We start from the raw sequence: 61,442 nt of genomic DNA on the forward strand, positions 1-61,442 counted from the left end.
CGGAGACGGAAGCAGAACACGAGCAGCACTTAGCAGTAGTTCTTCAGATCCTAGAAGCAAATGAACTCCAAATCAACAAAGAAAAGTCCAAATTTCGGATACGAGAGGCAAATTTCTTGGGCGTCACAGTCTCCCCAACTGGAGTCAGGCCTCTGCCAGCTAAAGTCAGTGCTATTCGCAGTTTTCCGCAACCAACAACATACAAACAGCTACGTCGCTTCTTAGGGATGGTTAATTTCTATCGACGCTGGTTACCGAATGCTGCAAAAGAGCTTATGCCACTCACCGAGCTACTTTCCCACCAAAAGAAAAAGCAACAGGACCTCAACTTGACCCCAGCAGCATCAAGTGCCTTCACCAGAGTTAAAGAACTCCTAGCTACTGCTGCCGAGTTGGTTTTTCCAGCACCCCATGCTCAGTTGAGCATGTCAGTCGACGCTTCGGACACCGCGATCGGTGGTGTATTGCAACAGCTTGTTGGTGAGCACTTACAGCCTATTTCTTTCTTCTCACGGAAGTTGTCGAAGACGGAGCGTAACTACAGTACCTACGACCGCGAGCTGTTGGCAATATTTAGCGGTATTCACCATTTCCGCTACCTTCTTGAGGGCATGCCATTCATCATATACACTGACCACAAGCCCTTGACGTATGCCTTTCAGCAGCGACATGACCGTCAATCTCCACGACAGATCCGCCAGCTGGAATTTATTGGTCAATTTTCCACAGACATCCGACATGTCCAAGGAGAAAAGAACATTGTAGCCGACTGTCTCTCACGACCTGAGGTAGACGCAATAACATCACCCATCACCATTGACTTTGACCGGTTAGCTGAAGCTCAGACAACTGATGAAGGTCTACAAGAAGCTCTGCAGGACCCCACAAGCTCTTTAAACCTTCAACACATTGTCATACCAGATAGCGAACGACCCCTATACTGTTCAATCCAAGATGGACGTGTACGTGTGTACGTGCCGGCGACCTTCCAGAGGGATGTTTTCTTGAAGTTCCACACCCAGTCCCACCCTGGACACGCTGCTACGCTGAGAATGATCGCCGAACGCTTCGTGTGGCATAATATGAACCGTCAAGTCAAGCAGTGGTCCAGAGAGTGTCTTCAATGTCAGCGGGCCAAAGTAGGACGTCATACTGTTACACCCGTGACACCACTAGGAATGCCTGACGAACGATTTGCCCACATACATATCGACATTGTGGGACCACTTCCACCTAGTGACAATTTTCGATATCTACTCACGATCATTGATCGATTTACGAGATGGCCTGAGGCTATCCCTATTCGTGAGATAACTACTGAAGTAGTGGTACAAAAGCTCCTCGAAGGATGGATATCCCGCTTTGGTGTGCCAGCGACCATTACTACAGATAGAGGCAGACAATTCGAGAGCCAGTTGTTCCGCCAGCTCAACACAGCACTTGGAGTACAGCACATAAAGACGACTGCTTATCACCCACAATCAAATGGATGTATCGAACGCTTTCACCGAACCCTCAAGGCTGCACTCATCGCTGCTGACGTCGTGTCCTGGGTCGAAGCTCTTCCCCTCGTCATGCTGAGCCTACGGAACACCTTCAAATCGGACATCGCCTGTACAGCCTCCGATTTAGTGTTTGGTGCACCAGTTCGCCTCCCTGGACAGCTATTTGTTCCAAGTGCTACCCCAACTGACGAACACCGATTTGTTCAACGACTCGGTGAGACCATGGGAGCATTGAGGCCTGTACCAACGAGCAACCACTCAGTTCGCACCGCCTATGTCCATCCCGACCTACAGACGACTACACATGTCTTCATACGTAACGACAAGGTGAAGCCTCCATTGACACCTCCATATAGCGGCCCGTACAGAGTTGTGGAACGAGATGACAAGTTCCCTAACGGTGGACGTCCAGAATGTTCCCCAACGAGTCTCCATGGATCGACTGAAGGCAGCATATGTTCCAGCATCTCATCAACTGGCGGAGGAACATTCATACGCCAACCGTTTGCTGCTCAACGTATGCCAGAAGAACCGTTCACAACCAGTGGGTTCCTCACTGGGGGGGAGCCCTGTGGCAGACTTCCGAAGGTAGCAAGTGCCCGCCACAGATTGGTTGGCTCCACGGGAGGAGAGTAGCAACCTTGAATCGCCACCCAGCTGATATCTGTCAATCGGGGAAGAAGAAGGATTATTCTGTGGATAGACATTTGACCTTCAACATTCACGTTTCGCGCCAAGAAACCGAATTCTTATGTTTTGTAATAGTTATTTAGTTTGTAACAATTGATCGAGTTAATTAAATGACTTAATTATTTAGTGTGCCTAATTTGCTACCCGCAACGGCCACATATCAATTTGCATAGCCTAACTTTTTTATCAATTTACTTTGTAGATTTTCAGATTATTTAATTCCTTTTGTTTTCGTTTGTAATTTTATTTTTAAGACATATTATGTGATTGTTTCAGATAATATGTTTTAAAAATAAAATTGCAAATAGCGAATAAAAATAATTAAAATAAAAAAGTGTATTTTACAATTCCCCCGGGCCCCGCACCCCTTTGGCTAACCTGTAAATGTCAGCTTTGTCGAGAGATGGCGTTACGAAAATGGAACCGATTTATTACAAGGAACTTGGGCTTCTTTTTCGTTAGTATATTCTGTGAAAGGCAGTCGTTAGCTGATGCTCATGAGAGTACGTTCGTTTGTATTATTTTACCCGCCAAATGTTTTCTAATACATAACAACAGGTTATGTGCCCAGAACGTGTTTAAAAATTGAAAAAATACGGAAACGAGTATGCTTGAGTGCTACACGATGGCAGTGAACTATTTATCTAGTGTTCCTCGGCTAACGGGTCGTGAAAATTACTCAGATTGGGCTTTTGCAGTGGAAAATGTATTCGTCCTTTAGGGTCTGACGAAATGTCTTGATGGCTCTGAGACAGATTCTGTTGTAGTAAGTAAGGCCAAAGCTAAGTTAATTTTAACAGTTGATCCTACTTTATTTATCCATGTAAAGGACACTAAATCGGCTAAAGATGTATGGGATAAGTTAAAAAAACTCTATGAAGATTCGGGTTTCGCGCGAAAAATTAGTTTAGTTCGGAAATCGATTTCGTTGAGACTTGAAAATTGTGAATCGATGGAGTCTTATGTTAACCAAATAATCGATACAGCTCAGAAAGTAGAAAGAAGTGCTTTTAAACTGACTGAAGAGTTTATTGGAAGTTTGATGCTTGCTGGTTTAAGCTACATTCGAAATTACTTCGCTGGCCGAGTGGCACTTTGACGTTAATGTTGGCACGAAATTAACCATTCACAACAAATTTCAAGTCGAATTTTGCGCATGCGTGTTTAAACGTCTCCTGACATTTTTAGGATAGTTGTTTGTTTTGATTTTGGAAGAGTCAAAATCCGAGACAGTTGTTAATTAATACTAGATCCAGAAGCCAAAAGCACCACATCGAGCTCCTGTGCCCACATCTGTTCAGTTTGCAACGCTAAATATATTTATAAAAAAAATATAATATACATATAGGTATTCAATGAAATGAACTAATACCTGTTAAAAAGGGTAACTCTGAGATCCAATTCAAAGGAAATATGATATTTTCAACCTGATGTTGACGTGTTAGATTGAACGCTGGCGTAGTAAACTGAATGTCAAAGCAGGTCATGAGTCCAAATGAGGAGTTTCGAATTTTGAAGATTGAAATATCCGGATAAGCAGGTTTGCTCTTGCCATATTCTCCAAATAGGTTAAATTTTCGATACCTAAGAAAGATAGAAATAAATTATGTATTACAAAACATATTTCTGCGCAAAAATTCAGTTACAAATAAGCACGCACAGAAAATAAATAAGTACAGGGTGATTCAAACTTCCCGTCCTTGGCTTATAACAGGAAAAGGAAAACTGCAAATACAAATTTCGAAGACAGGATTTGAAAGGCTGTGTCTAAGGTATATTTTTTCGTATTTAAACATTTTTCAACTTTTTTGAAAATGGTGAAAATGACGTCAAAAAAATATTTTTTTCACAAAGTCATCATTTTTTTCATATTCTGAAACAACATATTTTTTTAAACAACTTTCATTAAAAAAGTTTTTCTCTATCTTTATTTGGTTACAAGCTATGGGACTATAAATTTAAATTTTTTTAATAAATCTCAACTCACCCCGTGATAAGAATTAAGTCGGCCAGGTACAGTTGTACAGATATAGGAAGAGACTTGGAGATAGCACCGGTCGCCCGTGTTATTTTATATTTCTCACGTCTCTAGCTATACTTGTTAAGTTGTAACAAATGAGCGTTTTAAGTTGATTAAACAAAATAATATTTTGTCATTAGTATCTTTTTTTGGTAAATTAACATTATTAACAATTAATGCGAAGTTATTGTTTAAAACAAAAAACGACATAATGTAATAAAATCAAAAAATTGAAAATAACATATTAATATTGCAATGAATTTGGCTGAAGGGGTAAGTTGAGATTTATTTAAAAATTTCATCTTTAGAGTCTCATACCTTGTGAAGAAATAAAGATAAAGAAAAACTTTTTTAATGAAAGTTGTTTAAAAATATGTCCTTTCAGAATATGAAAAAAAAATGACTTTGTGAAAAAATATTTTTTTGACGTCATTTCCACCAATTTGAAAAAAGTTGAAAAAATGTTTAAATACGAAAAAATATACCTTACACACTGCCATTCGCATCCTGTCTTCGAAACTTGCATCTGCAGTTTTCCTTTTCCTGTTATAAGCCAAAAGCGGGAAGTTTGAATCACCCTGTACATTACGTAAATAGTACTGGATATGTTAAACAATGTCTTTTTAGCTGCTTGAATATTTTTATAGTCTAGGAGGCAGTGATTTTTTTTTTGTATTTATTTTCCCAGTGGGAAAATATACAGGGTGTTTCAAAAAATATGTGACATCTCTCGGGGGAAGATTTCTTCCAAGTACTTTTAGCGCTTTGAATGAAATTTTGAGGGTAAAAGTTACTATAAATGCAACATATTTTAATGCTAAAAAAGTCTCGATATATTCACCAGGGACGTGGATATGGATCACTTGAATATTTTTCTAAAAAAAACATGTACGCTACTGCCTTTCTTTCTCTTGTTATCGAAATAGTGTAAGCAATTTAATGCCGATTAAAATTGTCCCTTGATATTTTGTCGATTTCGGCCTCCTTGATGAGATAAACGCTATTTTATTAATTTGTTTTGATGAAAGCCTTAAAAGGCAACAATTTAAAAATTTGAATATTATTAACTTGCGAAAGTTCTAAATAAGTATTCATTGATTCCTCATCAAAAAATATGAAAAAAAGATCCTATAAACATGGGTATGGAGATGCATAGTTTTAGAATTACAGGATGTTAAAACTTTTTAAAATTAGGTTTTTTGTAATATCTTAAATTCTTAAATACCTGTATTTTTTTATTTGAAATTGCTGTAGGTGGGCTAATAGTAATAATAATTAATAGTAATAATATTTAATAATAAATTAGTTAAAATATATAATTTATTAATTTTTTAAGTTATTAAATGATTAATAAAATTTCGTTTATCTCATCAAGGAAACCGAATTCCACAAAATATCAAGAGGTAACTTTTAATTGGCATTAAACGGCCTACACAATTTTGATACAAAATGAAAAAAGTCACAGGCGCACATGTTTTTGTTTGAAAAATATTCCAATGATAACCCATATGCACGTCCCTGATGAATTTATGGACACTTTTTTAGTATTAAAATATGTAGCACTTATAGCATAGTATAAGGACTTATAGAAACTTTTATCAAAGCTTTTACCCTCCAAATTTCATTCGAACCACTAAAAGTACATGGAAGGAAATTATAATACATAGAAAAATTATTAAGACTTTAACATCCTGTAGCTACGAAGCAAAGTATGTCTTATTTTTATGTGAAGAATCTCCTCACGAGAGATGGCACATGTTTTTTGAAACACCCTGTATAAAAGTATGTTCGGATGGTGACATTAAATGACAATTTGTGAGTATGGCTAAAATTTTCTGATGGGTTACTAGATAAGAAACTAAAAACTTCCACTTATTTTTCCAGTCATAAATATTTGCCATTTCTTAAAGTGAATCATTTTATTAATGAAAATAACAGTCTGGCACATCCCAAGCGGAAAAAAGTCAGCCTGGGTGAAAATTTGCCGATGCATAAACTTGACAGATTCTTGAAATCCGTACCTAACTCTTATTTTCCCATTCCTGAAAATTAACGTATCATTTGATACTATCATAAACTATAGTCAAAAGCAAGCCTGACTGATTTACAAAATTGGCAAATGAGTCTGGCCGCATTTTTATTAATATTTTTACACATAATTTTGCTGTGTAACACCAAAGGTTCCAACCCTCAACTGTAAAAACCACACGTCCTAATAAAATAGGACTAGCATTTCACTCATTTTATTTTTTAATAATAATTTACTTTTTCACAGGAAAATGGCTAACAACAACACAAACAAAATAATTGTTAAAATTTTAAATTTGTCATAATTGTCAAACGAAAATTCCGTGCTGAAGTGGAAGTTTGCAGCTTGCAAGCTTTCAATCCAACTTCAACTTGCACTCTGGCGTCGAATTTTGTTGTGAATGATTACATTGAAGTACATATGATAAGCTTGCGTGCCAAAGTACGACTCGGCCAGCGAATTGATTTAGAATGTAGCTTTAACCGACAAATATGAACCGATGGTTATTGCAATTGAACACTCCGGAATTGACATAACTGCAGATTCAATCAAGTCAAAATTGTTAGACATGCATCTAGATGGCGTTAGTGGGGCGTCAACGCATATACGTATTACTTTTTACAAATATACTCAGCCTAATCTCCAAAAAGTGAAGCCCAAACAGTGAAAGAACAATATGGAATTCTGCATAAGTCTATTTCACCCGCATATTCATTTAACTGAGCATGCCTCACCTGAAGAAGTTTTCATTGGTCGATGTTTTTAAAGGGAAGTGGTTGACTGACATTTACCCTAACCTTTAATTTTATTATTTTTATTATTCATAACACATTATCATGGGAGTTGGAAAAATATCAAAATAGTTGGAACAATAAACTAAACAAAATCACTCTTTTTACGCGCAAATAAAAGAATCCAAAACAGAACTAAAACAACAATCAATCGGAGTTTGGCGCAATCGCAGTTCAATCCATATCCGGGTGAAATAGACTTATGCAGTTTTAATATGGAGCTGGGTTATGTTGTCTTTTTCTTACGGCACAGAAATTGCACACGGGGTTAAATAGGGAACCCTGAGTATATTTGTAAAAAGTAATACGTATATGCGTCAACGTCAAGTGCGGGTAGTGCGTTTGCGAGTAACATTTCGGGCAAATGGAATCATCGAAATGACAGCGGTCGTGGTAACAGTGGCAACAACGGAAAGCACAAAAATGTAAATGTGGCCGTTGCGGGTAGCAAATTAGGCACACTAAATAATTAAGTCATTTAATTAACTCGATCAATTGTTACAAACTAAATAACTATTACAAAACATAAGAATTCGGTTTCTTGGCGCGAAACGTGAATGTTGAAGGTCGAATGTCTATCCACAGAATCCTTCTTCTTCCCCGATTGACAGATATCAGCTGGGTGGCGATTCAAGGTTGCTACTCTCCTCCCGTGGAGCCAACCAATCTGTGGCGGGCACTTGCTACCTTTGGAAGTCCGCCACAGGGCTCCCCCCAGTGAGGAACCCACTGGTTGTGAACGGTTCTGCTGGCATACGTTGAGCAGCAAACGGTTGGCGTATGAATGTTCCTCCGCCAGTTGATGAGATGCTGGAACATATGCTGCCTTCAGTCGATCCATGGAGACTCGTTGGGGAACATTCTGGACGTCCACCGTTAGGAACTTGTCATCTCGTTCCACAACTCTGTACGGGCCGCTATATGGAGGTGTCAATGGAGGCTTCACCTTGTCGTTACGTATGAAGACATGTGTAGTCGTCTGTAGGTCGGGATGGACATAGGCGGTGCGAACTGAGTGGTTGCTCGTTGGTACAGGCCTCAATGCTCCCATGGTCTCACGGAGTCGTTGAACAAATCGGTGTTCGTCAGTTGGGGTAGCACTTGGAACAAATAGCTGTCCAGGGAGGCGAACTGGTGCACCAAACACTAAATCGGAGGCTGTACAGGCGATGTCTGGTTTGAAGGTGTTCCGTAGGCTCAGCATGACGAGGGGAAGAGCTTCGACCCAGGATACGACATCAGCAGCGACGAGTGCAGCCTTGAGGGTTCGGTGAAAGCGTTCGATACATCCATTTGATTGTGGGTGATAAGCAGTCGTCTTTATGTGCTGTACTCCAAGTGCTGTGTTAAGCTGGCGGAACAACTGGCTCTCGAATTGTCTGCCTCGGTCTGTAGTAATGGTCGCTGGTACACCAAAGCGGGATATCCATCTTTCGAGGAGCTTTTGTACCACTACTTCAGTAGTTATCTCACGAATAGGGATAGCCTCAGGCCATCTCGTAAATCGATCAATGATCGTGAGTAGGTATCGAAAATTGTCACTAGGTGGAAGTGGTCCCACAATGTCGATATGTATGTGGGCAAATCGTTCGTCAGGCATTCCTAGTGGTGTCACCGGTGTAACAGAATGACGTCCTACTTTGGCCCGCTGACATTGAAGACACTCTCTGGACCACTGCTTGACTTGACGGTTCATATTATGCCACACGAAGCGTTCGGCGATCATTCTCAGCGTAGCAGCGTGTCCAGGGTGGGACTGGGCGTGGAACTTCAAGAAAACATCCATCTGGAAGGTCGCCGGCACGTACACACGTACACGTCCATCTTGGATTGAACAGTATAGGGGTCGTTCGCTATCTGGTATGACAATGTGTTGAAGGTTTAAAGAGCTTCTGGGGTCCTGCAGAGCTTCTTGTAGACCTTCATCAGTTGTCTGAGCTTCAGCTAACCGGTCAAAGTCAATGGTGATGGGTGATGTTATTGCGTCTACCTCAGGTCGTGAGAGACAGTCGGCTACAATGTTCTTTTCTCCTTGGACATGTCGGATGTCTGTGGAAAATTGACCAATAAATTCCAGCTGGCGTATCTGTCGTGGAGATTGACGGTCATGTCGCTGCTGAAAGGCATACGTCAAGGGCTTGTGGTCAGTGTATATGATGAACGGCATGCCCTCAAGAAGGTAGCGGAAATGGTGAATACCGCTAAATATTGCCAACAGCTCGCGGTCGTAGGTACTGTAATTACGCTCCGTCTTCGACAACTTCCGTGAGAAGAAAGAAATAGGCTGTAAGTGCTCGCCGACAAGCTGTTGCAATACACCACCGATCGCGGTGTCCGAAGCGTCGACTGACATGCTCAACTGAGCATGGGGTGCTGGAAAAACCAACTCGGCAGCAGTAGCTAGGAGTTCTTTAACTCTGGTGAAGGCACTTGATGCTGCTGGAGTCAAGTTGAGGTACTGTTGCTTTTTCTTTTGGTGGGAAAGTAGCTCGGTGAGTGGCATAAGCTCTTTTGCGGCATTCGGTAACCAGCGTCGATAAAAATTAACCATCCCTAGGAAGCGACGTAGCTGTTTGTATGTTGTTGGTTGCGGAAAACTGCGAATAGCACTGACTTTAGCTGGCAGAGGCCTGACTCCAGTTGGGGAGACTGTGACGCCCAAGAAATTTGCCTCTCGTATTCGGAATTTGGACTTTTCTTTGTTGATTTGGAGTCCATTTGCTTCTAGGATCTGGAGAACTACTGCTAAGTGCTGCTCGTGTTCTGCTTCCGTCTCCGAGACTACCAGTATGTCGTCGATGTACACATATACAAATGAACACCCTCGGAAGAGATGGTCGAGGTACCGCTGAAGTGTCTGGACGGCGTTACGTAAGCCAAAGGGCATACGTAGAAATTCGTACAAACCAAAAGGTGTAATAACAGCCGTTTTTTGTACATCTTCTGGGCGGACTAGGATCTGGTGGAATGCATGTACAAGATTTCATGTAGCTGATTTGCAAAGTCCTGAATATGTGGCACTGGATAGCGATCAGGCTTGGCAATTGCATTTAACCGACGGAAATCCCCACAAGCACGCCACTGGCCGTTGGCTTTTTGGACCATGTGAAGCGGGCTAGCCCATGGCGATTTTGATGGCTGAACAATGCCCATTTGTATAAGTTGATTGAATTCGGCCCGTGCAGCTTGTAGACGGTCTGGTGGAAGCCTGCGCGGCTTGGAGAACACTGGTGGGCCTTGGGTGTCGATATAGTGCTGGACTCTTCCAGGGTCGTCTGGTGCATCCGTTGGTCGGTCATAAGGATGGGCAGTAGATATTCCCACCTCCAACGCGCTTACTCGTCGAGACACACACGTAATGCTGCTTGGTATAGTTGGACACACAAGGCGCTTGTTTCGCATATCTACGGTGAAACCATGGTGTACGAGGAAGTCAGCACCTAGGATGGCAGTAGTGACATCTGCAACAACAAAGGTCCAAGTGACTGGCTGGCCAAAACCAAGGTCAAGTGTCAACTGTTTCTGCCCAAACGTTCTAATACAGGAACCAGTAGCAGAGTATAGGCGTATCATACTAGGTTTTAAAGCAGAACATGCTTTGCGTGGCAGCACACTTAAGTCGGCTCCAGTGTCAACGAGGAACTGCAGTTTTAGGGCTTTATCTGAGACGAAAAGGCGACGTGGTGCATGGGGGGCAGTGGTTGTCATGATTATTGCGCCCCCTCTTGATCGTTTTTTGAGAAGGTACATGGTGCTCTACACTTCTTAGCTTGGGACCCAAATCTCCTGTGATAGTAGCAGTGCCCGTCAGTTTTCTCGTCCAAACTTACTTTGTTGTTTAACGAAGGCTTTCCGTCCATGGCCATGATAGGAAAACTAGAACATTGTATATATTTGTCAGCTTTCTTGGCCAATTCCTCCAGGTCTCCATCCAGGATTGCTATGACTCCCCGGGCTTGGGGTGGTAGGCGGTCTAACCAGAGTTTCTTTAGAACCTGCGTAGAAACGTTATTTGAGGCCAAAGCTTGCATTCGGTGGAGAAGCTGTGTTGGTTTAAGGTCGCCCAAGGTCATTTCCATAAGCTGGTGAATTTTGTCATCAGCGCTACTGCCATATCTATCTAACAGTCTCGTTTTGAGGTCTTCGTAGGCCCTACCTCTAGTTGGATTTAGTAGTATGTCGGCTACCTCTAATAGGACCTCGCTGTTTAAACTTGTTACGGTGTGATCGAACTTGCAGTCATCAGATGTTATTTTGGCTTGCCTGAATTGGGCTTCCAGGCGTAGGAACCATAGTTCGGGCTCTGTGCGCCAAAACTCCGGTGCTTTAATCCCTACACGGGCAATAACGACTTGATCGTCGGTTTGAAAGTCGTTCGTGTCGGAGGTGGACATTGCGTATCTGAATTTGTTGCACTCACACGTTCGTCGGGGTCACCAATGTGGCCGTTGCGGGTAGCAAATTAGGCACACTAAATAATTAAGTCATTTAATTAACTCGATCAATTGTTACAAACTAAATAACTATTACAAAACATAAGAATTCGGTTTCTTGGCGCGAAACGTGAATGTTGAAGGTCGAATGTCTATCCACAGAATCCTTCTTCTTCCCCGATTGACAGATATCAGCTGGGTGGCGATTCAAGGTTGCTACTCTCCTCCCGTGGAGCCAACCAATCTGTGGCGGGCACTTGCTACCTTCGGAAGTCCGCCACATAAATAAAGGAAAAAGTGAGGTTATCTGCTATAGATGTAAGAAGATGGGGCATTTTATGAACCGATGTCCAGAGAAGAAAGATTACAGTAAAGATAATACATCTAGTGCTTTTAATGCTGTTTTTCTTACTGGAAAATTTGAGAAATCAGACTGGTACATTGATTCAGGTTGCAGTGCTCATCTTACAGCTCAAAGAAATTGTTTAAAAAATGTAAGAGAAGTTCCAGTCAAGGAAATTACAGTGGCAAATGAGAATAGTTTAGCTATTGAATGTGGTGGTGACACAGAACTCACGAGACATTAGTGAAAAACAAAGGTGAAAAATAAGCAACATTTAATTAAAGTGAATTTAATGATGTATTCTACGTACCGGACTTAATGACTAATTTATTGTCTGTGAGCCAGTTAATAAAGAATAATAACAGAGTTGTTTTTCACAAAACTGGGTGTAACATTTTTAATAGCAAAAACGAACTGGTCGCTACAGCTAGTTTAGTAGGAAATGTTTACAAATTAGATATTGTGGAGCCACATACAAAACTAGTAGCAGGATTAGCAGTCTCAGGAGAAATTTGGCACAGGCGTTTTGGACATTTAAATTGCAAGTACCTGAATTCTATGAAGAATGGCTTAGTTGAGGGCTTTGATTATACAGGAAGTTTATCACAAAGTGACTCAGGCATTTGCGAAATCTGTTGTCAAGGTAAGCAAATGAGACTACCGTTTAATCATAAGGGCAATAGAGCAAAATCTATTTTAGAAGTTATTCATGAGGACTTATGCGGTCCGATGGAAGTGACATCTATAGGAGGCTCAAGATATTTTATGATATTAGAAGATGACTATACGAGAATGGTGTTTACATATTTCTTAAAAAGTAAGATGAAGCTTTTTGAAAATTCAAGGAGTTATAAGAATATGTAGAAAATCATAAAGGTGAACGAATAAAAGTTTTTCGTACTGATCAAGGGACAGAGTTTGATGGGAAGTTTTTTCAAGAGTATTATAAGAATCAAGGAATTTTGCATCAGCAAACAAATGCTTATACTCTGCAGCAAAATGGTATGAGTGAACGGATGAATAGAACCATAGTGGAAAAAGCTCGTTGTTTGTTATATGACACAGAAGCTTGAAAAAAAAATTTTGGCGGGAAGCTGTAGCAACAGCTGTTTATCTCAGAACTCGATCTGTAGTGTCAGGATTGAAGAAAACTCCACATGAAATGTGGTTCAACAAGAGGCCAGATGTAAGTGGAATACGAATTTTTGGTAGCAAAACCATGACACTTGTACCAAAGAGAAAGATGAACAGAAATGGGATAAAAAGTCTGAAAATGTTTTTTAGTTGGGTATAGTGGACAATATAAAAGGCTTATAGAACTGTATGATCCGATAGACAGAAAAATAATATCAGCAGAGACGTAGTAATTGAAGGAAGCATAAGAAAACCAAGAAACATAGAATATGAACTACAAGAAGTATCAGATTCAGTGGGAGCTGAGGTCAGTCAGCCAGATAACTCGACTGATGAATCTTTTAGTGATGCTGAGTCAATCATTTCATCCAGCGATGAAGATTTTATTACAGAACTACCAACAGAAGAATGTGTGGAAGTAAGAAAATCTCAAAGAATTTAAATAAACCTAATGGAACCGATTTGTAAGACGTACTGTAGACGTTATGTTTGCCATACATAGAAGGAAAATGCCTAACGATGATGCAATGATAACTTCTTATGATGATCCAATCACTGTGAAAGAAGCTATGGCAAGTTACGATGCTAAGCTATGGAAAGAAGCAATGTGTGAAGAGATTCAGTGCTTTGACGATAATGAAGCTTGGGAATTAGTGGACAACTTACCTGACTCTTCAACTGTTGTTCAATGCAAGTGGGTTTTCAAACGCAAAACGAGTGAAAACGGAGACGTAAAACATCGCGCGCGTGTAGTGGCGAAAGGTTGTGTACAAAAAGCGGGTGTGGATTACAGTGACGTGTTTTCTCCAGTAGTAAGACATTCTACTTTGCGACTGTTGATTGCATTAGCAGTCAAGTTAATTTTGAAATTACACATCTTGATGTAAAGGCAGCGTTTTTGATCAACCAGTATATATGAAACAACCTGAAGGATTTGTTGTTAAAAATCAAGAGAATAAGGTTACCGTTTTAAAGAAGAGCTGTTTTTGGGCTAAACAGGCATCCAGAGCTTGGAATGCGAGAGTGAATGAAGTTTTGTCAAAAATGGGTTATAAACATTCACAACATGAACCTTGTTTATTCATTAAAAGAGACAAAAATTCATTAACTTTAGTAGCGTTATATGTGGACGTTTTTTTTTGTTTTTTCCGATAATTCTAAAAATGTTGATAATTTAAAATCAAAGTTGAGTTTAGAATTTGTGCAGTTTCTGTGTCATCGCTAAGCTGCTTCTTGTAATGGTATGTAGCTGACCCTTCATTAGAAGGGCAGGAAAAATCCCATCTATTCCTTCTGTTTTATAAGGCTGAAAGGTGTCAATAGCCCATTTCAGTTCTTGTTCTGTTATTATTAGCTTGGTTATCGGGAGATGGGGAGTCTTGGAGATTGGGGAAGACTGGGAAGTCTTCCCTGCGAGGATTGTGGGGTTCGGTCGGAGCTACTTGCGTATCAATGGTATGCTACCTGGAAAGTGTGTATGAAGTAGGAGGTTAGCTCTCTCTTCATCTCCTTCCGTGTAGATTCCGTCAGGTTTCTTAAGTGCCATGTTGGGGATGGGCCCACTCTTGGCCATATAGGTGCATAAGTAGTTGAAGTTATGTTTTCGCAAAAGGATCTGAAGTCAGACCGCTTTGCCCTCCTAATCTCCTTATTATACTCAGTTAATTTCTCGGTGTAGAGCTGCCATTAGACGCTGGGTTTGGCTATGTTGAAGAGTCGTCGAACCTCCGATCTAAGATTGGCCAGCTTTTTGTTCCACCAGGGCTTGTTGTTACTTTTTTGTATGCCCTTACTTGTGGGACAACTATAGATTCATGTGCATCCAATATTGCACTACTGACTTCCCTTGCGTGTACCATTCTAGATACAGGTGGTTCCTAGCCCTACCTGCATCTATTTGGTCCAGGTTGTCTACGATATTGGTGTGGTATAGTTCCCAATCGATTTTTCTTGGATTTCTTCGAATTTCGGTTTGGAGTGTGATTCCTCCTAATTTGAACTCGACGATTCTGTGATCTGATAAGGAAGGTTCCATTGAGACCCCCGATCCAATCTTTCACGTAACTATAGTTACACTAGCACTCCCGATTGTTAAATCTAATACTTCCGCCCGCGTTTCCCTATATTGAGAACTTCAAGATTGTATGCTAAGAGGAACTAGTAAACACTCACCTCTAGTGTTAGTATTAGTGCTTTCCCATAGCTCATTGTACGTATTGGAGTCATACCAATAGCAGAGGTAGTCGCCGTTGGCTGCAGAATCGCGCGAGCTCCTCTACTTCCGGAGGCGGTGTCTGCCCATCACCCGGAAGGTATGCAGAGGCAGTCACGATATTTTTGCTACAATCCTCGATATTAAGTCGAACCATGATTGGAACAAGATCTCGGGTGGTAAATTCTGAAACACATGTGTAGTTAATGTTGTTTCTTATAAGAATACATGCTCGAGGAAATTCCTGCCTGTTATCATTGTATATTACACTGGAATTTTTTCCAGACAACCCTTTAATTTGTCCCTGATACACCCAGGGTTCCTGGGCTAGTACCATTACATGTTGGTTTTTCTCAAAGAGTCTTGTGATTGTGGAGGAAGACCCTTTTGCATGGTGCAGGTTTATTTGGGATATCCCATGCATCAGGTTTCTGGGGTATGTAAGGACCTCCCTGTTGTAGGGGAGACAGGATATTTCCCATCCCCCTGACAACAGATGTTCCTCCTCCGAGGAGTGGTCATCAACCTCCTCCGAGGATATGCACCCTTCCACGGTTGGAGTTTCGTCATCCGTGTCCTTCACTGTCGAGGAGCTTGTCTCCGGCTGAGGTACCTGTGAGGTGGAGGCTGGAGTATTTGTCTCCATTTTCTCCCCCTCTTTAGCTTGTTCTTTCCTTGGACCTGATAACGGTACTGTCCCGAATCTATAATAGAGGATAGTATCCCTCTTTCTCTATTGCCTCCGTGGATTTGAGGTCAATTCCTATTGTGAGGACCTAACCATGGCCCTCCTCCTTCGAGTTGAGCCAGCTCGATGTACTTACAGTCTCGTTCTGAGCCTGGATAAGGTCTAGCAAGTAGGTCGTGTCTTTCCCCTTTGCTTCTTGGCAGAAAGACCGTGACGGTTGTCCCTTTAGGGATGTTTTCTCCCCTCATTGCAACCGGTCCCGGCCCCTGCCAATTTTTAAGCTTAGGTGCCGTTTCCACCAACCAATCCGCCGATTTTTCAGATGCACAATCAATGAGGACCATGCCCACCCTAAAGTGTATCCCCGCAAAGCGCAGTTGACCCACACTTTGTGGATCGTTGCGTAGCAATCCGTTCGCTACTATTTTGTCCAGTATCGCCTGTTCTAGAGCTGGTCGGTGGTCAGTGCAACCTCCGGATAATCCTTTGGCAGCACCGCAATTTTCACTTGTCCAGCAATAGCAACATAGCTAGTGATACGTCCCTGCTTGCTTCTCGGTGTGGGACGGCTTTCTATCCTGGCTTTTTTCTCTCCATGCCGGAGCAAAGGGGAGAGGTTTTCGCTCCCTCTCTTGCCCTTTGGTGGAGATGCGCCAGGTTGTTTCTTGGTTCCTTTTTTAAGGAGAGTTTTGGCTTTTGCTTCCTTTTTGCACCTTGCTTTTGCTTGTGCTCCACTAAGACCCACTTTCATCGGATCGTCTAACCCGCCTTGGTTGAGGTGATTCCCCTCAGCACCTGACCAGGAGCTTCCCCACCAAAACGACAAGGTCTTGCATCTCCTAGGGGAAGTGTTTGAGTGTTAATCAGTAATAATAAATAATACAAATTCTATAATTAATTTTATAATTTCAGATTTATCATGATATCAAAAATTAAGGTAAGAACGATAATGTTAAGATTGTGAAGTTAAAGTATTAGGATTGTAATTGGAGTTATATGTAATATAATATTGTAATAATAATAACATTTATTTATATATTTACATTAGAATTAAAAATTATTATATCATTTGCGGATTTTTTCTTACTGGTACTACTAATATGACACATTTATTACAATTACATCCATTGTAGGCATATATTTTATCGAAGAATGCTGATAAGATTAAAATAAGCTTTATGCTTTATCTTTTTCTCTTTAGAAGGGATATGGTTTATGTCGTAAAATACACATTACAGTATTTAATATCCTGTACTTTGATATCCTTTTCTTAATTTACTGTAATTTCTTTTCTAATGCCAAAATCTTGATAATATGGTGAAGGTTCATTTTTGATCTTATTAGATTTATTTATACACAGACAAACTTAAGACTTAAATTAGTTTATGATTTATATTAAGATATTTCTTATAATTTTTTTTTGTCATAATACCTACTACATATTATGCTTTGTGGTGTGGAGAATAAATGTTAAGATATTTTAATACTTGCAAACAATAGCGTAACTATAGCAATTCATCCTGGGGTGGGCCTAGGGGGGGCATAGGGCTTTTGTTTTGTAAATACATTTAAAACTATTAATAAATTTGATAGACTCGTGTTACCGTGGATTACTTAAATACCTACAAATTTTGTAAAAAAATGAAAGCTAATACACAATTTTTGAACAAAACACAATAATATTAACTAAACAAAACTAGAAAAAAGTAATTTTTACTACATCTCAAGCAAATAAAAATTAATATTTAGTCAAGAGTCATAATTTAGTCAAAATTCAAGATTTTTCTGGGGGTGTCCAGCACATGAAACGTGTGGGGTGGGCCCGGCACCCCCGGGCCGCCTTGTACGCCTATGCTTGCAAATCCTTCCATTAGGAAAAATATTCTTTATAAATCATATTATATGCTAAGAAAATCAAATAAATTAGGTGTAAGAATAGAAAAATTTTAAGGTTGCAGAAAAAATAATGCAATATATACATATGTATAAGCAGATAATTAAACAAAAGGTAACCAAGGTACCTACCTATATATTAATATTTCTGACTCTACAATTATAATCACGGACGCCTTTTGAAGGCCTTATTCGTTCCTACGTACTCTACGTAGTTTTAATGGAATGTTATAAAACCTATTATGAACATATGATATGGAGTTACAGCATTTAAAAATTTAAAAAAAACTTTAACACATTTTAATTTTTCGAATTTTTAATAAAGCATTTTTTAAACGTAGCATAGTGAGCAATTAGATTAATTATAACATCCAGAGTTTTTTTCTATATATTTTATTGACTATGAAAATACATAATAAAAGCGTTCACGTGTATTGTGTGAAATAATTAAAATAATAATACGGTATGATCGAAAAAAAACGGAGTCCAGTTGGCTGAGAAATGAACATCAATGACATTTCCCATATAAATTTACATATAAAATGACAGCGATCTTCATTCCATAGCCATCGCTGACGCCGTTTTTTCTCGATCATACGGTATAAATAATACCAAAATAATACCGTATGATCGAAAAAAAAATGGCGTCAGCGATGACTATGAAATGAAGATCGCTGTCATTTTATATGTAAATTTATATGGGAAATACGCCGTTTTTATCCATCATACGGTATATATTGACAAACAACGCTGAAAACACATTGTGCGCGTTCAGGGAACACAGCGGCTAACCGACCGCTGAGTATTTTACTCAGCGGCTGACTGTTTTTGCGTGTAAAAAGAGACCGTTTAGGGAAACCGCTTACTCAGCCACTCAGCCGCTGACCGTCCCTGAACGCGCCCATTATTTGTTTTCTACTGAAAATAATTCCAAAATAACCTGCAATCCGGCAACATCGACGATGTGCGCATACGTAGTATCTGTGACTATATGCAGCAAAAACTCGTTTCAAGGTCAGCCACATGTCAGCCACCAGATCCACATACCTTTACCGATATAATTATATCGATATATTTTAGAAAATATATCGATATATCGTTGCCACCCCTAATATCCCTATTATGGGAGATTTATCGGCAATGGGCAAATTTGAAATTTCTGTCCCCACTTTTAAGCAGCTTCCTCGGTTTGACAGCAGAGGCACTGCGATCGACTGGGATACTACATTTTCATTGTTAGTATACGATTTAATTGTGTTTTTAATAAAATTTATAGTTAATTTACTGAATTTTTAGCAGTACAACAATGAGTCGTGGTAGAAATTGCTTTGTACCTGGCTGTACAAGTGGGAATCCCAATAAAAACAAGGCAAATAAAGAACGGGGTGAAAGAAACCCAAGCCTTTTCAAAGCTCCTAATGTAAGTAGTATGACTATTTATTTATAAAAATTATGGATAGATGTTAAGAAAAACATTAAAATTATATACTGTCAGTGTACAGATTAAATTATAAACCAAATTAATAGGAAATATAGCCTAAAATCAACATGTGTATAACATAACCTAGGAGGCCTTGTTATAAAATTAAAATAATTTAATACTTACTAGGTGCTAAAATTACCTGTTGACATGTACCTATATTAACCACAGTTTGAACAGTGCTATTGAAAGTGAATATTAAATATTTATACTTCAAGATCGTATTCTCAAAATAACAGCTTTAATAGTGAAAAATGTTTTTTTTTTATTTTATTTAACAATTATATATCTTTTATTAGGATCCTAGCTTGCTACAGCAGTGGCAAAAGGCGATACCCAGATCAGACAAGACACTTAGCAGCAAAGATGCTGTTTGTGAACTACATTTTCTAGATGAAGATATTTTGACTCATTATGAGATCAAATTAACTGACGGAACTATCAGTAGAATTGAGCGGGGTAGACCATTATTAAAGGAGGGTTCAATTCCAAGAATTTTTCCTAACCTGCCTTCATATTTCTCTAGTAATAAAAGAAAGAGGAAACCACCATGTGTAAGGAGTGAAGCAACTGAAAAAGTTTTTTTTCTTAGTTAATAGAAACAAAAGTTGTAATGTATTAATATTGCTAAATAAATATTTATATGATGAAATAAGTCAGCGTATATACATATTCACAACTCTGTATTTTTGTGCTTTTGAAATAAACTGAGTACATTATTTATTCATTAATATTTTATTTACAAACCTACCTTATATTAATAAAGTGAATATCAATAGAAAAACCTTTACAATTATTAGGTGACATTGAATATAATATATCTTGAATTTAATTGTCTGAAACAGTGACAATTTGCAAAACTTTGCTAATGACATTAAAACTTACAATTCAACGCTAGAAAAAACGCTATTGAACACAGGAAACGTTTCAGCTCAATATACCTACTCTCTAGTTTCAGCTATAAAAAGTTATGGAATAGATAACACCGATCAAAGGGTGCAATGGTAACGTTAGTCTTCAGTTTCCATTTATGATTAAGTTATTCCTGATAAAATACTCTTAATTTTCGTTATTCAATCTGTCAATCGCCATAAAACCACTACTAGTTCGAAAGATTTTAATGTTTATTAAAATGGTATCACACTAAACTGCATGTAAACATGTCAATTTCAAATGTTTTAATGAAAAACTATGAACCTTTAAACTGCATCAACAAAACTATTAATAAAACACTAACACAATCACACCATAAACTATTTCATTCGCATTTCTCATCAAGAAACAATTACTGTTTACATCAAATCAAAGGTTGAACTGGTGATAAATTTGTTGCTGGAACTTCTATCTTTTTGTACAACAGTTCTAGGGAAGATTTATTTTAGCAGCTTCAAATATTAACTTGGCTCTATAATTTATAACAAAATAGTTATTCTTGCCATAAGAAGCTGTGTATTTCTAGTATCCCAATCATCACAAGCGCCCCTAACGGCGATTTTCGAACTTCATTTAGATCTCAAAAACTGGGCCCATAATTTTTGCGTTCGATTCGCCTCCTCCTTTTAGACTCCATAATCCCTATCTACATAATACAACCTGATGACAACATTTTTAGTTTTTAGGTTAGTTTTTATAACAATATTTTTTCAAAATGTTCAATTTAGCCAGGAATTTAGAAAAAATTAATTTCAAAAACTTGGAAAAGCAGATTATTTTACAATACCATAATGCTCCTCAAAGTAAAAATGGTAAGATAACGAGAATTACTTTTAGTTGGCATAATATTCCACATATAATGTTTTTATAGACGAATTTAAGGCACTTAATTTATACAACGTGAAAACAAATCGAACTATTAGGAAGCCCTTTCAGAGACCACCTTTACCAGACCCTAGGTATAGAATAGACTGTGAAGCAAGAAATATAATGTATACCATTTTAAAATCTTGCTAATTTTTAGAACAAATCAAATGCCAATAGATCAAGATTGGGGCAGTGTCTGGCCTGGTCCTAGAAGTTTTCATCCAGCTTCCGTTCCCTTACCTGTAAGACAGGGATATGTAGAAAAGGGGGCACCTCCTGATAAATATGCCAATGCAGAGTTAATGAAGATACCAAACTTTTTACATTTAACTCCACCAGTTATCAAACGTCAATGTGAAGCCTTAAAAAAGTTTTGCACGCCTTGGCCAAAAAGTCTTAAATCTGTAGAACAAATGGAGAAATTCTTTCCAGTGGAGGTGACTTCTAGCGATTATTGTCATAGTAGTCCCACAATTAGAGATCCTTTGGCTAGAATAGTAACTATAAGATTCAAATTGAAAAGTTTAAAATTAAATGAAAGAGAAACAGATAAATTTAGGAGGTAAGTAATATAATATTAATGAATTGAATAAGAATTTTCTTTATTTAATATGGAATAGATATTATTGAAGTGATTATGGCACATTATGGCTCTCTCTTAAAAAAGCAATAATCAATTAGAAAGGTACTAAAGTATAGAATTTAACAATTCGCAGAACACTTACAAAAATTACCATTAGATTTACAATAACACTTCATATTTCTTAATTAATGAACAAGACCAATATAAATTTTATTAGATGAAATATAAGATTATCACTTATCATGCCTTTATCACAGTGAACAGTAGAGTTTAGAGCTGAATACAAAACAATAGAATTTTTACAAATTTACAACTTAAATATGTAAAAATTCTACTGTTGTGTATCCAGCTCTAAACTAGTTAGTAGTCAATTGATCAAATTATTTTCTACCCTGTCATGACTAACTTTATTAATTTGCCTTTTAAGATTGGTTGGAGATAGATACAATGAAGCTAATGATACAGTGACCATTGTTACTGATCGATGCCCTTTGAGAAAACAAAACTATGATTACGCTTTATATTTGTTAACAGCACTGTATCATGAATCAAAAGTAAATATTTTTTTTAAATCTGTTTAAACATCAAGTTTTTATTTTAATATCATTCCTAGAAAGTTGAACCATGGGAAGAATTAAAATCTGAGGCAGATATGGAGCACTATATCTGGGAGAATAATGCATCCAAACAAAGCGTAGAAGCATTATTTGGTCAAAAAGTTGAGGAAATACCAAATATTGAAGAGTATTCAAAAGCTGTAACTTATTATATGAACGAAGGTAATAATTTACTTCTAATGATATATCATGTAATGCAATGAGTATTATATTACAGGAGAAAATGACTATACTATTGGAAAATATGGAGAAGCTGTTAAGAAATTATTGAATTTACCAAGTTTATAAGTATTGTATTTTAGAATATAGCAATTTTAAGTAAAATTTCCTTTTTTCCTTAAATTATATTTATTTATTTATAAAGTTGACAGATTGATACATTATAAATGGGAGCTACACAACAGAAAAATTAATTAGTCGGTTAACATTGCTTTAACAGAGTCATCACAGGCAACCTCTATTGGAGTGCAATTTTCAGCATCAGTTATGTCACATCTAGCTCCTTTAGATAAAAGAAACTTTATGCAATCAATATGACCACAGCTGGCAGCATAATGTAATGGAGTTTGACCATCGGAATCCTACAGAAACAAACATTAAAAAAATATTTTCCATGAACTATACTTATATATTTCTACCTGAAGATTTATATTCAGTCCCTCAGAAGCCAACAATTCCAATATTTTCAAATTACCAATGTCGGAAGCATAATGTAGCAACCCCATTCCATTTTTATCCAATTTATTTTTGCAGTTGCTATTTACTACCAAGTACTCTCTGACATTTTTACAGTCACTACTACGAATATAATCACAAATATCTTTTTCTGAAGGCGAATGATCATTTTGAGCCATCGAAGAAACTTTAATCCATGTTTCTGGTTTACTTTGAGTCTCTTCTAAGCTCAAATCAGGACATATTTCCACTACTGAATTAATATATTTAATTTTTGCTTCATTTTTAGACATATTTCCTAAACTGATCCATGCTTCCCATTTGGCCTTACCTTTCATATCATACCATGATGGTTTAGGAATATTACACTGTCCATCATTGCTTTGCTTATAGAAAGCATATAGTTTAAGTAATGTCTCATTTGCCAAACTCCCTGCAATGCTCTGTATATGCATAACACATTTATTAAATTTGTTATTCAATATGTCATCTTCATTTACATCAATTCCTAAATCTATTAGATCACTATAATCATCTACTGCTTGGTTTGCCATTTTCTTGAATTATACTACCTATTATTTTAATATAAAGTTTTTGCACTACTCTTCTTGGCTAGCTGGTTGAACTTTTAATGTATTGCCTTCTAATTTGTGTGGGGTAAAACTCTGAGCATTATCAAAACCCTCTTTATTACCGAATTGAACAAATCCAAAATTCTTAGATAGCCCTGTACTCTTATCAAAAACCACATTGGCTAAACTGACTGGTCCAAATTTACTGAAATATTGGCGTAATTCAAAATGGCTTACTGTCCATGGAATATTACTCACATAAAGTTTATATATCCGAGATGCATTACCAGCCATTTTAAGATTTTTGTGTTATCTCTAGTAAATGTATGCTGTGTCCCCCAATAAACTCATGAATATCTATACCTGACTGTGCCCCTAACGTTCCTATATTATGAATTTTACAAGTGAAATTCCACTTTTCAAGTAAATGTTCAATAGACCAGTCTGAACTTCTCTCTTGATAAGTACAAATAAATTTTGATCCTGGATTTTTTTCTATCAAGTATGCAACAGTTACAATAATATCTTCAAAATTTGCAGGTTCAAAAAAACAATCTGAACCTAGAATTAAGTCCAATGGGCCAATACTATCTAAATTGCTCAGGAACAATCCCCAAGTTAGGCCTATTACTTTAATTTGTTCGTTTAAAGCTAGGTTATTTAAATGGCAACTTCTCTTAGTATGTGCTATACTCTTGGGAAGTGTAGCAGAATCGCTTAGGGTAACAATAGCACCACATTTAGCAGCTAAAATTCCTGGTAGAGCTGTTCCAGCTCCTAATTCTAGAAGTTTCTTTCCTTGCAGCTCTCCACGATTTTCCCACAAAAACCAAGCTAAAACTGTTGCTGATGGCCAAGTATAAAAGGAATAGCTAGCCTGAACAAGCTGCAAAAGAAAATCATTATTTGTTTAAAGTAAAATCAAGTTAAATACCATATAGGCTGCCCACTATGCCTAAATTATTTTAATTCGTTACCAATAATCCCACACCAAAATAATTAGCAATATGTTATGTTAATAATTAAATATACAATCAAAAATAATTATACCTCTGGGATAAATATTTCTAGAATTTCTTCTGAATTTTTACCGGAGGTAAAAACAAACTTTTTAACTTGTTCTGTGGAACTATCTGACATTGAAAATTTGCAAGTTAAAATTGGATATAGATACTTTAGGAAGTCGTGGGCATATTTAAAACTTGTGCATGTAAATCAAAATTACCTTTTATTAACACGTGAAACTATAATTAAAGCTATGGAAAATTAAAACTGACGATGGCAGTTGACAGTCAATTGACAGTTCTCACCACGTTCTCATAAAAAGAAACAAAAAAAACAAGATTGCCAATGGTAAAAAATATGGAAGGTTTAAAGGAGGAGGACCAAGGAGGAAAGAGGAGGCCCTTAGGAGGCCAATCGTAATCAGAGATATGGAAATGGGGTAATACCGGAAATGGAATATTGGTAAAGGTCAAGGGGTAAAGGTGTGGATCCGGTGGCTGACCTTGAAGCCGATATTTGCTGCTTTTGATCATCGATACTACGCAAGCGCACATCCTCGATGTTGCCAAATTGCAGTTTATTTTCGAATTATTTGCAGTTGAATTTTTTTTTTGTGTTGATCAATAATAATACAAATTCTATAATTAATGTTATAATTTCAGATTTATCTTGATATCCAAAATTAAGGTAAGACAGATAATGAAGATTGCGAAATGAAAGTATTATGAATATATAAAATTTTGTAATAATAACATTTATTTATATATTTACATTAGAATTAAAAATTATCATTTATGGATTTTTTCTTAATGGTTTTAAACTTACTAGAATTATTTTATTTCTTTCAAGTTATTTAATTTCTAGTTATTTACAGGCAACAATAGTTTTGATTATATGTATTGATGTATTGAAGTACTACCATGACGAGTCTTATAGAACAATACACGTCAATCGGAGATAGAGGTAACATTTTACCTATAATGTTACTAATATCATATACTTTGATTATAATGTTTGTATCATAATTTCTTAAAAATATCAAGTTAGTGGATTAATAGCAATTTTAGACATATATTTTATGGAAGAGTGTCGTGTTGATAAGACTAAAATAAGCTTTATGTTTTATCTTTTTCTCTTTAGAAGGGAGATGGTTTTTGTGTCGTAGAATACATTACAGTATTTAATCTCGTCTACTTTGATCTTAATTTACTGTAATTTCTTGTTTCCTATAATGCCAAATTTTGACAATATGGTGAAGGTTTAGTTTTGATCTTATTAGTTTTATACCTGTGTTTATACAAGACCAAATTAAGACTTAGTTAGTTTGTGATTTATATTAAGATCTTTCTTATGATATTTGTTATGTCTTAATCTTAATACTATATTATGCTTTGTCTGGAAAATAAATGTTAAAATATCTTAATTTTGCATATCCTATTCATTATCCTTCCATTAGGAAAAATATGGTTTATAAATCATATATGCTAAGAAAATCACATAAATTAGGTATAAGAATAGAGAAATCTTAAGGTAGCAGAAAAATTAATACAATATATGTATAAGCAGAATTAAACAAGGTAACTGTTAATGTTGCTGAAGCTGATTCTACAATTTTAATTACGGAGGCTAAAAGGCCTTTTAAGGCCTCCGTAGTTTTGATGGAATGTTAAAAAAAACTATTATGAACATGACATTGAGCTACAGCATTTGAAAATTAAAAAAAAAGAAAAAACTTTTTTTTTAATTTTCCCGAATTTTAATAAAGCCCTTTATAAACGTATAGCCCGTATAGCTAATAATCTAGAGCAATTAAATTAATTATAGGAATCTAGAGTTTTATTTCTATTTAATTTTATTGACTATGAAAATACATAATAAGCGTTCAAGTGTTGTGCGAAATATTAAAATAATAATATAAATAATATACCGGCGTACTATAACTGAAAATACTCAGCGATGACTATGAAATGAAGATCGCTGTCATTTTATATGGGAAATATCAAAGGGAAATGTCCTCAATCGTCATTTCCCAGCCAACTAGACGCCTTTTTTTTCGATCATACGGTATATATTGACAAAAAAAACACTAAAAAGTAGTAGTGGGAACTATCGAATGAATACTATCGAAACATTCGATAGTTGCAATTCATTCGAATAATTCGATAGTAAGAAAACATTCGTTGAAAACTATTCGAATAAAAATTATCGAATAGATCCGTCATCTGCCTTGAAATATTGTATTCTAGTAATTCGGCAGCAAAAACCATTCATTTATAAAATTCATTCATTTATGAAATTCATTCATTCGTCAGGATCGATTATAATAAAATATTAACTGAATTTTAGTTGTCGCCCGGCGACGTAGGTTTCCAAACCCGACAGCGGTCGGTGGCAATGCTATGAAAGAAGCCGGCATCTTTGATTTTTTGCGGAGTCAGATATAGATAACGACACATTATTTTTTTTATTGAGGTGCTAGTATTTACACAGAAAATACATTATGAAGGGCGCTGTTGCCATATTTTGGTATTAGTTGATATTAGCAAAGAATATTATTGTTTGGCTTTAGTTAGTTAGGGATAGTATGTCTATATATTCTGAATTTTTTTTTATTAATATCCTGTTGTTACACTGCAATAATACTTGTTATTTTGGATGTAAGAAAATGATTTTTAATGTTTTTAAGCAAAGACTGGTTTAATAAATAATAATAACAGTAATAATTTGTTATACCTATTAACAACAAAATTTAAAATGATTTAATATAAATATTTTTTTTAAGTATTAGCAAAATATAAACAACAAATTAGATGTCAAAATTATTTATATTAGATCCTATTTAAAAATAATATAGTCTCTAAATTTTTTGGCAACGTTGGTTTATTGAATAATAATAATTACAGAACTAATTTGTTATATTAACAACAAATTTTAAAATCATGAAATATAAACATTTATTAATTTTCTAATCATGCAGTGTAATGGAACGAAAATATAAATAAAAAATTAGAAATCAAAATTATTTATATTAGGTGCTTCATATTTCTATTTAAAAATTATATTTACTTTTACTGGCATTTACTTTAAAAAATAAATGAAATATTTCTTCGCAAAAAACTACATGTAAGAGAATTAGCATAAACAAAATACAAACATCGTTAACTTTTTTTTTAAATTGGCACGTGTAAAACTTTCATTTTAATTTTCTCACCCCATAGTTTGAGTTCGATAACCATTTACTTAACCATATTACTTAAATATGATTATTAAGTTCAACTAATTCATATTATTAAAACATCTAAAATACAAATATGTATTTTTAAAATTAATTTTAAGCTCATCTCATCTCTCTAAAAAATTGCTACTTCTCAAAATTTCCCATTAAAAAATAGACCATTTACCATATAAAATTAAAGAATTGAAAGATCGGACTACGGAAAACCACACAAATTTTCGGAAAAATTTTGACCACCTGCACATGCACACAATCGTCAATAAATAAAATTAAAAAATAACTACTATTTTAGTATATTTACTATTTTAATAAACGCAAAAATAGCACAGTATTTATACGGCGAAGTTATAAAAATTTGGAGGAACTAATAATGCACTGACGCATACAAAAATCAAACGAATACTAAATTTCATTTATCAAAAGCATTCGATAGTCTTGGCTCAACGATAACCATTTTGTCACATTAGGCTTACAAATGAATGAATGATTTTATTCGAATAAAACCATTCGATAGTTGAAATCATTCATTCATTAACCATTCGATAGTCTAATTCATTCGATAGTTCCCATCGCTACTAAAAAGCACATATTTGTTTTCTACTGAAAATAATTTCAAAATAACTTGCAAACTGGCAACATCGAAGATGTGCGCATGCGTAGTGTCTGTGACTATATGCAGCAAAAACTCGTTTCAAGGTCAGCCACCGAATCCACACCATTACCGGTCAAGGGCCTTTACCAGCCTTTACCCAGCAGTTGCCAGCAGTTTTTTATAGATCAGCCTTTGGATCAGCCCTGGATTAGCCAAAAACATAAAATTTGGTAATGGTGTGGATCCGGTGGCTGACCTTGAAACGAGTTTTTGCTGTATATAGTCACAGACACTACGCAGGCGCACATCTTCGACGTTGCCAGATTGCAAGTTATTTTGGAATTATTTTCAGTAGAAAACAAATATGTGCTTTTCAGTGTGTTTTGTCAATATATACAGTATGATCGAAAAAACAGCGTCTAGTTGGCTAGGAAATGACGATTGAGGACATTTCCCATATAAAAGGATAGGATCTTCATTTCATAGTCATCGCTGACGCTATTTTTTTCAATCATAGTACGCGGTATATTATTTCTATTATTATTTTAATATTTCGCACAACACGTGAAACGTGAATGCTTATTATGTATTTTCATAGTCAATAAAATTAAATAGAAATAAAATTCTAGATTCCTATAATTAATCTAATTGATCTAGATTATAATGCTACGTTTAAAAAGTGCTTTATTAAAAATTCGGGAAATTAAAAGGGATGTGTCCAAGTTTTTTCTTTTTTTTAAATTTTTAAATGCTGTAGCTCCATGTCATGTTCATAATAGTTTTTTTAACATTCCATCAAAACTACGGAGGCCTTAAAAGGCATTTTAGCCTCCGTAATTAAAATTGTAGAATCAGCTTCAGCAACATTTACAGTTACCTTGTTTAATTCTGCTTATACATATATTGCATTATTTTTCTGCTACCTTAAGTTTTCTTTATTCTTACACCTAATTTATTTAATTTTCATGATTTATAAACCATATATTTTTCCTAATGGAAGGATGGAATAGGATATGCAAAATTAAGATATTTTAACATTTATTTTCCACACAAAGCATAATATAGTATTAAGTTTAAGACAAATATTATAAGAAAGATCTTAATATAAATCACAAACTAACTAAGTCTTAATTTGGTCTTGTATAAACACAGGTATAAAACTAATAAGATCAAAACTCAACCTTCACCATGTCAAGATTTGGCATTATACGAACCAAGAAATTACAGTAAATTAAGAAAAGAATATCAAAGTACACGATATTAAATACTGTAATGTATTCTACGGCACAAACTATCTCCCTTCTAAAGAGAAAAAGATAAAACAAAGCTTATTTTAGTCTTATCAACACACTCTTCGATAAAATATATGTCTAAAATTGGCTATTAATCCACTAACTTGATATTTTTAAGAAATTATGATACAAACATTATAATCAAAGTATATTATATTAGTAACATTATAGGTAAGATGTTACCTCTATCTTCCATTGACGTGTATTGTTCTATAAGACTCGTCATGGTAGTACTTCAATACATCAATACATATAATCAAAACTATTGTTGCCTGTAAATAACTAGAAATGAAATAACTTGAAAGAATTAAAATAATTCTAATAAGTTTAAAACCATTAAGAAAAAAATCCGTAAATGATAATTTTTAATTCTAATGTAAATATATAAATAAATGTTATTATTATTACAATTTTATATATTCATAATACTTTCATTTCACAATCTTCATTATCTTTCTTACCTTAATTTTGGATATCAAGATAAATCTGAAATTCTAAAATTAATTATAGAATTTGTATTATAATTGATTAACACTCAAAAAAAAAAATTTTCAACTGCAAATAATTCGAAAATAAACTGCAATTTGGCAACATCGACCATGTGCGCTTGCGTAGTATCGATGATCAAATGCAGCAAATATGGGCTTCAAGGTCAGCCACCGGATCCACACCTTTACCTAAAATTTTATGGCCTGAGCTGCCACGGCTATTCGGCACATATTTTTCTTTGGAGGACCGACATAAATCAATGTCGCCAATAGGACGGTATCACGTTTCCCTATCTCTGGTGGCTGCATATACGTATTACTTTTTACAAATATACTCAGGGTTCCCTATTTAACCCCGTGTGCAATTTCTGTGCCGTAAGAAAAAGACAACATAACCCAGCTCCATATTAAAACTGCATAAGTCTATTTCACCCGGATATGGATTGAACTGCGATTGCGCCAAACTCCGATTGATTGTTGTTTTAGTTCTGTTTGGATTATTTTTTATTTGTGCGCGTAAAGGAGTGATTTTGTTTAGTTTATTGTTTCCAACTATTTTTTGATATTTTTCCAACTCCATGATAATGTATTATAAATAATAAAAATATAAATAAAATTGAAGGTTAGGGGAAATGTCAGTCAACCACTTCCCTTTAAAAACATCGACCAATGAAAACTTCTTCAGGTGAGGCATGCTCAGTTAAATGAATATCCGGGTGAAATAGACTTATGCAGAATTCCATATTGTTCTTTCATTGTTTGGGCTTCACTTTTTGGAGATTAGGCTGAGTATATTTGTAAAAAGTAATACGTATATGGGTGGCTGCTGGTGGAATCAAAAAATAAAAAACCCTAGTTAGTAGATAACTTTAACAAGACTTTAACTCAAGACGTTCTTTATGGAACTCACTTTAACTCAAGAACGGTAAACTCACGATAAACTAATAGGATTGCTCATTCTCATAAGACGTACGTTCGCCCAGTGCCTTCTATTAAAAGATCAGCCTACGGGCGAGATTTATGACGTCACGCTAGTTAGATATAACGGATTAATAAATATGTTGTAGAATACATGGAAAACATAATTATTCCACAGATTTTTGGTTTGTATTTTAAAAATGATATATCTTAAATGAAATATACATAATATACAGTTAATAACTACAACATATATACCTATTTATAGTAATAAATACTTTGGCAAATAAACTATAAACCATACAAATGCAGCAAATGTTTTACAATGTACAAATAATGTATAGGTACATAAGATAATGGGTAAAATGTAAATATATTTTAAATTTTGGGGTTTGAAAATCGATCTAATTTAACAAAAACATTTAATATCTACTAATAGTGATGTATTATTATTTGCATTCACAAAATTTATATGTATATTTTGCAAGTATCAATGTTCGAAAAATTATATTTACAAATAATACAATATTATCTAAAAAGGCGTCAGCGATGGTTATGAAATGAAGATCGCTGGCATTTTATATGTTAAATTATTCTAAAATTTTGATTTTCTTGGGATTTTAGGTTCGGAAAAACGCTGATTAAGTTTTCATTTGGTTTTTCATTATTTTATTTGGTTTAAAAAAAAACGTTTCGGCTAACTATAGCCTTCACAGTGTTGTGTCATATGAGAAAAATAGTGTCGAATATAATCCAAAAAATTACATATACAATATAATTCACACCTCATAATGTTTACTGCAATTAATAAACTAATATAAACTTATCAAAAGATGACCACATATTTTTAAAATTATTATTCTTAACACTAAAATTATCTACATTGACTGTGGAGTACGCAGTAAACATTATGTGCATGGTGTGAATATTTTATATGCAATTTTTGGATTATATTCGACACTATTTTTTCATATGACACAACACTGATGGAGGCTATAATGTTAGCCGAACCGTTTTTTTTTTTTAACAAATAAAAATAATGAAAAATCAATCAGCGTTTTCCCGAACCTAAATTCCAAGAAAATCAAAAATTTAGAATATTTAGAATCAAGGTTCAAGAATATCAAATTTTCCAAGATTGTAAAATTCTAGTTAATTATTTTATGTGTACAGTTATTTAGGGAATGTCATCGATGTTCATTTCAAGCCAACTAGACGCCGATTTTTTTCGATGATACGGTATAATTCTTACGTACAATGTAAATAACATTAGACCAATTAAAACAAAGAAATATGAATTTCTTTTTTAGTAACACCTTTATTCTTAAAACTTAATTTTGTATTATGCAAATATACCAATTTTATTGTTATTTTATTCATATTGTATTCAGCCATCACTTAAATATTTGATATTAATTTGGTATTATAAATAATCAATACTATTCATTAAAAATTACTGAACAAATATATGTTATGCTTAACATACATTATATATTATCAAACAAAAACACATTCTTCTTTTAAACTGTATCAGTCTTGTCTTTTTAAAATTTGAACTCAAAATAATAATCTTTTTCATGATCTCTAATACACATATTCTTTATTTTTCCCTAGATCATAATACCTACTAACGTGTTTGAATCTATCGAAGCTGAACCAGCAACACTTGGAGTGGAGATTCCACAATATGAATAAAATAAACATAATTGTCCAGTTTTCATTAATACCATCATGGGAGAATATTATTTTTAAATTTATTAAAGATATTTTCAATAAAATTCTCTTGATTTATAACTCGTACCCACTTTTCTTGCTCTTCCGGACACTTTAGGCTGCCTAGTATAATAACTATCCTTAGTAACTATCCTTTCCACCAGGAACACAACAAAAGATGAGGCATAGCACCAAAACACACTATAATAACTATCCTTAGTAACTATCCTTTCCACCAGGAACACAACAAAGATGAGGCATAGCACCAAAAACACCTCCACTTAAGCTTTATTGATGAATTGTTAGAGTCTTAAAAACACACACACAAAATCACGATAAGTAAAAATGTATGGGCACTTTTAGGTTAAATCACTTACACAACGTGTAATTTTTAAAATTTCTATTTTTTTATGCAGAAACCGAGAGTGACCATATATCTGGTATTAGTTTATGTCACTTCAACACCAAAATAATTAGTTTTTTGCACTACATTAATAAATAATACCAAAAATCAAAGAGTTAAAAACAAAAATCAACCGACAAAATATGAAACGGAATCTAACCCAATATCTAAGTATGTACAGCTGATGAAGTAAACAAAAGTCCGCCCGTAGGCTGATCTTTTAATAGAAGGCACTGGTTCGCCTCTTCCCGCCACACTTCCCGCGCTTCAGCTGACAGTTATGACGTCATTGTAGTCCTTGTCAAAGCCTTCGTGGCCTTGTCATGATAGTGTGTATTATTAGTTGCCTATGGTAAACTTAAAAAAGGTGTCTTTAAAGTTTTTAGAGCTATAGAGTGTATAAATACGTTCATTTTGTGTTGTGGATTGTGACAAAGTGCATACTAAGTGCCCACGATTTTGTTTATTAATTATTTTAAAGCAAAATATGGAAGTACTCTAAAAAGAATGCTTGCAAAAGGTGATGCTGGGACCTGCTGTTCTTAAAAATGCATTATCCGAGTATTTAATACGATTTAATTTTCTTTACTGCATACATATAAGGTGTTTAAATAAATAAACTAAATAATGAACGTTTTGCATTTGGTAACCAATTATGCACGTGTGTGTATTATTGGTTGCCGGATAAGGACTAATAACTATGACAAAGGCTACAAGTGGGCTACAATGACGTCACAAAGCGAGTAGTTTTCGCATGCAGTGGCATGCACCTGGCAGACACTTTTGGCTGAATGAGCAGTCCTATTAGGTTAACTCTGGGTTAACTGTTCTTGACTTTAACCATAGAGAAATATAAAATAAAAGAGTTGTCATTTCCATAGTAAAAAGTAGGCAACACGTTTAACGAGGATCGATTGTAGCGCACCCTTGAGCCCTAACTGAACTAATAGAAATATGACAGACGTAATCGGTAAAATAGGTATCTGCATTACCTACCACAAAAAAGGCGGGCAGTTTAAATGTGAATTTAAAATTTTATGTATTTTTAAAAATATTACGAAATCAAACTGCAAAAAACATTTTGACAGAAAATTTATTTTTAAAAACGGAATATTTGAAAAGTATAAACTATTGTACACTTTTTAAATGCTTACAGTTAAATGCTAAATTAAATTTGATAATATAAAACATATGCTGAATTAACCTCGAGGGGTAAACCGCTGATGAATTTCTGTACACTAATGCCAAATAATTTAGTACTAATACCAATAATACCACGAAAATGCCAAAAATGCCAACATCTTGTACACCAAAATACACCAGCGGTTTACCCCTCGATTAACCTATAGTATTATAAAACGTATTTAACAACGCCACTAACAAAGCATATAAGATCGCAGGGTTTGCAATCCATGCTATTATAACAGATTAAGATTTAAATAAGACATCATCAAAAATTAATTCACCTGTAAGTTGGATTTATAAACTCAGCAGTTGAAGTTCAGTTGAGGTAGCAAATGTTCAACACTGTGAAATCAAGGCGCGAATATATAGTCAGTTCGCTTTACGTTATTGAGTTCAGAGATGGGCAATGTCTTTACATATCAAACTTGCCTTGCATGATACCCTTTCCTGGATCGTGTTCAAATCACATCATCGGCTGAACAAAATATTACATGATGACCGTAAAACACATAGCACAAAACAAAGTTCAAATCATAGAGAAATATAAGGTCTCTGGTTCCTCGGGAAACAAAACTTCCTCCATAATTTCTGTACGCACAAACACAAAACAAACAAACAAAGTGTATACTACACAAAATAATAACAAAATTCCAAAATTCAAAACATAATTGTAAACAACTGCAAAATACAAATAATTTGCTGTCATGTCACTTGTCAATCTTGTCATGACACGTGACAGATAGCAGGTGGCGACGCTTTGGAGCCCTAACTGAACTATGCAACATTATGGCCAAGTTAGACAACCTTTCAAACACTCTTTTATTTTAGTTACTTTATGACTTTAACTCATCCACAGACCACAAACATCTCTTTAACTTGGAGTGTGCGCGATGTTTATGTGGATTGCCATTCCTATATTTCCTATGTCTATTTAATTAAAATTTCTCTCCTCTCCAATGCAATCGAATTAAAAACAACGCTAGCTTGCTTGTGAGAAATACGGAAACGTGGTTCGATGGTTTTTGTATCGTTTCGTCAATAAAAGTGGCATTTTTTTATCAAATATGAGCGGGATTAAACCTGTTGGTTACACGAGGAACCTATTTTTAAGGACTTTCTGTATAGTTTACCTTTCGGCTTTTTTGTCTTTTTATTATCAAGCTCCAGGTAAGCTAATCGTTGTAAACAAATAGTATGAACCGTTAAGGACGCATTAATTAATTGTAGTTCACACGTATTCTATTTTTACCTGTTTATGCAATTCTTTTATTACAAAGTTATCATTTAGTATATTATGGTATTTATATAAATAATAAAAGTACCTATGTATTAAGTAATTTCCACAATTAGAATTGTGATTAATTTGTTTACTTCTTTGGATTTTGGAAATAAATACATACAGAAATCCGATATTTAATGTGAATATCAATAACTACCTAATAATACGTAAGTATACCTTAAATCTATTGTATAAAAAAATTGTAGGTTTATATGGCGATAATGGTATTTTACCAGCGAGATCTGTATTGGAAAACAGTAAACATAAAACACTCTCAGCCAAAATACACTATCAACCAACGTTGCTCTGGTTGGCACCATACTTAGGACTGAGTACCAGTGCTGCTATTGATGTTCTATCACTATTTGGAGCATTCTTAGCATTCACAGGGTAATATAAAATTCAACTGTTAATGTTTATTATTATTATTTTTTTATTTTTTAGCCTGGTATCACAGAAATTCTGTATTGTACCTGTATTTACAGCTTTATGGTCATTATATTTTTCTTTGTATCAAGTAGGACAATCTTTTGTTGAAAATAATTAGTAAGTATTTATAGTTATTTTATTATTGTTGAAGATATTTGATATTCCTTAAGTAAAATAATTTAGCTCAAATAACAAACTGGTTTTCTATTACTCTGTTACAGTTTCATGCATATTTAAGGTCATTTAAATATCATCAAAGATAAATGCTTTTTTATGTTGATAAAAAGATGTCTTTTTAGATGTCTCTAATCTAAATCACAATAATATTATTTTATCTCTCCAAAAACTCCTATATGGGTATTTCGCCACTGCAAGAAATAAATAACAAAATAAAATAGTTATTTTTTGTAAACACTTCTGCGTTGATCCAAACGGATACATATTGGATACATACCAAATGGATACTTGTCAGAAGTTAGGTTTACAGATATACAAATTTGCCTAACGAACAAACAAATGCTTGACGTTTCGGAAAGTTTATCTCTTTCCGTCGTCGGAAGCAAAAAAAAAAAAATACAAAAAATAAAGAAAAAAACTATTTAAAATATTTAAATTCATCTATTCGAGAACACTTTAGTTATTTAAAACAGGTACATCTACAAAAAACCGTTGACGTTCTGTTGGTTTGGTTAGGTGAAAAATGACATATATTATATCATTATATTATTATATTTTTGTAGATGTATAATAATAATAATAATAAGAAAATTTATTGTAATTTGTGTACATAGATTAGATACAACCAAAAGAATTATAAAACACAATAAACAAAAATATAAAGAAAAGAAAAATATACAAAATTACAAAAAGACTGGAAATACAGCATAACTGATCAAGTTCCAGCCTTGTTTTATGTATCTGTTTTAAAAAACTAAAGCGTTCTCGAATAGTTGAATTTAAATATTTTAAATAGTTTTTTTCTTTATTCTTTATATTTTTTTTGCTTCCGACGATGGAAAGAGATAAACTTTCTGAAACGTTAAGCATTTTTTTGTTCGTTAGGCAAATTTGTATATCTGTAAACCTAACTTCTGACAAGTAGTTTCTGTTTGGGTTAACGCAGAAGTGTTTATAAAAAATATCTATTTTATTTTGTAGATTTTCTTGCAGTGGCGAAATACCCATAGAGGATTTTTTGGAGAGATGAATCCGCCACATACCTAGGTATAGACATTTTTTAATATTATTTTACCATTTCATACTCCAAACCATTAAATTTGCATTATGAAGCCTTACTTTTAGTGTTTTTAAATGTTAATATAAGCAGTAGAGCAGCATTATTATTATTTATACCTACTAAAATTGAACCTCTCTTTATTTAGTGATGATTTCCTTCTTGAAGCTGGCTTTCTGGCTATATTTATGGCCCCATTTTTCCCATCTCGCAGAAGAAGTAAAAGTGCCACCATAGATTTGATTAGCTTTTGGATTTGTAGATGGTTGGTCTTCAGATATTTATTCACTATTGGGGTAACAAAACTTTTGGGTGGTTGTCCAAAATGGTGGACTCTATCTGGTAAATTTGGTAATGGAAACATGGAGGAACTTGTATAATGTTTTGTCCATTTTTAGCTTTAAATCACCAATTTGAAACAATGCCTTTGCCAAACCCTTTATCATGGTATGCCCATCATTTACCGAAATGGATTTTAAGACTTTCAACAGTCTATGCAAGCATTTGTGAGACGGCAGTACCCTTTTTATTTTTCTTACCAATCAGAGGAGCTAGATTTACAGCTTTTCATCTTATTGTAAGTGGCATGCTTTTGATGTTTTAGTAATAATATAGTATAAGGTATAAGCACAGATCATACAGATTATAAACTTTGTTTTTTCTTTATAGTTTTTCGTGATTCCAAGTTTCGGAATCGCGCACTAGTTAGGATACTAGTTTGCGCACATAGCACGCCGACTTATAGCCTCTAATTGTGCACAGCGCCTGACCGGCGCAGTTATTAGAGAGATATCGGAAAACCGAATAGCGTCATGCAGTATTTACGCGTACCTTATCATGGTTACGATATGCGCGAGTCAATTTTTAACGCAACACCTGCTAATAACGTTACCGCCTGACGTAATTTGCGGATTAATTACATCAAGCGTTATTTCTAAATAACGTTCAAAAATTGCTTAAATGGGCATGTGCGGGTACATTTAACAACCGGGGCCGGCCGGCGAGCGGCGAGATCTTTTATTTTAGGTTATTTTTGAATTGTTTTGAATTATTACTTTAGTTTTATTAGGTAATTTGATATTTAAGTAGCTGGGATAAGTTTTAATTAAATAAATATGGCCCAAAATATAGATTCCACCTCTTCCATTAGTAAAGAACCTATAAAGAGGCTTAGGTTTACAGCAGATGACGACTTAGCCCTTCTAAGAGAATTTGTTGCTTGTTGCCCTAAACCCACTGTCAGACGTTGAACAATGAAGCACTGGAAATAAGCACTTTAGCCCTTTAGTTTTAAAATACCTAGTAAACAAAACAATTTCAAAGTTTTAAATTCATAGTTAGGTTAAGTTTAAATAGCGGACGCGACGAGAACAGAATTCTTTCCGATCCGATAACTATAAATGAAGAGAGTTAATACCACCTCACGTAAAGGAAATAACACCCTTATTAACGTCCATGCACGTTATTCGGTTTACCGATATCTCTCTATTACGCTGTTTATTGTTGTTTTACGCGAGTTTATTTTTGCGCACAGGAAATTTTACTCGTTTGCACATCGTCATAAAAAACAATTTTCGTACCACGAATTTGGGATAAGATTTTTATCTGTATACATATAGTATACCTAATCTGTGGTATAAGTAGGTATAAGTAGTAAGTTTTCTCATAGAAGATCCTTCTAAAGGGTAGCTACTTTTCTCTTCTATAAAACTAGAGTAGATGTGATTTATATGTCCCTTCAACTACATCATATTCCTCAGTTGTGACAAAGATTAATGACCTATATTTGGCTTAAGCAGTTTTATCTTTTTCATGTTTGATATATTGTAGCATGTTTACTATTGCTTTCCTTTTTTTATTTGAAATGGTTTAATATGATATTTTGAATTTTTTTAAAGCATATTGAATGTAGTTTGATATTTTGCATCACTTCGAAAAAAGTTAACAAGACCATAAGCAACATAATTATTGAAGCTAATTCTTGAGTTGATAAGTTATACATTTTGTTTACATGAGTAGAATATATAGTGTTTTTATTTTATTTTATGATAGTAAGTTTATTTTATTTTATGATTTTTTGGTGCCAAAGTAAAATCTTATTTAAATACTTAAGAGTCTGTTACAATGTACTTTCGGGTCGCTCTAAGGGGTCGGGTAAAACGGGTGTGTGGCCGAAGGAAATATATATTATATTTCAGAAATCTGCCTAAGGCTTAGCCAGATCCTGTGGTGTTAAGCCACACCCAAAATTCCAAACACACGTGCTTTGATTAAGGCTTGATTAAAGTTTGCAGAGCTTCAGCATTTGCCATAAAATAGCAAGCAATTTGTTACAAAACCATATAAATTATATATCACTGTAATCACAAAACTTCAATCTACACACACCGGAAAAGTCTAGGGATATTACAATTTTATCCAGCCATCGTCAGTAATTTTATTATTTGCATTTCTGATATAATAAAATTAAAATAAGCAAATCGTTTACAGGACGTATTGGAAATAAAAATGCGAAATTTACCGAATTTTTCAAATTCACCTTGATTTTTATTGAACTCCAAAAAATACACACATTTTTTTTATTCTAAACTGTGAATTAAAAAAAAAGATAAAACCATTTTTACTTAATAAAGGGTATGGTCTCCTCTACTGTTCATTACAGCCCTACATCGTCTCTCCATGTTCCTGATCAGGTTGTCGATCTCTTCTTGAGGTACAGCCTGCCACGCTGCATTCACGGCCCGAATCAAATCCCTACGAGTTTCACGAGGCATACCCATTCTCAAAATTCTTCTTTGGATCGCGTCCCATACGTGCTCGATGGGGTTGAGGTCAGGAGATTGTGCCGGCCAGGGTAAGATATTTGATTGATAAAACATTGATAAACTCACTTACCACTCTGGCTGTATGAGGCTGTGCATTGTCATGCATGAGAATGAAGTTTCTCCCAAAATCATTCTCATATGGTAACACGACAGGCTCAAGAATTAAATCACGATATGTGATTCCTGTTAGAAACCTTTCAAGAAAAACGAGATCGGTTTTTCGGCCTAACTGGACTCCTCCCCAGACCATAATTGTTCCACCTTGATAAGGGTGCACTTCCTGAACATGATCCAACCGAATAAGATTTCCCGGTTCTCTCCATACCCTAAGCCTTCTCGAATCCGGATGAATTCCAGAGCGTGACTGATCCGTGAAGAGAACATTAGCCCATTGTTCATTCGACCAATGAACATGATCTTGAGCCCACAAATATCGTACCTCTCGATTTCCTCTCGTTAAGGGTTGAGCTCTCCAGGGGCGTCTGCTTCTTAAGTTGACCTCTCTTAATCTATTGCGAACAATGTCAGGACTAACGGTTACATTATGTGTTTCCTGGAGAATTAAACTAAGCTCTGGTGCTGTAAGAGTCGGTCGGCGTTGAGCATTTAATTGTAAAAAATGATCTTGTTGAGGGTTAGTAATGCGATGTCGCCCTGTGTGTCTTTCAGTAACATCACCACTTTCACGGTAGCGTGCACTTAATCGCGATATTACACTTTGCGTTGTATTTAATGCTCTAGCTACGTCGATTTGGCGCATTCCAGCTTCGAGCATACCCATGGCCCTTAGCATTTCGTCTCTGTTAAGATGTCTACGCTCCATAATGTCGTTTAATACTGTCACGACCCATTTTGTGGGTTATGACTAGGGGCATAGCGGAATAATACAGATGATTCAATTTAATAATCAATTTAATTAATTTACGAATAATGAAATAATTATAAAACTAAATATGTACTTACATATTATATTTTTGGACGAACATCATCACTGGTTCGAGGGCAGTGTCAGGGTAGTGTAACGTCAATGCCGGAATGTCGACCGCGACCTTATCGAACATCAATTCTCGACTATCCCCTGTTCCCCCAACAGGTGACATTTTTGTATTTATTGGTTCGTTACGTCGAATCATCGAATCAGCATTATTGGTCTATCGGTGCGATGACCGGTGCGATGACCGCGTTAGTGCTGATTTGATGATTTTATTAATTCGTAATATTGAAAGGAAATATCTCGCAATTGCCAATTATGCTTATAACTTTGATTTTTAAAACTTTACTTTTGTGGCGTAAATGCCAATGAACTTTAATTATTTTATATTTCCTTTCAATCGAATTATTAATTTACGAAATATATTAATATTAAATATGTTATTTTATATATCGAATAATTCCATCCTTGGCAATACTAAACAGAGTTATTTGAATGAATTCTGGCCAGTTATCATAAAAACATAGTCAGTACAGGTTAAATTCGAACAATTGATGCTAGATGCTTTTTATACATTTGACAAAAAATGCATAAACACTTCTGCAAATATCCCAAATTTAGAAATAACTAGTGTGACTACTTCGTTTCAATCGAAGTTGAAAGAATCGGCCTATAAATATGTGGTTGTTTATTCAAAACATTTATATTTAACTTTAACAAAATGATATTCCTAGATTTTCCGGTGTGTGTATTTCTGTATTGCAACAGAATTTTAAACTATGTCTTTGTTTTCGAAAAAAAAAATAATCCAAACATTAGGAATATTTTGTTGATTGATGTCTGACCATCAAAATCTTGAAAATAAAGAAGTTAACTAAAAATGTGCTACAATACGGATATAGTATAATCCTTTATCCTTAAGTTCCTTCTTCATTTGTGTAAAAAAACTTAACCAGTTTTCCATAAAACAATAAATGCCGAACGCTTATTTTGCTACTTTTTCGGACTAGTGAAATGGACTCTTAAGGTGCGTTCACACCGGCTGCGCCGCTCCGCGCAAACCATTTTTTTAAGATACATTTTTGTGCGCGCTAAAAAAAACACTTTAAAGTACATGTTAAAAAAATGTTTTTCGCGGCGCGGAGCGGCGCAGCTCGTGTGAACGCACCTTTAAGTAACTGATAAATTGTATTTTATATTGTTTTTTTTCTGCTCCTATTATACAAATATTTTATTAAAATATAATTGGAATCTTTAGTGTTATAACAGTAAAATAAAACACTGATTCACCAAAATATACCAAAACAATTTAATTTTGCATTGGACGCTCGTTTCGCCAACGCTTCGTCCTACGTGGGCGACAAAAGCGGCGCGGCGTTGGCTGGTCGCTGCCACCTGGCCGTCGCGTCAGTGCGTTTGAGCTCTAATTATGTTAGCATGATCAGCAGATGATAGAAACTACACTCAGATGCAGAAAAAAAATTCAACAGAGAAATTTATGGTCTAGTTTAAAATGTTATATTTTTTATTTTTAGCCCTATTTTTTTGATTTCTTTAGCAAACTGTATATAAATATATCAACTTTAATTCGTAAACTCAGTGTATTATATACTTTAGTATCTGACTTATTATATAGGGTTAATCGAAGAGTCTTTTACCCTATCTTTAAAACACCCTGTGCAATAATTTCGAGCATTCTGCTGAAGATTTTGTTTTTTGACTCATGTCAACACATGTCTTGGTTAATTTTTAAGAGCAAAACGAACTTGCTACAAACATTTTGCAATTTTTTTCAATTATCGTTACTTTTTGATGTTATTTTTCATAATGACGAGGTGGCTTTGGTGATTATTGTTGTGTATGATTGAATATGGTCCTCAGTGTTGAAGATGGCCGAAATTATGCTTGGTCCTTGAAGAAGAATGGGAAAACGTAACACAATATATTTGCAGCTTAATAGCATGAACCCACGCCTACAGACAGTTATATCAGCCAGGGGAGGCCATACAAAGTATTAAGAGTATTTTTTACCAGTTTTTTGTTTATTTGTACACTTAGTGATTACAGTTACTTTTTTAATATTCTTAGTTCCGTTAGTGTTACCAATATTTATGAAACCAAGCCTGTATTGTTACTTTTTAACGTTTTTTAAATTTTAATATAGCGTTTTTTTAAATTTTAATATAGTTCTAATCAGTGTCGATATGACATTATGATAATACTCAGCAAAACCATCTCGTGATATTAAAAAATTGGCGCCGGTAGGCACGTATAACCGCCCATACTAAAAAAAATGTTTATAAAAAGTTGGTAGGCAATTCTTTTAGTTTCAAAGTAAAGGAATTTTTCCAATTTTTTTATCTCAAAAACTGCCACTGATTTTGATGTTATTACAAATTTTGTTGCAAATATTATTCCTAATCTTAAATTGAAAACCGCGTTTCGCTAGCTACTGTAATTTTGGAGTTACGATTTTTTTAAATTTTCAACCCCCTCCCAATCCCCCTTTACCAACCCCCTCCTCCCCCTCCCACCAAACATTAATGGCCAGATTCTCGGGTGCCACAGTATTTTTGTGCCACATTTGGTTAAAATCGGTTTAGCGGTTTTTGAGTTATCGTGTTACAGACAGACGGACAGACAGACAGACACCATGAAAATATTTTGTATTTAGGTCATTTATGGCCCAAATAACTCATTTTGAGTGAAATTAAAAAAAACTTTTGTTTTTGCCGATCTTAATAGCTTACCATACCTGTTGGTATGAACGGCTAAAAATGACATCATAAAGTAATGATAGTTGAAGAAATTGCAAATTGTTGGTGACAAGTTCATTTCGCCCTTGAAAATTAACTGGGTCTGGTCCACTTTAGGTACGTCAAACTTTTAAAATTTTCTATACAGAATTGAGAAGAGGAACACTTATAATGACATTTTCTAACAAAAAACTGCGGATCGTCCATAAATAACACCAAAAACAAACCCCCCAAAAAGAATGCTGTAACCAATGCAATCAAAACTCGATTACGGCGGACGTTTTTACCATTGTAATCCTCTTCTCAACCTTTAATAGATCAAAATATAATATCTATTCTTATCAGCTTAATATCGCTACCGCTATTTTTCAAAATGAATAGGAAAGTATAAATAAAACAAAATTTCAATTTTCAATATTTCATTATTACCGCCAGCGATATACGCAGACGCGAGCAAAAGACAAATAAACCTAAATCTGCGTCTTCCTTGTCACTCTTATTAAACTTAATAAAGAAAGCTATATTCTAACCTCAAAAAACAAATAATTTTATTGCAGAAATCTCAAACATTTAGCCGAGTATCCGTACGATGCGTACTTAAAACGTTAAAACATTAATTGTAGAATATATTAATATCAAATTTACATCAATAACTTCAGGATTGACGACGTACCTAAAGTGGACCATCACCAATTAACCAAGGCATGTGTTGACAAAAGTAAGTCAAATAATAAAATTCTCAGGAGACATGGTTCTGGTCGAAAAATAATGTTTTAAGAAAAGTAACTCACGAAATTATTGTCTAGGGTGTTTTAAAGTTAGTGTAAAAACAGCCCTTCAATTAACCCTGTGTAATAAGCCAAATAATAAACTTTATAAAAAACTGAGTTTGTGTATTAAAGTTGATAGATTTATATAGACTTTGCTAAAAAATTCATGAAAATAGGGCTAAAAGTAAAAAAATACAACACTTTAAAACTTGACGAAAAAAAAATCCGTTTTCCATCTACGTCATCTATATAAACTTTGCTTGTAGTTGGAAAACTTAAAAACTTTTCAAACAAATCTATTTGAAAAAATTTTATGTCAAAGATTTTATGTCAAGTTTTAATGAATGACATATGTGTGGACCTTGACACAAATTATCAATAATTGTCATTTGAAAGGCTACTGTGATGCTCTTATTTCTCTGGTATGGTATGTAATACCAGCACCATCAAATAAATACTACTTTCCGTCAATAGTGTTAAGATAAACTACTGCTTAACTTATACTATGGTAGAATAAAAACCCACTATTATGATAGTGACTGTAAGTTCAATTTCTCTAAAATGCATTGATTTATATTTTTAGGCCTTTTTACAAACTTGCATTGTTGCTACGGGCAATTTTAACTACGAGAACATCTTGATAGTCACTCTTCTCTTATCTTTGTTGGACGATCAAGTATTCTTTGGCAAGAAAAAACCCAATTCAAAGTTAGATCTTTTGGACCACACGTTAACTGTTGGTGTCTGGGCTGGTCTAGCCTATGGAGCTGTTAAATTGTACGGAATAAAATTTACTGGTGGAATATTGGATGCTCAAATTGGTAAGCAGTTCTCTAATGTTCATAATATTTCTTATAATCCTTTTTGGATTGTATCATTCTTCGGACAATAGATTATATTTTTTTTGAGAATTGTTTCTTGGGATTATGGTTCGTAATAAAATGTTTTTTTTTAAGTCAAACACATTTTCATAGTCAACGTTTCTGTCTTTATTAGATCTTTATCAAAACAAATATATATTCTATATTAGAGATGCTTTACAGAGACTTTAAGTCACCGGTATACCGGTGACAGCGACCAGACGGTCGCTGGTTACTCTTAGCAGCGGGACCGTCGCGTCGGTCGGGACTCACCGGTACAAAATACTAGTGATGAGCCAAACCGTGATTTTCTGTTCACAGGCTTACCTGTGACAGCGACTTTGTATTATCTGTGACTCTTAACTGTGACTGCGACTTTATGATTATGAATCCGAAAGCACAATCACGGCTAAAATATAAGATACGATACGAATGATACGATTCTGTTGTTGTTATACTAATTTTTATTTGTCCTTTATCCAAGGCCGCTGAAATAGAAAACACTAAACAGTGGGTAAAATGTATATTAAAAAATAAAAATAAAACAATTTTTTTATTTAAATAAACCAATGGGAAAAGAATAAAATATGCAATATGCTCATAACCATAACGAACAAAACTTAACAACACGAGATAAGTAATACATTAAACAACAAATATTTTCCTTTGTATTAAAATAAACGAAATATATAAAAAAATAAGTTTCTAAAAAAAATAAACAGTATAAAGGTAAAACTTTATGTTTGGCTTTAAAAAAACCTGCTAAACTAAAAAGGAACCAAACCGATTCGTAGTGATAAAAAATAGTAATAAAATATAAAATACATAAAAAATTAAATCACTTCTAAAAGTCACTGTCTTTAGATCACTTTGTCAGATATCTATCCTATGAGACGTACGTCGCGACTCGTGACTGTGAACTGAGTCACGAACGCAGCGCCATCGGCAGCTGCGTTCGCGACGCGCGACGTCTCGCTCTGTGAAGTATTTTCTCGTTACCAGAGAAATCACAATTAACTGTAATCGTCACGCTTTAACAAGTCACCGTTTATTTTCAAATCAGTCACAGGCCGTGACTGTGATTATAGAATATCAGTGACAAAGTAACAGTTACCGATATTTCACTCATTACTACAAAATACCGCTCGTCTTCATCCGATTCCGTTTTCAGCTTGCGCTAGGAGCCGAGACGGTGACCGGGCGTATCGATGTGTGCCAGCGACCAGCGACTCACGCCGAAGTCGCTGTTTAAATTAGCTCATTCGATACGCCGCTGTACGTCTATTAAATAGTTGCGATGTTAATTATTGTGGAAAAGAAAAAAAGTAAAAAAAGTAAGTAATTGTAATAAAAGTGCGACATAAAAAAACGTGAAAGGATTATTAGCTTTTATCAATAATTATAATTATTTAAATATACAAATTACGAAATATTATGTCTAAAAATAATAGTTAAATTATGTTCACCAAAAGACAAAGATATAACATTTTTGATACCATTTTTTTGTCTAGTCTAGTCAAATAAACGTATAATGTTCCTTTGGGAAGTTTATTTAATATTTAATATGACTATTTATGTATTAGATTAATTTTAAATTTATATCCCGTTACGAGTAGCGATGGGAACTATCGAATGAATTAGACTATCGAATGTTTAATGAATGAATGATTTCAACTATCGAATGGTTTTATTCGAATAAAATCATTCATTCATTTGTATACTAAAGCATATGTGACAACCTCGCCGTGCGACTAAATGGTTATCGTTGAGCCACGACTATCGAATGCTTTTGATAAATGAAATTTAGTATTCGTTTGATTTTTATGCGTCAGTGCATTATTAGTTCTTCCAAATTTTATAACTTCGCCGTATAAATACCGTGCTATTTTTGCGTTTATTAAAATAGTTAAAATACTAAAATAGTAGTTATTTTTTAATTTTATTTATTGACGATTGTGTGCATGTGCAAGTGGTCAAAATTTTTCCGAAAATTTGTGTGGTTTTCCGTAGTCCGATCTTTCAATTATTTAATTTTATATGATATATGGTCTATTTTTTAATGGGAAATTTTGAAAAGTAACAATTTTTAAGAGAGATGAGATGAACTTACAATTAATTTTAAAAATACATATTTGTATTTTAGATGTTTTAATAATATGAATTAGTTGACCTTAATAATCATATTTAAGTAATGTGGTTAAGTAAATGGGGGGTTATCGAACTCAAACTATGGTGTGAGAAAATTAAAATGAAAGTTTTACACGTGCCAATTTAAAAAAAAAAGTTAACGATGTTTGTATTTTGTTTATGCTAATTCTCTTACATGTAGTTTTTTGCGAAGAAATATTTCATTTATTTTTTAAAGTAAATGCCAGTAAAAGTAAATATAATTTTTAAACAGTAATATAAAGCACCTAATATAAATAATTTTGATTTCTAATTTTTTATTTATATTTTTCTTCCATTACATTGTATGCTTAGAAAATTAATAAATGTTTATATTTCATGATTTTAAAATTTGTTGTTAATATAACAAATTTGTTCTGTAATTATTATTATTATTTAATAAACCAACGTTGCCCCCCAAAAAATTTAGAGACTATATTATTTTTAAATAGGATCTAATATAAATAATTTTGACATCTAATTTGTTGTTTATATTTTGCTACTACTTGAAAAAAATATGTATATTAAATGATTTTAAATTTTGTTGTTAATAGGTATAACAAATTATTACTGTTATTATTATTTATTAAACCAGTACTTGCTTAAAAACATTAAAAATCATTTTCCTACATCCAAAATAACAAGTATTATTGCAGTGTAACAACAGAATATTAATAAAATGCAGAATATATAGACATACTATCCCTAACTAACTAAAGTCAAACAATAATATTCTTTGCTAATATCAACTAATACCAAAATATGGCAACAGCGCCCTTCATAATGTATTTTCTGTATAAATACTAGCACCTCAATAAAAAAAATAATGTGTCCTTATCTATATCTGACTCCGCAAAAAATCAAAGGCTTCTTTCATAGCATTGCCACCGACCGCTGTCGGGTTTCTCGGAAAGAAACCTACATCGCCGTGCGACAACTAAAATTCAGTTAATATTTTATTATAATCGATCCTGACGAATAAATAAATTTCATAAATGAATGAATTTTATAAATGAATGGTTTTTGCTGCCGAATTACTAGAATACAATATTTCAAGGCAGATGACGGATCTATTCGATAATTTTTATTCGAATAGTTTTCAACGAATGTTTTCTGACTAACTATCGAATTATTCGAATGAATTGCAACTATCGAATGTTTCGATAGTATTCATTCGATACTTCCCACTACTAGTTACGAGAGCCGCTCAAATATTCTTATTTCTTGCATAATAGGCATCACTGTCAATTAGTTACGGTAAGATACACACATTTTATTAAATGTCAGGTATGAACAGAGAATGTTTTTTTTTTATTCAACGTCAATATCTGGACGAGTTCCGTATACAATAATAATAATCTTTATTCATTTACAATCACAAGTATACAACATTTTACGAAAAAATTATGTTTTCTGACTTACATAGTTATACAATTAAATTTGTTAGTTAAACAATTTTGCAATTGATAATTAAATGTATACTAATGTATTATATTTTATATGATTCCAAGAGTAGGTTGTGATAGATCCAAGAATTAGTGAGTTATAAAAAATAAATAAATCATATAATACGCTCGTCTGTATTTTGCAATACATCGCCTGACGCACACCTCACCGTTGTGCTCCGTTTGCACCAAGATTCGATGCTGCGACCAGGGACCGGCTACCATATCGTAGTCAATCGTCAGCGACTATTTCAACAGCGACCAGGGTCGCTGTTCGCTGCTTGCCGTAGAAATAGGTCGCTGGTATTACCGGTGACCATGTAAGTCACCGGTAAAAGTCGCCGGTACAAAAATATCGCTCATCTCTAGTCTACATGTTTGTTTGGTTGTTTGTAAAACAAACATATAGTCTATATTATAGCCGGAGAGCTGGCGACATATTTAGAGAACATATTTTAGGCAAGTGAGAATAACAAAAAAAAAGTTTAATAACTTGTGAACCCAGAATCCTAAGACTGGCTGGGGGGTTGGGGGTATTTCGCTACTGCGCAACCCATAACATTTGCAAAAAAATAAATCCAAAAAACATTCTTTAGGCAACTTGAAATTTGTTTATTCTTAAATTTTAGCATCTATTTAACCTAGAAATAAGTGTGCCAGACTTTTTTTTCGGGTTTGAAGTGTAACCAGGCCATTCCAAATATGTTTAATTATTATACCTGGAAAACATACTTTAGGCATTCTAAAATTTTTACAGCGTGTTTATTAGATGATATAAAAAAATATGTGTTAATTGCCAGACGAATTCAATGGGATTTAATACTTGCCAGACGCGAATAAAGATTTTAAACGAGCGCGACAAAAAAGTCTTATGAGTATTTATAAGCGCGAGAAAGATAGTTTATTGAGACCCGTCGGCAGCCGATGCGGCCGACGTAACAGTATTTTGGAGTACTTCAAATTTTCATAAACAATATTTTTTCGGTTTCATTTCAATTATTTGCAGGCTTTTAATTCAGAGATTATTTTGTTGGAATTAAGTTACCATGTAGAAATATGTATTTATAAATTAAATATTGACGTGTATAGTGTAAATAGTTTAGAATAATTACTGCAAATAAATATTTCAGTAACTAATTTCGCTACTAACTACTAAATCACAATGGATAAAAAACATTTAATTTGTGTAGTTTGTAAAAAAGTTACTATGACAAAGTTATTGTTTTTGATGACGGCAGACTACAAAAATACAAAGAATTTTTAAAAGTGCGCCAACAACATGGTTTAAAATTTAAAGAAGTGGTTTTACCAGAAAACGTAGTCCCGACAAAAGGGTACCATGTACAGGGTGGGTCAAATTCGACGCTTTTAAATGGAAACATCCTTTTCTATAGGAGATAGACGAAAACTAATATCGGTGTCTGGAGCTCAATTTTCATCAAAAACATGATGGTGAAAACCGCACATCAATATCTGTTACCGTTTCGGAGTTACGGGGTGTTTTTCAAAAATGTGCCTTTTTAACAAATCGCTGTAACTTTTTTGCTATCGAAAATTTTGTATTTCTATAAAAACATTTCCAAAGCACCTTTTTACCTAGAATTTAATGGTTTAAGTATAATTTTTTTTAAATTAATAATTTAAGAGTTATCAACAGAAAATTTGATTTTTTATTTGGGACACCCTTTATATTTTTAATTAACTGAAAAGAATTTAAAATTACCTTTCCAAAAATATAGCACACTTGATATTTTGTTATAATCCCCTTCGAAATACAGAATTTTTAAAAGTTCGCCACTTTTAACTAGTAGGCTTTGGACCCTTTATTGATGATATGCCCTTAATGGAACTCGAAAACATATTTTTCCACCAAGACGCAAATTTTTGCATCTAATTTCAAGAATAATTGAATAGCCAACCAAGATTCCAGCCGTTGGCCGTCGAGGCCGCCTGACTTAGTGCCCATGGATCTAATCCTATCGATTAGCGGAAAAATAAATGTTCCTTATTCTTCCGTATAATCTAGACAAGAATTAGAAATACTTAGCAGTTATGAGAGGGTATCTTTCACCCCCACTGAGTTAATGAATTCCGCGAGAAATGTTCAAAAACTGCCCCGTCTGTCCATAACAGAACACGGTTGATATGTAGAACACCTATAGCAAAATCTCATGTCTTGGTTTGCTATTTATTTTTCTTGTTATTAGATATAGTTTAAATGTGTTGATGTTGATTAAATATATTTTAAATAGTTATAAAATTCTGCATCTCTCATAGCAAATATTATTTTCGTTTTAATTGATGCTCACAGCTAGATTTTTTTGCATTACAGCCGGTGCCGTTCAAAGCCTGCTCATTTAAAGCGGGCGAATTTTTATATACTCTATATCTCGAAGAGGAATCGAGCAAAATATCAAGTGTGTTATATTTTTGGAAAGGTAATTTTAAATTATTTTCAATACATTAAAAATATACAGGGTGTCCCATATAAAAAATCAAATTTTCTGTTGATAATTCTTAAATTATTAATTTTAAAAAAATTATACTTAAACCATTAAATTCTACGTAAAAAGGTGCTTTGGAAATGTTTTCATAAAAATACAAAATTTTCCATAACAAAAAAGTTACAGCGATTTGAAAAAAGTGCATATTTTTGAAAAACACCCCGTAATTCCGAAACGGTAACAGATATCGATATGCGGTTTTCACTATCACGTTTTTGACAAAAATTGAGCTCCAGACACCGATATTAGTTTTCGTCTATTTCCTATAGAGAAGGGTGTTTCCATTTAAAAGCGTCGAATTTGACCCACCCTGTACAGTGCTAAAAAAATAAGTATTCTGGAATTTTATTAAAGTACCATTGTTAATCTTTCTAAATAAATTCAAAAGTAAGTAAAAGTGCTTTACTTTTATGCTTAGGCGTTAAAATGACTTTTTTATATTGTCAATCAGGTCGCAAAAATTAATAATAATATAATATGTCACAAAAGTATAATAATAATTATACTTTTGTGACGTTTGAAAAAAATATTTTATATTATGCTAATTTTTAAATAATTATTCGTCTTTTTATTCTTTCAGATACAAAATACTTAAATTGAAAAGTCTTCTTATTGAAAGGATTTCAATCATACATTTTTATTAAAAAATGTTTCTTTTTATTTATTCAATATTAGTTAGTTTTTTTTTTAAGTTTTTACGACTCCAAAATGCTGTTACGTCAGCCGCATCGGCTGCCGACAGGGTCTCAATAAACTATCTCTCTCGCGCTTATAGATACTCATAAGACTTTCTTATCGCGCTTATTTAAAATCTTAATTCGCGTCTGGCAAGTATTAAATCCCATTGAATTCGTCTGGCAATTAACACATTTTTTAATATCATCTAATAAACACGCTGTAAAAATTTTAGAATGCCTAAAGTATGTTTTCCAGGTATAATAATTAAACATATTTGGAATGGTTGGGTTACACTTTAAACCCGAAAAAAAAGTCTGGCATACTTATTTCTAGGTTAAATAGATGCTAAAATTTAAGAATAAACAAATTTCAAGTTGCCTAAAGAATGTTTTTTGGATTTATTTTTTTGCAAATGTTATGGGTTGCGCAGTAGCGAAATACCCCCAACCCCCCAGCCAAACTTTGGATTCTGGGTTCACCAGTTAATAAACTATACATTTTTAGTTATTCTAGCTTGCCTAAAATATGTTCTCTAAATATGTCGTCAGCTCTTAGGCTATTATGTTTGGTATTAAATCTGGTAATGTGACTATTACTGTGTTAAAATCTAAATTTATAATTTTGTTTTTGTGACGTCCAAGGTTATAAAAAAAAGGTTATGATAAAGATCTAATAAAGATCGAAACGTTGACTATGAAAATGTGTTTGACTTAAAAAACATTTTATTACGGACCATAATCTCAAGAAACAATTTTCAAAAAAAATATCATAGTCTTTTATACACACACATACTCAATATACTCGTCAGGTGGAAATATGTCTATTGAAAACAAACAAAAAAAAAACATTTAACTACATATAAATTGTCAGGAGGATATTTGTGGTGGCAAGGATGCCTGTAAAAATAATTTTGTTTGCCACAAAAATATTAATTTTTGCCAGGCGATTGACAATATAAAAATAAAATAAGATAATAATGTCTTCAAACTTACAGCCTGCCTAAAAAAGGTATCATTCTTACTTCTGATAAAACAATATACTATTTTTTTACATATTATAAGTATTGGCTGTCCCAGTACTTGTGATGGAGGATATGTTTCGGTCATGTGTCGGAAAATACTTGTCTTAAAAACTTTTATTGTTGTAAAATGTTTTATTACTAGAGCGGCGAAGAGACATTTTCTTCCAAGTTTGAAAGTAGGCTGCTAGGGGCTTACTAGTAACATTATCGAAAATTCAATGTTCTCTTAATTTTTTTAAACAAAGTAAGTTGAGAAAGCGTTGTGCATTTTTCAACTAATTATGTACATTTTTGCTTTAGACCATTTTTGTCATTGAAAATAGTGGTGAGGCAAGTCAAGCATTTTTACTTTTAAATGTTGATGTACCTGTTTTGGATAAGTTGATTTTATTCAACTTTGTATAGAAAAAATGTATTTTTTGCGCTACTTTTGAAGTCATAAACTGTACGGTATGACTTTTTTAGTGGCCACTAGATGGCGTTGATTCTTGATTGATTGGCTTCATTGATGGCATTGTTAAAATAATCTGATTTTTTCAAAGAATCTCTAAGATGTAAGGTTTAGTGATATTTAATTATGGTTTTATTTTTGTATTTATTACTACTTAATAATTTTACTTTGTGGGTCCCAGTAGCAATATTTTTGATATTAAACAATTAAATTTATTATTTTATTTTTATTAGAAATACCTTATGATAAAGAAAACAGCGTCGGCGATGGCTATGAAATAAAGATCGTTGTCATTTTATATATAAAATTATATGAGGAATTTACGATCATTTACAATGTCTAATAAATACAATTAAAATTAATAGAATATCCTAGCAACAGCTTGCGGTAGTCAGTTGTATCCATAGAGAGAGCCTAATATTTAGCTTATAAAACAATCAATTTTTGATTTTTAACCACAATTTCTCTTGACGGGTGATAATCAAAGGCCAAAAATGACATTCTTCGCAACTTTTGAAGTATAATTAGTGGAAAAGTCAAAAATTTGTTAATTTTTTCTACAATTTGAAAAAGACTATCACTAATTTTGACATTCGGTATTCAGTAACTAGAAACAACAAGGTGTGTCCTCTCTGAGAGTAAGGCCTGCAAAAGACAAGTCGTGTTAAGAGTAGATCCAGTGATTTTAAGAAGTCTCAGTAAAGAACAAAACACATTAATGACAATATGCTTTATGACTGCAGTGAAATAATTCTTTCATAATATAATGTGTAATCTTTGTTTCAGCTTTTACGAAGATTCAGTTCGGCAATTTCATCGGAGATTATCTGCAATACGCCATTTGTGGTATTTTGGTGACTTTGGCTCTCACAGTCCTTTTATGCCTCACTCGAATCTTGTTCAACAAAGGTTACAGTGGAAACAAAGCGTTTGGAATATTGGGCACTATATTCTACGCTGTTGTGGCCCTGACTATTTTCTTTTCAAGTACTGTAAGTATTAATATTCCAATTTTAAACAGAATCGTTTATAAGTAACGATTTTATAGGTTCCTCTCGCATCTATCCATCCTAAAACAAACTCTACCGTTCACCCAACGTTACAAACAACATACAACAGATTACACAAGACTAGAATCGTGAATCAGTATGGGTTGTTCCCAAAAATAGTCGGAGCTGAAGGCAGGCCAGAGATTATTTTAGAAGGGTCAAACAGTTTGGAAGGGCCCTGGAAAGAGTACAACTTTCTTTATAAGCCAGGCAATATTAATCATTCTTTGCCCTTTGTTGGTAATGTTATTCTTTGTTATATGTGTTACTCCTATACTAATTTACGATTTTTTTTTCAATTCTCCAGTTCCATATTCACCAAGACTGGATTGGCAGTTCTATTGGGCAGCACAGAGTACTTATGATAAACAACCCTGGTTACTGTCTTTGACCCATAGGTTGCTGACTGGTAGGCCAGAAGCTCTCATACTTATTGATAAAAGTCATTCGGCCTTTGGAGATAAGCCTCCTAAGTACATTAGAGGCGTCTTGTATAAATATAAATTTACTACAATGAGTCAACAGTAAGTATTAGTTGCATATAAGTATTAGTTATATTGATAAAGCAAAGTTGTGAAATTATTTTATTTATATAGGAAATTATTTTTAATTTATTTTGAGAGATACAAAAAAATGTTAAATGGAATGGTTTTATGGAATGTTTTATTAATGCATCATTCTCAATGCATTATTTTTTGGACAATTAAAATTTATTTTCGAGTCTACAGTGTACTTAAAAGTGTGGATATAACATGTTCTTTTAATGTAGCTGTTTATTTTTTAGTTTAATTTTTAATTTCTCTGTTAAGTTATATAACTTTTTAGATAATATATAAATCCAAAAAGTTTCTAATTTTTGTATTTAACATAATAATTTTCCGTATTATAAGAAATGCCTCTAGAGCTATTGTTTCTGAAAGCTGGACTACTAATAACTGGTTTAAGGGTTATTATACTAAGGGCTGGCAAAGGTTAGTCTTGGGTCGAGATTTCCGTATGTAAGAAGAGTACAATGCGTTTATAATGTACTGAACAAAGAGAGGACAATAAACACGTTGCCAAACGTATGAAATAAACCGAGAAACTGTGCACATCGCTAAGAGAAGTGGAAGGAGATATAGCAGATTTGTCGCAGTTGACCGGTCGACCCAATCAATACCTCTGTCGGTACCTAAAGTTCTAGGGAAAGGTGTACGTCATGCGTTCAGCTTCACGATTTAATTACGTCTCGTGATACTTGATTTGTTTATTTATTAACGAGTCGTAATTTTCCCTATAGCTTGAATTTTCTTGAATTTTTTTAAGTGCAAGTTAGAAACACTTGCATTTTTGGTAAAAATAAGTGGAATTGAGTGGGTGTTTGATAGTGGTCGCGCTATTAGAACTCCGAATTCAAAAATCGATATCTCGAAATCTATTAGAAATAATAGATTGTAGTTTTTTCAAGAACTTTGTTATTATTTCTGCTGTATTTTATTTGTACACAGTATGTGAAAATCTTTATCAATAAAAAAATTACACGATTGCTGAAAATTGCTGTGCTCTAAAAGTAAATGGATGGATTGTTTACAATTTTTGAATGGAAAAAACAACCTTATCGAATTTTTCTTATGTAAACATATTGTAAAATATCCGATCTTGAAAATAAAAAAGTTTCAATATCTAAAGTGGTTCTTGAGTTATGGCCTGTTATGTATTACAGTTGAGGGTTGGAACCTTTGGTGTTACACAGCAAAATAAAAACACTAAATCACCAAAATACACCAAAACACTTTTACTTTTACACTGGACGCGCGTTTCGCTAACCATGTTAGCATCATCAGCAGATGATTATAAACTCTGTTATGTTTAAAGTTTATAATCATCTGCTGATGATGCTAACATGGTTAGCGAAACGCGCGTCCAGTGTAAAAGTAAAAGTGTTTTGGTGTATTGTGGTGATTTAGTGTTTTTATTTTGCCTGTTATGTGTTAAAAACTTGAGTTTTTAAATTATCGCGATTACTGACTTTCTCGTTATAAAAAAAATGACACCCTAACAATATCCTTATAATTCCATTTCAGATGCTGAGAAACATTACAAACCTAATGATTTTATCTAGTTATTTCTTGAAAAAAAGTCTTTTAAAAATAAGCGGTTTGCGATCGTGATTTTACTTTACCTAATAGGGAAAGGCGTATCGGCAACGCCGCAACAGCACACCGTCGCGCGTCGCGTCGGTCGGTCCCATTTCTCCCACTCCGACTTAATAAGATCCCTATGCGATTTACTTCCACACATGTAAATGCCGACCCAAAAGTAACAGTTGCCAGCACGGTATGTTTAAAGAGGAAAATAAATTTATTATTTTTAACTAACTTCTAACACGTATAAAAATAACTTAAAATAACGATTCTGGGTTAAACTTAAAAATATGTTTTTACAATATCTATAATAAGTATATCAAATACTTACAAAAAAAATTAGAATCAAAAGTTTTTTTCAGGAATAAATCAATTTTAACTATATATTTACCGTTTTTGCAGCCTTTTGAAAGGTCAAGTTGCCATATTTATTTACTGATATTTTTATTCGTCATTGCATCCTTATTAGAATGTTTCGAATGGGAACTCTATAATATTGACCCTTTATGTCCCTTAAGTCTTGTTAGGGAGACGTGAGTTTCATGAATGTAAATAATAAATGTTTACATGTTTATAATTAATTCATTTTTGTTTCTTAAAATATTTTTATTAAGTCGTTGTGCCAGGCAAGCTTAATCGCGTGACTAAAAGGTTATTTGGTAGATCCTATACGTTATATCCGCCACTTTCTTGAAGCACACAATATACTACAAGTGTACCTACATTTCCTAAACATCTCCAAAAATAACACTTTCTTTTTCAAAAATCAACTTTGCTTTGTCGTTGATCACTCAGTACTTTTTTTTTTAGTAAGAACCCAAAGAGATAAAATTTTATTTTTTTTTTCTACTAGTTCTGGTACAGCTTGGTGGGTCCGTGAACAAGTGGCTGAATATTTTCCACCCTATTCTAAAGACTCACCCGCCCTGGAAGATTTCTTGAAAGCCAGAAATCTATTGCCTACCAGCAAACCCTCTGAACTGAATCCTCTGTGGAAACAGGTGTTGGATAGCGTTAGATTCGTAGCCAATCAGGTCGAGGCGACGCTTTTGTTCTGGTCAGTGTTTACAGCCGGGTTAGCCATCATCGCTACCACGTCATCATCGAATTCTTAATTCGATGTAATTTAAAAAAAAATCATTGGTAAACTCGGGAATGGCACTCGCCTCAGTTGACGGTGTATCAATTGATGTGACGAGTATAAAGTGTTTCTGTTATCAATTTTTATTTTGTGAATGTGAATAGTCTGAGAGATTTTATTTATACATTTTTTTTGTTAACACACCATTCATAAAGCCCTTTATACACTTTCATATTAATTTACAGAAATTACACTAAACGATAACTCTTAACATTGATATATCTTTTTGAGATAATTGTGGGTTTTGGTTTGTTTGGATCAAATATTTAGAGAGCTAAAGAGCAACATCAATTATTTATATATATTTTTTATGTTGTAGAGTATAATTTTTATTTTTTATATAATTTGCGTATAACTTTATGATCTTTTTAATCTTCTAAATGTTAGTTGTTTCCAACATTTATGCTTATCTAATAATTTCAAATGTTTAATTTTGACTACGGCAAAAGAAGATTTTTAAATTATTTATATTGACAAATTACTAGAATTTTTTTGTGCACTTAAGACTTTTAAATAATAGTAAACTTCAATCTTCATATTTTTTATATTATTTTATATCATTTAAGGGCATAATACATAATATTGAATATACCTTTTGAATAGAATTGAGAATAGTTGTTCATTTCAACTACTATTTCTCTTAATAATATTAAGTATTTTCTGGGACTGTTTAATTATTCTATTTCTCATTTCTTCCTTGTGAATCTACTAAATTTTGAAATATTAAACTTAGGGTACCGTAGGGTATTGTACTATAGGTATATATGTATTAATTTTTTTAGGTATCAATATTTTTTATGATATTGACTTAAATATCACAAGGTTTATTACTTCATTTTTTTAAATATTACTATACTAAAGTCTTTGTAATGTTTTATATATTATTTATATCATATTAGTGCAGAATAGTAACATTTAGTTCAACATTTCGTTTGAAGTAGAATCGAGAGTAATGGTTCATTTGAACTACCATTTCTCTTAAAAATATAAAATATCTTCTAGGTGAGGTTTAAGTGTTCTATTTCTAATTTTTCACTTTGAATCCTCCAAAATTTAAAATAAAATATTTTTAAGTACATGTTTATTAAATTTTATATCTAACATCTTATGATTGAATATAATTTCGGGTGTATTTTCTGTAACTCAATAATATCTTTTTCAATTTGTTTCAAACTATTTGGCACACCCTCTATTTTCCAAGCATAAATGTTATATTTTTATCGTTACTTAAATGAACAAATGAAAAAATTTGCACGGATTAATGATTTAAATATCAACATCATTTATTGAGATAATTTGAAGAGTATGATCTGTCTGCATTAATAATGTTTTAAAAACTGTAGAAATGAGCATTAGCTATGATTTCTTTTTATAATACATTTGAAAATATTAATTTTTGTATTTTTAAATTTCGTACAATATAAAGTATGCGTTTTTTTAAATTTGTATCATGATAATGAATGTGGGTAAATACAAAAGTTTTAAGGTAAGCCGAATCTCATAATGTTATTTTTAAAAGTCTATATTGTTTTAGTTAAGTTCATAATACAAATTTTCTTATTAGTAATTACTTTTTTCATTATTATTTTTCATTAAATTAAATTACTTCTAAATAAAATAAGGAACATCAGACAATGATCTTTATAAAATATATATCTAGTTTTATAGTTGGTGAGTAAAAAATGTGTCTAGATGATAAGGTAAACTGTTTTTTTTTCTTAAGTATGTCGTACACGATAAAGGTCTAAATAAAAGGTAATCGCAATCGTTTTTTAATCACAAATATATCCTATAATGAACTATAGCTCGCAGCTTATTAACTACCAGCTGGTATTACTAGTAATCTTATGGCAGGTTGCTTTGAGGTGAAATTGTCCATGTTATGCCTTTTAACTGTACAGGGTGGATCAAATTGGACGCTTTTAAAGTGAAACACCCTTTTCTATAGGAGATAGACGAAAACTAATATCGGTGTCTGGAGTTCAACTTTTATCAAAAACATGATGGTGAAAACCGCACATCGATATCTCTCACCGTTTCGGAGTTACAATGTGTTTTCCAAAAATATTCATTTTAAACAAATCGCTCTAACTCTTTTGCTATGGAGAATTTTGTATTTTTATGAAAACATTTCCAAAACACTTACGTAGAATTTAACGGTTTTAAAATGTTTTTTTTTAAATTAATAATTTAAGATTACCCTTCCAAAAATATAGCACACTTGATATTTTGCTCGATTCCTCTTCGAGATATAGAGTTTTTCAAAATTCGCCCACTTTGAATAGGTAGGCCTTGAACGGCGCCGGCTGTAATGCAAGAAAAATCTAGCTGTGAGCAGCAATTAAAACTAAAATAATATTTGAGATGTGAGGTGCTGAATTTTATAATTTTTTTATTTCAAACCGAACTAAACTCTACCTAATAACAATCAAAATAAATAGCTAACCAAGACATGATATTTTGCTACAGGTGTTTGACATGTCGACCGTCTTCTGTTATGGACAGACGGGACCGTTTTTGAACATTTCTCAGTGGGGGTGAATGATACCCTCGCATAGCCGCTAATTATTGTTTACATTATACGGGTAATTTAAAAATAAGAACCTTTATTCTTCCGCAAAGATAAAAATCCATAGGCGCCAAGTCCGACGGCCTCGACGGCTAACGGCTGGGATTTTTGTTAGCTATTCAATAATTATTATTCTCGAAATTAGCTGCAAAAATTTGCTGATTACTTCAGCGTTCTGAGACGGTGCCGCGTCTTGCTGGAAAAATATGTTTTCGAGTTCCATTAGGGACAGATCATCAATAAGGGTCCAAAGCCTACTAGTTAAAAGTAGCGAACTTCGAAATTCTGTATTTCGAAGGGGACTTACAAAATATTAAGTGTGCTATATTTTTGGAAAGATAATTCTAAGTTCTTTTGAGTTAAATAAAACCATACAAATTGGGTGTTCCAAATAACAAAAATATTTTTTTCTGTTGATAACTATTAATTTTAAATTAATGATTCCCATCAAAAACATAGAATGTAAAAAAATGCCAAGTCTCGCAACACAATTCCTCCGCTATAAAAAGTTGTGAGATCACATGCAAAACCAAGTCAGTTTATTTTATTTAGTCTCTCTTTAAGCACTTATTCAACAATTTTGATATAAATTGTTACTATCAATATTAGTCATCTTTCTTTCTATAATAATCATAATGACTTGGCAATTGCATGCACGGCACCATAATTATAAAAAAGAATAATCTATTATTTCGATTACTAAGAAGTAAATCTAATAAACGGTGCACTTAAGAATAAAGTTTTTTAATTACCATAGAATATCATATCGTGCAATTGCCAAGTCATTATAATTATTATAGAAATAAAGATAACTAATATTGATACTAACAATTTATATCAAAATTGTTGAATAGGTGCTTAAAGAGAGAGAGAATAAATAAAATAAACTGACTTGGTTTTAGATGAGATCTCACA

General features: G+C 33.7%; 6 protein-coding genes across 10 annotated transcripts; 3 read left to right on the plus strand and 3 right to left on the minus strand.

Annotated features, from left to right (window-relative positions):
* Nucleotides 1–9,987: 9,987 nt before the first annotated feature.
* On the minus strand, nucleotides 9,988–10,743 carry LOC115878920. The gene has a single exon (XM_030895533.1). It carries the CDS (start codon nucleotides 10,741–10,743, stop codon nucleotides 9,988–9,990), a length of 756 nt encoding a protein of 251 aa, XP_030751393.1.
* Nucleotides 10,744–10,745: 2 nt separating this feature from the next.
* LOC115878926 lies at nucleotides 10,746–11,429 on the minus strand. Its single transcript, XM_030895540.1, has one exon. It carries the CDS (start codon nucleotides 11,427–11,429, stop codon nucleotides 10,746–10,748), a length of 684 nt encoding a protein of 227 aa, XP_030751400.1.
* A 7,411-nt stretch (nucleotides 11,430–18,840) lies between these two features.
* On the plus strand, nucleotides 18,841–22,560 carry LOC115878633 (28S ribosomal protein S35, mitochondrial). 2 transcript variants are annotated; one of them, XM_030895186.1, is made up of 7 exons: nucleotides 18,841–18,855; nucleotides 20,794–20,963; nucleotides 21,023–21,110; nucleotides 21,176–21,580; nucleotides 22,029–22,155; nucleotides 22,215–22,380; nucleotides 22,436–22,560. In XM_030895186.1, exons 2-7 carry the CDS (start codon nucleotides 20,867–20,869, stop codon nucleotides 22,504–22,506), a joined length of 954 nt encoding a protein of 317 aa, XP_030751046.1. In that variant the 5' UTR covers nucleotides 18,841–18,855; nucleotides 20,794–20,866; the 3' UTR covers nucleotides 22,507–22,560. The 2 variants fall into 2 exon arrangements, with proteins under 2 accessions (XP_030751046.1, XP_030751039.1); XM_030895179.1 differs by lacking the exon at nucleotides 18,841–18,855 and having other exon boundaries at nucleotides 20,613–20,963.
* On the plus strand, nucleotides 18,846–19,943 carry LOC115878665. Of its 2 annotated transcripts, none has more exons than XM_030895222.1 (3): nucleotides 18,846–18,973; nucleotides 19,035–19,158; nucleotides 19,518–19,943. In XM_030895222.1, exons 1-3 carry the CDS (start codon nucleotides 18,861–18,863, stop codon nucleotides 19,812–19,814), a joined length of 534 nt encoding a protein of 177 aa, XP_030751082.1. In that variant the 5' UTR covers nucleotides 18,846–18,860; the 3' UTR covers nucleotides 19,815–19,943. The 2 variants fall into 2 exon arrangements, with proteins under 2 accessions (XP_030751082.1, XP_030751092.1); XM_030895232.1 differs by having other exon boundaries at nucleotides 19,038–19,158.
* Nucleotides 22,555–24,796, minus strand: LOC115878649 (methyltransferase-like protein 23). 3 transcript variants are annotated; one of them, XM_030895195.1, is made up of 3 exons: nucleotides 24,691–24,796; nucleotides 22,857–24,351; nucleotides 22,555–22,799 (listed from the first exon to the last, which is right to left on the minus strand). In XM_030895195.1, the coding sequence occupies exons 2-3, from the start codon at nucleotides 23,445–23,447 to the stop codon at nucleotides 22,632–22,634; spliced, it is 759 nt and encodes a 252-aa protein (XP_030751055.1). In that variant the 5' UTR covers nucleotides 23,448–24,351; nucleotides 24,691–24,796; the 3' UTR covers nucleotides 22,555–22,631. The 3 variants fall into 3 exon arrangements, with proteins under 3 accessions (XP_030751055.1, XP_030751069.1, XP_030751063.1); XM_030895209.1 differs by lacking the exon at nucleotides 22,555–22,799 and having other exon boundaries at nucleotides 23,538–23,670; nucleotides 23,724–24,351; nucleotides 24,516–24,780; XM_030895203.1 differs by lacking the exon at nucleotides 22,555–22,799 and having other exon boundaries at nucleotides 23,622–24,351; nucleotides 24,516–24,780.
* Nucleotides 24,797–35,153: 10,357 nt separating this feature from the next.
* On the plus strand, nucleotides 35,154–59,723 carry LOC115878628 (lipase maturation factor 2-like). The gene is made up of 10 exons (XM_030895174.1): nucleotides 35,154–35,463; nucleotides 35,782–35,965; nucleotides 36,020–36,121; nucleotides 37,387–37,580; nucleotides 37,637–37,815; nucleotides 45,104–45,341; nucleotides 54,432–54,637; nucleotides 54,694–54,934; nucleotides 55,002–55,218; nucleotides 57,671–59,723. Exons 1-10 carry the CDS (start codon nucleotides 35,361–35,363, stop codon nucleotides 57,930–57,932), a joined length of 1,926 nt encoding a protein of 641 aa, XP_030751034.1. The 5' UTR covers nucleotides 35,154–35,360; the 3' UTR covers nucleotides 57,933–59,723.
* Nucleotides 59,724–61,442: the final 1,719 nt, after the last annotated feature.

Source organism: Sitophilus oryzae, unplaced genomic scaffold (genome assembly GCF_002938485.1).
Source record: "Sitophilus oryzae breed Bouriz unplaced genomic scaffold, Soryzae_2.0 scaffold_1063_pilon_pilon, whole genome shotgun sequence".
In the NCBI taxonomy this organism is placed as follows: Eukaryota; Metazoa; Arthropoda; class Insecta; order Coleoptera; family Curculionidae; genus Sitophilus; species Sitophilus oryzae.

Bases quoted from the DNA above. Each gene is read 5' to 3' on its own strand.
- LOC115878920 (XM_030895533.1), bottom strand. From the start codon at position 10,743: ATGACAACCACTGCCCCCCATGCACCACGTCGCCTTTTCGTCTCAGAT.
- LOC115878649 (XM_030895195.1), bottom strand. From the start codon at position 23,447: ATGGCAAACCAAGCAGTAGATGATTATAGTGATCTAATAGATTTAGGA. The intron at 22,800-22,856 runs GTAGAAATATAT...TTGTTTCTGTAG, and splicing joins GACTGAATATAAATCTTCAG to GATTCCGATGGTCAAACTCC.
- LOC115878628 (XM_030895174.1), top strand. From the start codon at position 35,361: ATGAGCGGGATTAAACCTGTTGGTTACACGAGGAACCTATTTTTAAGG. The intron at 35,464-35,781 runs GTAAGCTAATCG...AAAAAATTGTAG, and splicing joins TTTTTATTATCAAGCTCCAG to GTTTATATGGCGATAATGGT. The intron at 35,966-36,019 runs GTAATATAAAAT...TTTATTTTTTAG, and splicing joins GCATTCTTAGCATTCACAGG to CCTGGTATCACAGAAATTCT.
- LOC115878665 (XM_030895222.1), top strand. From the start codon at position 18,861: ATGGGAGATTTATCGGCAATGGGCAAATTTGAAATTTCTGTCCCCACT. The intron at 18,974-19,034 runs GTTAGTATACGA...CTGAATTTTTAG, and splicing joins TGGGATACTACATTTTCATT to CAGTACAACAATGAGTCGTG. The intron at 19,159-19,517 runs GTAAGTAGTATG...ATCTTTTATTAG, and splicing joins GCCTTTTCAAAGCTCCTAAT to GATCCTAGCTTGCTACAGCA.
- LOC115878926 (XM_030895540.1), bottom strand. From the start codon at position 11,429: ATGTCCACCTCCGACACGAACGACTTTCAAACCGACGATCAAGTCGTT.
- LOC115878633 (XM_030895186.1), top strand. From the start codon at position 20,867: ATGTTCAATTTAGCCAGGAATTTAGAAAAAATTAATTTCAAAAACTTG. The intron at 21,111-21,175 runs GTATAGAATAGA...GCTAATTTTTAG, and splicing joins CCACCTTTACCAGACCCTAG to AACAAATCAAATGCCAATAG. The intron at 22,156-22,214 runs GTAAATATTTTT...TATCATTCCTAG, and splicing joins CACTGTATCATGAATCAAAA to AAAGTTGAACCATGGGAAGA.